We start from the raw sequence: 69,601 nt of genomic DNA on the forward strand, positions 1-69,601 counted from the left end.
GTGCCGGTTGGCGCTTCGGTTGAAGTTTGAGCAGCTGTTGTAGGTGATGCTCTTGTTGATGTCTGAGCAACAGTCTCTGCGGGCGTTTCAGTGCTAGTTGTTGCTTTTCTCATAGTTGTTGGAACTTTTGTGGTTGTTGCAGCTTCCCCTGTAGATTGAGCTACTGTTGTGGTTGGAACCACAGGTATAGTTGGAGCAGTTGTGGCTGGAGTCATAGTTGTAGTTTCAGGAACACTAGGGGTGGGAGTTTCAGTTGTAATTGTTTGGACATGACTTGATGTTGATTGAAGACTTGTGCCGGTTGATGCTTCAGTTGAAGTTTGAGCTGCTGTTGTAGTAGATGCTCTAGTTGATGTCTCAACAACAGTTTCTGTCGACGTTTCAGTGTTTGTTGTTGCTTTACTTATAGTTGTTGGAACATTTTTGGTTGTTGCAGCTTCCCTTGTAGTTTGAGCAACTGTTGTGGTTTTGGCTACTGTTGTGGTTAGAACGACAGGTTTAGTTGGAGCATTTGAGGATGAAGTCAAAGTTGAAGTTTGGGCAACTGTTGGGGTGGGAGTTTCAGTTGTGCTTGGAACCACAGGTTTAGTTCCAGCAGTTGTGGCAGGAGTCAAAGTTGAAGTTTGGGCAACTGTTGTGGTGGGAGTTTCAGTTGTGGTTGGAACCACAGCTGTAGTTGGAGCAGTTGTGGCTGGAGTCATAGTTGTAGTTTCAGGAACTGTAGGGGTGGGAGTTTCAGTTGTAATTGTTTGGACATGACCCGTTGTTTTTGGAAGACTTGTGCCGGTTGGCGCTTCGGTTGAAGTTTGAGCAGCTGTTGTAGGTGATGCTCTTGTTGATGTCTGAGCAACAGTCTCTGCGGGCGTTTCAGTGCTAGTTGTTGCTTTTCTCATAGTTGTTGGAACTTTTGTGGTTGTTGCAGCTTCCCCTGTAGTTTGAGCTACTGTTGTGGTTGGAACCACAGGTTTAGTTGGAGCAGTTGTGGCTGGAGTCATAGTTGTAGTTTCAGGAACTGTAGGGGTGGGAGTTTCAGTTGTAATTGTTTGGACATGACCCGTTGTTTTTGGAAGACTTGTGCCGGTTGGCGCTTCGGTTGAAGTTTGAGCAGCTGTTGTAGGTGATGCTCTTGTTGATGTCTGAGCAACAGTCTCTGCGGGCGTTTCAGTGCTAGTTGTTGCTTTTCTCATAGTTGTTGGAACTTTTGTGGTTGTTGCAGCTTCCCCTGTAGATTGAGCTACTGTTGTGGTTGGAACCACAGGTATAGTTGGAGCAGTTGTGGCTGGAGTCATAGTTGTAGTTTCAGGAACTGTCGGGGCAGGAGTTTCAGTTGTAATTGTTTGGACATGACTTGATGTTGATTGAAGACTTGTGCCGGTTGATGCTTCAGTTGAAGTTTGAGCTGCTGTTGTAGTAGATGCTCTAGTTGATGTCTCAACAACAGTTTCTGTCGACGTTTCAGTGTTTGTTGTTGCTTTACTTATAGTTGTTGGAACATTTTTGGTTGTTGCAGCTTCCCTTGTAGTTTGAGCAACTGTTGTGGTTTTGGCTACTGTTGTGGTTAGAACGACAGGTTTAGTTGGAGCATTTGAGGATGAAGTCAAAGTTGAAGTTTGGGCAACTGTTGGGGTGGGAGTTTCAGTTGTGCTTGGAACCACAGGTTTAGTTCCAGCAGTTGTGGCGGGAGTCAAAGTTGAAGTTTGGGCAACTGTTGTGGTGGGAGTTTCAGTTGTGGTTGGAACCACAGCTGTAGTTGGAGCAGTTGTGGCTGGAGTCATAGTTGTAGTTTCAGGAACTGTAGGGGTGGGAGTTTCAGTTGTAATTGTTTGGACATGACCCGTTGTTTTTGGAAGACTTGTGCCGGTTGGCGCTTCGGTTGAAGTTTGAGCAGCTGTTGTCGGTGATGCTCTTGTTGATGTCTGAGCAACAGTCTCTGCGGGCGTTTCAGTGCTAGTTGTTGCTTTTCTCATAGTTGTTGGAACTTTTGTGGTTGTTGCAGCTTCCCCTGTAGATTGAGCTACTGTTGTGGTTGGAACCACAGGTATAGTTGGAGCAGTTGTGGCTGGAGTCATAGTTGTAGTTTCAGGAACACTAGGGGTGGGAGTTTCAGTTGTAATTGTTTGGACATGACTTGATGTTGATTGAAGACTTGTGCCGGTTGATGCTTCAGTTGAAGTTTGAGCTGCAGTTGTAGTAGATGCTCTAGTTGATGTCTCAACAACAGTTTCTGTCGACGTTTCAGTGTTTGTTGTTGCTTTACTTATAGTTGTTGGAACATTTTTGGTTGTTGCAGCTTCCCTTGTAGTTTGAGCAACTGTTGTGGTTTTGGCTACTGTTGTGCTTGGAACCACAGGTTTACTTCCAGCAGTTGTGGCGGGAGTCAAATTTGAAGTTTGGGCAACTGTTGTGGTGGGAGTTTCAGTTGTGGTTGGAACCACAGCTGTAGTTGGAGCAGTTGTGGCTGGAGTCATAGTTGTAGTTTCAGGAACTGTAGGGGTGGGAGTTTCAGTTGTAATTGTTTGGACATGACCCGTTGTTTTTGGAAGACTTGTGCCGGTTGGCGCTTCGGTTGAAGTTTGAGCAGCTGTTGTAGGTGATGCTCTTGTTGATGTCTGAGCAACAGTCTCTGCGGGCGTTTCAGTGCTAGTTGTTGCTTTTCTCATAGTTGTTGGAACTTTTGTGGTTGTTGCAGCTTCCCCTGTAGTTTGAGCTAGTGTTGTGGTTGGAACCACAGGTTTAGTTGGAGCAGTTGTGGCTGGAGTCATAGTTGTAGTTTCAGGAACTGTAGGGGTGGGAGTTTCAGTTGTAATTGTTTGGACATGACCCGTTGTTTTTGGAAGACTTGTGCCGGTTGGCGCTTCGGTTGAAGTTTGAGCAGCTGTTGTAGGTGATGCTCTTGTTGATGTCTGAGCAACAGTCTCTGCGGGCGTTTCAGTGCTAGTTGTTGCTTTTCTCATAGTTGTTGGAACTTTTGTGGTTGTTGCAGCTTCCCCTGTAGATTGAGCTACTGTTGTGGTTGGAACCACAGGTATAGTTGGAGCAGTTGTGGCTGGAGTCATAGTTGTAGTTTCAGGAACTGTCGGGGCAGGAGTTTCAGTTGTAATTGTTTGGACATGACTTGATGTTGATTGAAGACTTGTGCCGGTTGATGCTTCAGTTGAAGTTTGAGCTGCTGTTGTAGTAGATGCTCTAGTTGATGTCTCAACAACAGTTTCTGTCGGCGTTTCAGTGTTTGTTGTTGCTTTACTTATAGTTGTTGGAACATTTTTGGTTGTTGCAGCTTCCCTTGTAGTTTGAGCAACTGTTGTGGTTTTGGCTACTGTTGTGGTTAGAACGACAGGTTTAGTTGGAGCAGTTGAGGATGAAGTCAAAGTTGAAGTTTGGGCAACTGTTGGGGTGGGAGTTTCAGTTGTGGTTGGAACCACCGCTGTAGTTGGAGCAGTTGTGGCGGGAGTCAAAGTTGAAGTTTGAGAAACTGCTGGGGCCGGAGTTTCAATTGTGGTTGGAACTGCAGTTTCAATTGGTGCAGTTGTGGCTGGAGTCGTAGTTGTAGTTTCAGCAACGGTTGGGGCGGGGGTTTCAGTTGTAGTTGTTTGGACATGACTCGTAGACGCTGGAAGAATTGTGCTGCTTGGCAATTTACTTGTAGTTTGAGCAGCTGTTGCAACCGTTGTGGTTGCTGATCTTGAAGATGTTTGAACAGCTGCTGCTGTTGGAGTTTCAGTTGCTTTTGGTGGTGCATTACTTACTGTTGTTGGAATATATGTGGTGCTCACAGCTTCTCTTGTAGTTTGGGGAATTGATGTAGTTGTAACTGCATTTGGAGGAACAGTTGTGGCTGGAGTCATAGTTGTTTTTTCAGCAGCTGTTGGGGCGCGGGTTTCAGTTGTGGTTGGAACTGCAGTTTTACTTGGTGCAGTTGTGGCTGGAGTCATAGTTGTAGTTTCAGAAACTGCTGGGGCCGGAGTTTGAATTGTGGTTGGAACTGCAGTTTTACTTGGTGCAGTTGTGGCTGGAGTCATAGTTGTAGTTTGAGAAACTGCTGGGGCTGGAGTTTGAATTGTGGTTGGAACTGCAGTTTCAGTTGGTGCAGTTGTGGCTGGAGTCATAGTTGTAGTTTCAGCTCTGGTTGGGGCGGGGGTTTCAGTTGTAGTTGTTTGGACATGACTTGCAGACACCGGAAGTGTTGTGGTGCTTGACAATTTAGTTGTAGTTTGAGCAGCTGTTGCAACTGTTGTGGTTGCTGATCTTGAAGATGTTTGAACGGCCGCTGCTGTTGGAGTTTCAGTTATTTTTGGTGGTGCATTACTTGCTGTTGTTGGAATATTTGTGGTGCTTGCAGCTTCTCTTGTAGGTTTGGTAATTGATGTAGTTGGAACTGCATTTGGAGGAACAGTTGTGGCTGGAGTCATAGTTGTTGTTTCAGCAGCTGTTGGGGCGCGGGTTTCAGTTGTGGTTGGAACTGCAGTTTTACTTGGTGCAGTTGTGGCTGGAGTCATAGTTGTAGTTTGAGAAACTGCTGGGGCTGGAGTTTGAATTGTGGTTGGAACTGCAGTTTCAGTTGGTGCAGTTGTGGCTGGAGTCATAGTTGTAGTTTCAGCTCTGGTTGGGGCGGGGGTTTCAGTTGTAGTTGTTTGGACATGACTTGCAGACACCGGAAGTGTTGTGGTGCTTGACAATTTAGTTGTAGTTTGAGCAGCTGTTGCAACTGTTGTGGTTGCTGATCTTGAAGATGTTTGAACGGCCGCTGCTGTTGGAGTTTCAGTTATTTTTGGTGGTGCATTACTTGCTGTTGTTGGAATATTTGTGGTGCTTGCAGCTTCTCTTGTAGGTTTGGTAATTGATGTAGTCGGAACTTCAGTTGAAGGAACAGGTGTGGTAGGAGACATAGTTTTTCTTTGAGCAACTGTTGTGGTTTTGGTTACTGTTTTGGTTGGAACCACAGCTTTAGTGGGAGCAGTTGTGGCTGGAGTCAAAGTTGTAGTTTGAGAAACTGTCGGGGTGGGAGTTTCAGTTGTAGTTGATTGGACATGACTTGTTGGAAGACTTGGCCCTTCAGTTGAAGTGTGAGCAGCTTTTGTTATTGGTGCTCTTGCTGATTTTTCAATAACTGTTGTAATGGTACTTTTTGTTTTTACTTCACTTGTTGTTCGAACATTTGTACTGGTTGGTGCTTCAGTTGTGGCTTGTGGACCTGATGTGGTAGGAACTGCAGCGGTCATAGGAGTAGTTGTGGTGGTTGGAGCTTTCAGTGTAATTTGAGCAACTGTTGCTTCTCTCATTGTTTGACTTACTGTTGTGGTTGGACTTTCAGTTGTTGTTGGAAGTTTACTTGTAGTTGTTGGAAGATTTGTGGTGATTGCAGCTCTTGTTCCAGTTTGCGTAGATTGCGTTGATGTGGTTGGTCCTGTTAAAGATGTTTGACCAACTGCTGCTGTTGGTGTTTTAGTTGTTGGGGGGGCCATTTCACTTGATATTGAAAGACTTGTGGTGGTTGGAGCTTTAGTTGTAGATTGAGCAGCTGTCGGAACTGTTGAGGTTGGTGTTCTTGAAGATGTTTGAACAATTGGTGCATATCTTGTTGTTTCAGCTCTTATTGATGTCATAGGTTCATTTGCAGTTGTTAGAGCTGCTTGTGTAGTTGATGGAAGGTTTGTGGTGGTTGCAGTTTCAGTTGTTATTTTAGTACTACTTGGATATGCAGTTGCTGTTCGAGTAACTGTTATTGTGGGAGGTTCATTTGTAGTCAGAGCAACGGTGGAGCTTTTGCTTGGTGTTACAGTTGTTGCTTGAGCTCCTGGTGTGGTTGTTGCAGTTGTTTGAGCAACTTTTGTGCTAAGAGATCCAGTAGTACTTGTCGTGAGAAACCCACCACTTGAAGTCAGTATTGCAGTCAAGAATGTGCTTGGTTCACTGATATCCCCTTCCTGATATACGTAATCCACAGTGGCTTTAATCTCGTTTTTTGTGTCCCTGTAGAAAAATAAGAAAATTAGAATTGATAAGTGCTTGGATTCATGCTGATGGATTCCACCTTTCTTACACCAATATTTAATGAATATGCAAATGACATTTATTTTGGTTTTGGGCTGAATGGATCTTTTTTAAGCACAACAGGCATGCGCACAAACAGGGAGCAGAATTCATATCTCCAGGAAACTGGAGAAGTACTTGCACATTGACCCGATGCAAACAACATGTGGAAGCTGTGTTGATGGAGGGTACGCAGAAATCCATTGATCAGCAGCAAAAGTGGGGCTTAGAAAGCACATCATTGGTAATGAGCACAGTAGAGCTGCAACTATCATTTTAATATGGCCCTCCATTAGTGATCTATGCATTTGATAATTTGAGGATGAGAACATTACATTACATTATTGGCATTTGGCAGACGCTCTTATCCAGAGCGACGTACAGTTGATTATACTAAGCAGGAGATAATTCTCCCCTGGAGCAATGCAGGGTTAAGGGCCTTGCTCAAGGGCCCAATGGCTGTGTGGATCTTATTGTGGCTACACCAGGATTAGAACCACCGACCTTGCGTGTCCCAGTCATTTACCTTAACCACTACACTACAGGCCGCCCCATGAGTGAAGTATGTCATTGGTTGAGTATGAAAATATGTGGTTGCGTAGTCCAAGCTTTGGTTTGCTGCAGCAAGAGTTTCTTCACCGTATTTGCTTTGTGCATTTCATATGTGGTGCTCATTTGTCCATGTGGATAGGTATCCAGGTTGCCCCAATAAATATATTGTATTTTAAAAACACGAAGTCAAAGAAGACACCCAGGTATGGGACTTACGTGAAATCTGCTTGGGGAAAGATGAAAAGATCTGCACCAGTTTCTGTCAGCAGTAGGTTCAACTAAAAAGCAAAGGTCAAAGCAGAAACAAGCATGTTTAAAAAAACCATGAAAAAAACATCGAAACATCCTCACTGCATTCTGAGTTTTGCACTTATGATCAGCTGACCAGTACCTAACATAGTCAATGTTGCCATGCTTGCTTTAAATAAACAAATCAATTCTGCATGTAGTGCTGAATACATCACTGTGCTGAACAGGAAATATTTGGAAGGGAGATCATGCAGATTTCCTCCCGTTTAATGTACCCTGTCACAGGCCCAGCGGCGTCAGGGGGCGTTGCCCCCTCAGACGACACTCCCCGCCCCCTTTGTGAAGATTAATTTATTTTGTTATAAATAATTTTTTATGTGCAAAATCTTATTTCAAATTCAAAACATTTATTGCCCAACTCAATTTAACACAACTACCTATGTCCAAAGTAACAGTATAGCCTACATTTGCAAATCAATTTAATTGGTTGTTGGGGTGATGGGAGCTAGTTCCAAAAAGTGTTACATTTTGTGTGGAGTTGAGTTAACGTTCGCGCAGTCTCATACTCTGTCATTATGATCTAGCACTAGTCTAGCTGTACGGTTTTAAAATGGATATCCGAAAATGGATTACAAAGGGAGTTTCAGTTTCAAGAGGATCTACATCAGAGGACCCTGGACCAAGCAAAGCAACAACTGATACCAGCGCACCAACCACTGTGGGAGAGCGACGCTGTCACTCACTCCTGGGAGCCCTGCTAATGAGAGAGCTGTTGCTAACAGTGCTAATGTGAGGCTTCAGCCTGGCGACCCTGGCCAAGAGAGTCCCGCTCAGCCAACCCTAAAGCAATATCCTAAATAATACCCTAAAGCAATATCCGAAGAGACAATTGAACAAAAATGACTGTTTCCGATCATTTGGAGGCACTTGGTACAGGGACAGGGATTGGTTGGAATATTCAGTGGAAGCAGATGCTGCATTTTGTTTTCCTTGTAGAAAATTTGGAGGCAACGATTCAGCTTTCACAACTGTGGGCTATACCAATTGGAAACATGCTACGGACAAGGCTAAGGGGTTTGGCAGGCATGCTCATAGCAAAGAGCACCTATTGTGTGTGGCTGTGTGGAAAGAGAGAGATTTGCGGATCTTCAACAGGCAGCAAAATTTCCACTCTGGTCAATTCTGAACAGCTCTCACGAAACCGTGTGTATGTGGCTGGGATTGTGGACGCAATTACATTCCTTGTAATAAATGAATTGCCGTTGAGGGGTTCAATTGATGCCATAGACAGCCGGAATGAAACGGGGTGTGGGCTTTTCCTGTCGCTTTTTGGTTATACCTTGAAACAGAATAAAGAATTGGCTAGGGTTTACAGTAGCATCCCTAAAAATGCTACATACACATCTCATGACATACAAAATGAAGTCATTGAACTGGTGGCTACGATATAGGAAATAGTCAGGGATGTCGCGGAGTCATGGTACACCATCAAGGTTGATGGAAGAAAGGACCCCACGGGTCACGAGCATGTCTCCGTTGTTATCCGTTATGTTGACGGTGAATTCCAAGTGAGAGAGTGCCTTCTGGCGATGTTAAGCACTGACAAGTGTGACGCTCTGTCACTCGCTGAATTGGTCCTCGAAGAGCTGACAAATGTCAGCCTTGACACAGGCAAAATACTAAGTCAGTGTTATGATGGGGCCAGTGTGATGTCGGGAAATGATGGGGGCATGCAGAGGATCATTTAGAATAAATTGCAGAGAGAGATTCCCTACATTCACTCTTTTAATCACCAACTCCACTTCGTGATCGTGCATGCTCTGTCCTCGGAGGATGCATTCCGAGACTTTTTTGACGTATGCAATCTACTGTACAAATTCCTTTGTAAACCTACTGTAGCAGCACAGTATAAAGGCCCAACGCTGAAAAGATTGCTTGAGCAACGTTGGACCGGGCACTTGGACACAGTATCAGTCATTTTGAAATCGCACACCACACTTGTTGAATTTTTGAGTGATATCAGAAATCCCAGAACAACTGCGGAGGTGAAAATGGAGGCTTCAGGCCTCCATGAGTCAATAACAGAACCAAGTTTTTTGTTCTTGGCCAAAGTGACTCACAAGGTGCTTGGACTAATGGAGCCATCCAACAGAATGCTGCAGGCTGAGCGCACTGACCTGCTTACGGCAGTTCAGCTCATTAACAGTGCGGCGGATTGTGTTAAAAGAATGAGATCTGAAGAAGAATTCATGAAAATTTGTAACAAGACTGGCAGTGATTGTGAGGCCCCTCCACCAAAGCGACAGCGACAGCCCCCTAAAGCTCTCCAAAACTACGTGGTCGAGGAGACTCTCGGCCACCAAGAGCAACGCGGTGAGGAGGAGTGCCAAAGACTGTTTTTTGCCATTTTAGACGTTACATTGGCAGAGATGGCTAGACGTTTCAGCGAACGCAATCACAAGTACTTGGAAGCCTTAAGTGTGCTGGACCCTGCCAGTCATGATTTTTTGAACACTTAAAAAGTGAAACCTTTACTGGATTTGACCAAGACTGAAGTGGACGAGGCACAGTTCACCGTTGTGCGTCAGTTTGTGACGAACCAGAGTGGCGAGACAATGACTTTGGGCCAACTTGTCTCCAGATACAAGGATGTCTTCAGTGCCATGCCTCTGGTTCTTACTGCCTTCAAACATGCGCTGACTTTTGGGGCTTCAACTGCTATGTGCGAGAATTCTTTCTCAACGTTGAAAAACGTGTTTACAGAGCATAGACATAATATAACATAATGCTATATATAGTACAGCTAATACATCAATTGCTTCATGTCCACAACATAATCACAATGAAACATTTAAGGACTGAGATGATTAAGCAAAATATTTTTGCAATACAATTAATTCATTAAGCATACTTAATTACTAAAGCAATTCAGGATTTAACACAACTCTTGGAAGATGTGGCTTATTATACACATTCAGGTTGGTACTCATTACATTACAGCAAAGTACAGACATTAATCAGATGCTCTAATTCAGGTGATTAGCACTATTTCAACTTCTTCATGTAGATGGATATTCAGTTTACTGAAGAAATTCAGGTTAAGTACAAAGGTATAACAATAGTGTCCTACCTGGGAATCAAATCTTGAACCTTTACACTATGGGACTATGGGCTAGCAATCTACTATAGAGGAAGTAGGCTCACCAGTTCATTGATGGAGTCCTGAATGACTCTGTGTGTCTCTATCCTGAGTTCAGTGTTTTCTGGCATGCTCATGTTTATTTGAGATTGCAATTCCATAGCAAAGGAGTAATCAGATAATTCTGAGGAAAACATCAAAGTTAACATCATTTCATTGTACTTGCTAAACGTTACATTACATTACATTACATTATATTATTGGCATTTGGCAAACATAAAAACATAAACTCTTCAGCAGTATTTGCATCACTAAGATGCATATGCAAAAGCCAACATAGTCCAGAACTACTTTTACGTATGTTTTGTTACAATTAAAAGTCAATTCTCAATTTTGTGACCCATTTTCAAAACGGTGAAATGTTATGAAAGAAGATAATTGCAGAAAAATTACAATTAAAATTGAACTTTTCATTTGTACAAGTAAAATGGATCTCTGGTCATTGTGAATCCAATAGCGATGGAGGTGGCAGGGGCTGGATGTAAAGATAGAGTGTGTGGACATGTGACTTACTCTTATATATAATCGTCTGCTCTGCAACAGAACCATTCATCTGCGTTATTTCGCGACGCGCTCTCACTGGCTCATTCATATGCCATATATGAGGATCCAAAAGCTTGAGGACCAGGTAGTGAATCTCAATCTCACTGGGGACTGGCTTCAAGGTGGTGAACACAAGTCGAATTAAGATAAAAACTGTGCCCATTCTGTAAAAAAGAAACATAGACAATATGAGAATTCAGTGGAGGATAATTTGGAAAGTGTTTGAAAAAGATGGAGCCCAAATCTGAAATCAAACATGAAAATGGGAACGTACACTCTTCGTGGACTTCTGGTGGTCTGAGCAGTTGTAGTGGTCATCATTGCAGAGGATGTTGGTGCTATTGTAGCTGAAGTTGAGGCAATTGTTGTTGTTGATCTTGTTGTTTGAGGAACTGTTGTGGTGGGAGATACAGTTACAATTGTTGGAACTTCAGCTGTAGTTGTATGGGTTGATGCGACTGATGCTGGTTCAGTTGTTGTTGTTTCTGCATGACTACTTGATTCTGGAAGACTCATGGTGGTTGGGGTTTCAGTTGGAGTTTCAGCAACTGTTTTGGTTGGTGCTCCTGCTGATGTTTGAACAACTGTTATTGTGGGAGTTTCACTTTCTGTTGTTGCTTTAGTTGTCGAAGTTGGAAGTTTTGTGGTGGTTCCTGCTTCCGTTGTAATTGGAGTAATTGATGTGGTTGGAATTGCAGTTGTCGGAATAGTTGTGGCAGGGGATATAATTGTTGGTTGAGCAACTGTTGTGGTCTGGGCTACTGGGTTGGTTGGAACTGGTGTTCTTGGAGCAGTTGTGGCTGGAGTCATTGTTGTAGTTTCAGCAACTGTAAAGGCGGGAGTTTCAGATGTAGTTGTTTGGACATGACCCAATGTTTTTGGAAGACTTGTGCCGGTTGTCGCTTCAGTTGAAGTTTGAACAGTCGTTGTAGTTGATGCTCTTGTTGATGTCTCAACAACAGTTTCCGTGGGAGTTTCAGTGTTTGTTGTTGTTTTCCAAATAGTTGTTGGAAACGTTGTGGTTTTTGCAGCTTCTCTTGTAGTTTGAGCAACTATTGTGGTTTTGGCTACTGCTGTACTTGGAACCACAATGTTATTTGAAGCAGTTCTGGCTGGAGTCATATTTGTTGTTTCAGCAACTGCTGGTACCAGAGTTTCAATTGTGGTTGGAACTACAGTTTCAGTTGGTGCAGATGTGGCTGGAGTCATAGTTGTAGTTTCAGCAATGGTTGCGGTGGGGGTTTCAGTTGTAGTTGTTTGGACATGACTTGTAGACACCGTAAGAGTTGTGGTGCTTGACAATTTAGTTGTAGTTTGAGCAGCTGTTGCAACCGTTGTGGTTGCTGATCTTGAAGATGTTTGAACAGCTGCTGCTGTTGGAGTTTCAGTTGCTTTTGGTGGTGCATTACTTGCTGTTGTTGGAATAATTGTGGTGCTTGCGGCCTCTCTTGTAGTTTGGGTGATGGATGTAGTTGTATCTGCATTTGGAGGAACAGTTGTGGCTGGAGTCATAGTTGTTGTTTCAGCAACAGTTGTGGTTTTTGTTGCTATTTTGGTTGGAACCACAGTTTTAGTTGCTCCAGTTGTGGCTGGAGTCATAGTTGTTGTTCCAGCAGCTGTTGGGGCGGGGGTTTCAGTTGTGGTTGGAACTGCAGTTTTACTTGGTGCAGTTGTGGCTGGAGTCATAGTTGTAGTTTCAGAAACTGCTGGGGCCGGAGTTTGAATTGTGGTTGGAACTGCAGTTTTACTTGGTGCAGTTGTGGCTGGAGTCATAGTTGTAGTTTGAGAAACTGCTGGGGCCAGAGTTTCAATTGTGGTTGGAACTGCAGTTTCAATTGGTGCAGTTGTGGCTGGAGTCATAGTTGTAGTTTCAGCAACGGTTGGGGCGGGGGTTTCAGTTGTAGTTGTTTGGACATGACTCGTAGACGCTGGAAGAATTGTGCTGCTTGACAATTTAATTGTAGTTTGAGCAGCTGTTGCAACCGTTGTGGTTGCTGATCTTGAAGATGTTTGAACAGCTGCTGCTGTTGGAGTTTCAGTTGCTTTTGGTGGTGCATTACTTACTGTTGTTGGAATATATGTGGTGCTCACAGCTTCTCTTGTAGTTTGGGGAATTGATGTAGTTGTAACTGCATTTGGAGGAACAGTTGTGGCTGGAGTCATAGTTGTTGTTTCAGCAACAGTTGTGGTTTTTGTTGCTATTTTGGTTGGAACCACAGTTTTAGTTCCTCCAGTTGTGGCTGGAGTCATAGTTGTTGTTTCAGCAGCTGTTGGGGCGGGGGTTTCAGTTGTGGTTGGAACTGCAGTTTTACTTGGTGCAGTTGTGGCTGGAGTCATAGTTGTAGTTTGAGAAACTGCTGGGGCCAGAGTTTCAATTGTGTTTGGAACTGCAGCTTCAATTGGTGCAGTTGTGGCTGGAGTCATAGTTGTAGTTTGAGAAACTGCTGGGGCCAGAGTTTCAATTGTGGTTGGAACTGCAGTTTCAATTGGTGCAGTTGTGGCTGGAGTCATAGTTGTAGTTTCAGCAACGGTTGTGGCGGGGGTTTCAGTTGTAGTTGTTTGGACATGACTCGTAGACGCTGGAAGAATTGTGCTGCTTGACAATTTAGTTGTAGTTTGAGGAGCTGTTGCAACCGTTGTGGTTGCTGATCTTGAAGTTGTTTGAACAGCTGCTGCTGTGGGAGTTTCAGTTGCTTTTGGAGGTGCATTACTTGCTGTTGTTGGAATATTTGTGGTGCTCACAGCTTCTCTTGTAGTTTGGGTAATTGATGTAGTTGTAACTGCATTTGGAGGAACAGTTGTGGCTGGAGTCATAGTTGTTGTTTCAGCAACAGTTGTGGTTTTTGTTGCTATTTTGGTTGGAACCACAGTTTTAGTTCCTCCAGTTGTGGCTGGAGTCATAGTTGTTGTTTCAGCAGCTGTTGGGGCGGGGGTTTCAGTTGTGGTTGGAACTGCAGTTTTACTTGGTGCAGTTGTGGCTGGAGTCATAGTTGTAGTTTCAGAAACTGCTGGGGCCGGAGTTTTAATTGTGGTTGGAACTGCAGTTTCAATTGGTGCAGTTGTGGCTGGAGTCATAGTTGTAGTTTCAGCAACGGTTGGGGCAGGGGTTTCAGTTGTAGTTGTTTGGACATGACTCGTAGACGCTGGAAGAATTGTGCTGCTTGACAATTTAGTTGTAGTTTGAGCAGCTGTTGCAACCGTTGTGGTTGCTGATCTTGAAGATGTTTGAACAGCTGCTGCTGTTGAAGTTTCAGTTGCTTTTGGTGGTGCATTACTTACTGTTGTTGGAATATATGTGGTGCTCACAGCTTCTCTTGTAGTGTGGGTAATTGATGTAGTTGTAACTACATTTGGAGGAACAGTTGTGGCTGGAGTCATAGTTGTTGTTTCAGCAACAGTTGTGGTTTTTGTTGCTATTTTGGTTGGAACCACAGTTTTAGTTCCTCCAGTTGTGGCTGGAGTCATAGTTGTTGTTTCAGCAGCTGTTGGGGCGGGGGTTTCAGTTGTGGTTGGAACTGCAGTTTTACTTGGTGCAGTTGTGGCTGGAGTCATAGTTGTAGTTTCAGAAACTGCTGGGGCCGGAGTTTGAATTGTGGTTGGAACTGCAGTTTTACTTGGTGCAGTTGTGGCTGGAGTCATAGTTGTAGTTTGAGAAACTGCTGGGGCCAGAGTTTCAATTGTGGTTGGAACTGCAGTTTCAATTGGTGCAGTTGTGGCTGGAGTCATAGTTGTAGTTTCAGCAACGTTTGGGGCGGGGGTTTCAGTTGTAGTTGTTTGGACATGACTCGTAGACGCTGGAAGAATTGTGCTGCTTGAAAATTTAGTTGTAGTTTGAGCAGCTGTTGCAACCGTTGTGGTTGCTGATCTTGAAGATGTTTGAACAGCTGCTGCTGTTGAAGTTTCAGTTGCTTTTGGTGGTGCATTACTTACTGTTGTTGGAATAGATGTGGTGCTCACAGCTTCTCTTGTAGTTTGGGTAATTGATGTAGTTGTAACTACATTTGGAGGAACAGTTGTGGCTGGAGTCATAGTTGTTGTTTCAGCAACAGTTGTGGTTTTTGTTGCTATTTTGGTTGGAACCACAGTTTTAGTTCCTCCAGTTGTGGCTGGAGTCATAGTTGTTGTTTCAGCAGCTGTTGGGGCGGGGGTTTCAGTTGTGGTTGGAACTGCAGTTTTACTTGGTGCAGTTGTGGCTGGAGTCATAGTTGTAGTTTCAGAAACTGCTGGGGCCGGAGTTTGAATTGTGGTTGGAACTGCAGTTTTACTTGGTGCAGTTGTGGCTGGAGTCATAGTTGTAGTTTGAGAAACTGCTGGGGCCAGAGTTTCAATTGTGGTTGGAACTGCAGTTTCAATTGGTGCAGTTGTGGCTGGAGTCATAGTTGTAGTTTCAGCAACGTTTGGGGCGGGGGTTTCAGTTGTAGTTGTTTGGACATGACTCGTAGACGCTGGAAGAATTGTGCTGCTTGACAATTTAGTTGTAGTTTGAGCAGCTGTTGCAACCGTTGTGGTTGCTGATCTTGAAGATGTTTGAACAGCTGCTGCTGTTGAAGTTTCAGTTGCTTTTGGTGGTGCATTACTTACTGTTGTTGGAATAGATGTGGTGCTCACAGCTTCTCTTGTAGTTTGCGTAATTGATGTAGTTGTAACTACATTTGGAGGAACAGTTGTGGCTGGAGTCATAGTTGTTGTTTCAGCAACAGTTGTGGTTTTTGTTGCTATTTTGGTTGGAACCACAGTTTTAGTTCCTCCAGTTGTGGCTGGAGTCATAGTTGTTGTTTCAGCAGCTGTTGGGGCGGGGGTTTCAGTTCTGCTTGGAACTGCAGTTTTACTTGGTGCAGTTGTGGCTGGAGTCATAGTTGTAGTTTCAGAAACTGCTGGGGCCGGAGTTTGAATTGTGGTTGGAACTGCAGTTTCAATTGGTGCAGGTGTGGCCGGAGTCATAGTTGTAGTTTCAGCAACAGTTGGGGCGGGGGTTTCAGTTGTAGTTGTTTGGACATGACTCGTAGACGCTGGAAGAATTGTGCTGCTTGACAATTTAGTTGTAGTTTGAGCAGCTGTTGCAACCGTTGTGGTTGCTGATCTTGAAGATGTTTGAACAGCTGCTGCTGTTGGAGTTTCAGTTGCTTTTGGTGGTGCATTACTTACTGTTGTTGGAATATATGTGGTGCTCACAGCTTCTCTTGTAGTTTGAGGAATTGATGTAGTTGTAACTGCATTTGGAGGAACAGTTGTGGCTGGAGTCATAGTTGTTGTTTCAGCAACAGTTGTGGTTTTTGTTGCTATTTTGGTTGGAACCACAGTTTTAGTTCCTCCAGTTGTAGCTGGAGTCATAGTTGTTGTTTCAGCAGCTGTTGGGGCGGGGGTTTCAGTTGTGGTTGGAACTGCAGTTTTACTTGGTGCTGTTGTGGCTGGAGTCATAGCTGTAGTTTGAGAAACTGCTGGGGCTGGAGTTTGAATTGTGGTTGGAACTGCAGTTTCAATTGGTGCAGTTGTGGCTGGAGTCATAGTTGTAGTTTGAGAAACTACTGGGGCCAGAGTTTCAATTGTGGTTGGAACTGCAGTTTCAATTGGTGCAGTTGTGGCTGGAGTCATAGTTGTAGTTTCAGCAACGGTTGGGGCTGGGGTTTCAGTTGTAGTTGTTTGGACATGACTCGTAGACGCTGGAAGAATTGGGCTGCTTGACAATTTAGTTGTAGTTTGAGGAGCTGTTGCAACCGTTGTGGTTGCTGATCTTGAAGATGTTTGAACAGCTGCTGCTGTGGGAGTTTCTGTTGCTTTTGGAGGTGCATTACTTGCTGTTGTTGGAATATGTGTGGTGCTCACAGCTTCTCTTGTAGTTTGGGGAATTGATGTAGTTGTAACTGCTTTTGGAGGAATAGTTCTGGCTGGAGTCATAGTTGTTGTTTCAGCAACAGTTGTGGTTTTTGTTGCTATTTTGGTTGGAACCACAGTTTTAGTTCCTCCAGTTGTAGCTGGAGTCATAGTTGTTGTTTCAGCAGCTGTTGGGGCGGGTGTTTCAGTTGTGCTTGGAACTGCAGTTTTACTTGGTGCTGTTGTGGCTGGAGTCATAGCTGTAGTTTGAGAAACTGCTGGGGCTGGAGTTTGAATTGTGGTTGGAACTGCAGTTTCAATTGGTGCAGTTGTGGCTGGAGTCATAGTTGTAGTTTGAGAAACTACTGGGGCCAGAGTTTCAATTGTGGTTGGAACTGCAGTTTCAATTGGTGCAGTTGTGGCTGGAGTCATAGTTGTAGTTTCAGCAACGGTTGGGGCGGGGGTTTCAGTTGTAGTTGTTTGGACATGACTCGTAGACGCTGGAAGAATTGGGCTGCTTGACAATTTAGTTGTAGTTTGAGGAGCTGTTGCAACCGTTGTGGTTGCTGATCTTGAAGATGTTTGAACAGCTGCTGCTGTGGGAGTTTCTGTTACTTTTGGAGGTGCATTACTTGCTCTTGTTGGAATATGTGTGGTGCTCACAGCTTCTCTTGTAGTTTGGGTAATTGATGTAGTTGTAACTGCATTTCGAGGAACAGTTGTGGCTGGAGTCATAGTTGTTGTTTCAGCAACAGTTGTGGTTTTTGTTGCTATTTTGGTTGGAACCACAGTTTTAGTTCCTCCAGTTGTGGCTGGAGTCAAAGTTGTTGTTTCAGCAGCTGTTGGGGCGGGGGTTTCAGTTGTGGTTGGAACTGCAGTTTTACTTGGTGCAGTTGTGGCTGGAGTCATAGTTGTAGTTTCAGAAACTGCTGGGGCCGGAGTTTGAATTGTGGTTGAAACTGCAGTTTCACTTGGTGCAGTTGTGGCTGGAATCATAGTTGTAGTTTGAGGAACCACTGGGGCCGGAGTTTCAATTGTGGTTGGAACTGCAGTTTCAATTGGTGCAGTTGTGGCTGGAGTCATAGTTGTAGTTTCAGCAACGGTTTGGGCGGGGGTTTCAGTTGTAGTTGTTTGGACATGACTCGTAGATGCTGGAAGAATTGTGCTGCTTGACAATTTAATTGTACTTTGAGCAGCTGTTGCAACCGTTGTGGTTGCTGATCTTGAAGATGTTTGAACAGCTGCTGCTGTTGGAGTTTCAGTTGCTTTTGGTGGTGCATTACTTACTGTTGTTGGAATATATGTGGTGCTCACAGCTTCCCTTGTAGTTTGGGGAATTGATGTAGTTGTAACTGCTTTTGGAGGAATAGTTCTGGCTGGAGTCATAGTTGTTGTTTCAGCAACAGTTGTGGTTTTTGTTGCTATTTTGGTTGGAACCACAGTTTTAGTTCCTCCAGTTGTGGCTGGAGTCATAGTTGTTGTTTCAGCAACGGTTGGGGCGGGGGTTTCAGTTGTAGTTGTTTGGACATGGCTCGTAGACGCTGGAAGAATTGTGCTGCTTGGCAATTTAGTTGTAGTTTGAGCAGCTGTTGCAACCGTTGTGGTTGCTGATCTTGAAGATGTTTGAACAGCTGCTGCTGTTGGAGTTTCAGTTGCTTTTGGTGGTGCATTACTTACTGTTGTTGGAATATATGTGGTGCTCACAGCTTCTCTTGTAGTTTGGGGAATTGATGTAGTTGTAACTGCATTTGGAGGAACAGTTGTGGCTGGAGTCATAGTTGTTGTTTCAGCAGCTGTTGGGGCGGGGGTTTCAGTTGTGGTTGAAACTGCAGTTTTACTTGGTTCAGTTGTGGCTGGAGTCATAGTTGTAGTTTCAGAAACTGCTGGGGCCGGAGTTTGAATTGTGGTTGGAACTGCAGTTTCAATTGGGGCAGTTGTGGCTGGAGTCATAGTTGTAGTTTCAGCAACGGTTGGGGCGGGGGTTTCAGTTGTAGTTGTTTGGACATGACTCGTAGACGCTGGAAGAATTGTGCTGCTTGGCAATTTAGTTGTAGTTTGAGCAGCTGTTGCAACCGTTGTGGTTGCTGATCTTGAAGATGTTTGAACAGCTGCTACTGTTGGAGTTTCAGTTGCTTTTGGTGGTGTATTACTTACTGTTTTTGGAACATATGTGGTGCTCACAGCTTCTCTTGTAGTTTGGGGAATTGATGTAGTTGTAACTGCATTCGGAGGAACAGTTGTGGCTGGAGTCATAGTTGTTGTTTCAGCAGCTGTTGGGGCGGGGGTTTCAGTTGTAATTGTTTGGACATGACCCGTTGTTTTTGGAAGACTTGTGCCGGTTGGCGCTTCGGTTGAAGTTTGAGCAGCTGTTGTAGGTGATGCTCTTGTTGATGTCTGAGCAACAGTCTCTGCGGGCGTTTCAGTGCTAGTTGTTGCTTTTCTCATAGTTGTTGGAACTTTTGTGGTTGTTGCAGCTTCCCCTCTAGTTTGAGCTACTGTTGTGGTTGGAACCACAGGTTTAGTTCCATAAGTTGTGGCGGGAGTCAAAGTTGAAGTTTGGGCAACTGTTTTGGTGGGAGTTTCAGTTGTGGTTGGAACCACAGCTGTAGTTGGAGCAGTTGAGGATGAAGTCAAAGTTGAAGTTTGGGCAACTGTTGGGGTGGGAGTTTCAGTTGTGGTTGGAACCACAGGTTTAGTTCCAGCAGTTGTGGCGAGAGTCAAAGTTGAAGTTTGGGCAACTGTTGTGGTGGGAGTTTCAGTTGTGGTTGGAACCACAGCTGTAGTTGGAGCAGTTGTGGCTGGAGTCATAGTTGTAGTTTCAGGAACTGTAGGGGTGGGAGTTTCAGTTGTAATTGTTTGGACATGACCCGTTGTTTTTGGAAGACTTGTGCCGGTTGGCGCTTCGGTTGAAGTTTGAGCAGCTGTTGTCGGTGATGCTCTTGTTGATGTCTGAGCAACAGTCTCTGCGGGCGTTTCAGTGCTAGTTGTTGCTTTTCTCATAGTTGTTGGAACTTTTGTGGTTGTTGCAGCTTCCCCTGTAGATTGAGCTACTGTTGTGGTTGGAACCACAGGTATAGTTGGAGCAGTTGTGGCTGGAGTCATAGTTGTAGTTTCAGGAACACTAGGGGTGGGAGTTTCAGTTGTAATTGTTTGGACATGACTTGATGTTGATTGAAGACTTGTGCCGGTTGATGCTTCAGTTGAAGTTTGAGCTGCAGTTGTAGTAGATGCTCTAGTTGATGTCTCAACAACAGTTTCTGTCGACGTTTCAGTGTTTGTTGTTGCTTTACTTATAGTTGTTGGAACATTTTTGGTTGTTGCAGCTTCCCTTGTAGTTTGAGCAACTGTTGTGGTTTTGGCTACTGTTGTGCTTGGAACCACAGGTTTACTTCCAGCAGTTGTGGCGGGAGTCAAATTTGAAGTTTGGGCAACTGTTGTGGTGGGAGTTTCAGTTGTGGTTGGAACCACAGCTGTAGTTGGAGCAGTTGTGGCTGGAGTCATAGTTGTAGTTTCAGGAACTGTAGGGGTGGGAGTTTCAGTTGTAATTGTTTGGACATGACCCGTTGTTTTTGGAAGACTTGTGCCGGTTGGCGCTTCGGTTGAAGTTTGAGCAGCTGTTGTAGGTGATGCTCTTGTTGATGTCTGAGCAACAGTCTCTGCGGGCGTTTCAGTGCTAGTTGTTGCTTTTCTCATAGTTGTTGGAACTTTTGTGGTTGTTGCAGCTTCCCCTGTAGTTTGAGCTAGTGTTGTGGTTGGAACCACAGGTTTAGTTGGAGCAGTTGTGGCTGGAGTCATAGTTGTAGTTTCAGGAACACTAGGGGTGTGAGTTTCAGTTGTAATTGTTTGGACATGACTTGATGTTGATTGAAGACTTGTGCCGGTTGATGCTTCAGTTGAAGTTTGAGCTGCAGTTGTAGTAGATGCTCTAGTTGATGTCTCAACAACAGTTTCTGTCGACGTTTCAGTGTTTGTTGTTGCTTTACTTATAGTTGTTGGAACATTTTTGGTTGTTGCAGCTTCCCTTGTAGTTTGAGCAACTGTTGTGGTTTTGGCTACTGTTGTGGTTAGAACGACAGGTTTAGTTGGAGCAGTTGAGGATGAAGTCAAAGTTGAAGTTTGGGCAACTGTTGGGGTGGGAGTTTCAGTTGTGCTTGGAACCACAGGTTTAGTTCCAGCAGTTGTGGCGGGAGTCAAAGTTGAAGTTTGGGCAACTGTTGTGGTGGGAGTTTCAGTTGTGGTTGGAACCACAGCTGTAGTTGGAGCAGTTGTGGCTGGAGTCATAGTTGTAGATTCAGGAACTGTAGGGGTGGGAGTTTCAGTTGTAATTGTTTGGACATGACCCGTTGTTTTTGGAAGACTTGTGCCGGTTGGCGCTTCGGTTGAAGTTTGAGCAGCTGTTGTCGGTGATGCTCTTGTTGATGTCTGAGCAACAGTCTCTGCGGGCGTTTCAGTGCTAGTTGTTGCTTTTCTCATAGTTGTTGGAACTTTTGTGGTTGTTGCAGCTTCCCCTGTAGATTGAGCTACTGTTGTGGTTGGAACCACAGGTATAGTTGGAGCAGTTGTGGCTGGAGTCATAGTTGTAGTTTCAGGAACACTAGGGGTGGGAGTTTCAGTTGTAATTGTTTGGACATGACTTGATGTTGATTGAAGACTTGTGCCGGTTGATGCTTCAGTTGAAGTTTGAGCTGCAGTTGTAGTAGATGCTCTAGTTGATGTCTCAACAACAGTTTCTGTCGACGTTTCAGTGTTTGTTGTTGCTTTACTTATAGTTGTTGGAACATTTTTGGTTGTTGCAGCTTCCCTTGTAGTTTGAGCAACTGTTGTGGTTTTGGCTACTGTTGTGCTTGGAACCACAGGTTTACTTCCAGCAGTTGTGGCGGGAGTCAAATTTGAAGTTTGGGCAACTGTTGTGGTGGGAGTTTCAGTTGTGGTTGGAACCACAGCTGTAGTTGGAGCAGTTGTGGCTGGAGTCATAGTTGTAGTTTCAGGAACTGTAGGGGTGGGAGTTTCAGTTGTAATTGTTTGGACATGACCCGTTGTTTTTGGAAGACTTGTGCCGGTTGGCGCTTCGGTTGAAGTTTGAGCAGCTGTTGTAGGTGATGCTCTTGTTGATGTCTGAGCAACAGTCTCTGCGGGCGTTTCAGTGCTAGTTGTTGCTTTTCTCATAGTTGTTGGAACTTTTGTGGTTGTTGCAGCTTCCCCTGTAGTTTGAGCTAGTGTTGTGGTTGGAACCACAGGTTTAGTTGGAGCAGTTGTGGCTGGAGTCATAGTTGTAGTTTCAGGAACTGTAGGGGTGGGAGTTTCAGTTGTAATTGTTTGGACATGACCCGTTGTTTTTGGAAGACTTGTGCCGGTTGGCGCTTCGGTTGAAGTTTGAGCAGCTGTTGTAGGTGATGCTCTTGTTGATGTCTGAGCAACAGTCTCTGCGGGCGTTTCAGTGCTAGTTGTTGCTTTTCTCATAGTTGTTGGAACTTTTGTGGTTGTTGCAGCTTCCCCTGTAGATTGAGCTACTGTTGTGGTTGGAACCACAGGTATAGTTGGAGCAGTTGTGGCTGGAGTCATAGTTGTAGTTTCAGGAACTGTCGGGGCAGGAGTTTCAGTTGTAATTGTTTGGACATGACTTGATGTTGATTGAAGACTTGTGCCGGTTGGCGCTTCGGTTGAAGTTTGAGCAGCTGTTGTAGGTGATGCTCTTGTTGATGTCTGAGCAACAGTCTCTGCGGGCGTTTCAGTGCTAGTTGTTGCTTTTCTCATAGTTGTTGGAACTTTTGTGGTTGTTGCAGCTTCCCCTGTAGATTGAGCTACTATTGTGGTTGGAACCACAGGTATAGTTGGAGCAGTTGTGGCGGGAGTCAAAGTTGAAGTTTGGGCAACTGTTGTGGTGGGAGTTTCAGTTGTGGTTGGAACCACAGCTGTAGTTGGAGCAGTTGTGGCTGGAGTCATAGTTGTAGTTTCAGGAACTGTAGGGGTGGGAGTTTCAGTTGTAATTGTTTGGACATGACCCGTTGTTTTTGGAAGACTTGTGCCGGTTGGCGCTTCGGTTGAAGTTTGAGCAGCTGTTGTAGGTGATGCTCTTGTTGATGTCTGAGCAACAGTCTCTGCGGGCGTTTCAGTGCTAGTTGTTGCTTTTCTCATAGTTGTTGGAACTTTTGTGGTTGTTGCAGCTTCCCCTGTAGATTGAGCTACTATTGTGGTTGGAACCACAGGTATAGTTGGAGCAGTTGTGGCTGGAGTCATAGTTGTAGTTTCAGGAACTGTCGGGGCAGGAGTTTCAGTTGTAATTGTTTGGACATGACTTGATGTTGATTGAAGACTTGTGCCGGTTGATGCTTCAGTTGAAGTTTGAGCTGCTGTTGTAGTAGATGCTCTAGTTGATGTCTCAACAACAGTTTCTGTCGGCGTTTCAGTGTTTGTTGTTGCTTTACTTATAGTTGTTGGAACATTTTTGGTTGTTGCAGCTTCCCTTGTAGTTTGAGCAACTGTTGTGGTTTTGGCTACTGTTGTGGTTAGAACGACAGGTTTAGTTGGAGCAGTTGAGGATGAAATTAAAGTTGAAGTTTGGGCAACTGTTGGGGTGGGAGTTTCAGTTGTGGTTGGAACCACAGGTTTAGTTCCAGCAGTTGTGGCAGGAGTCAAAGTTGAAGTTTGGGCAACTGTTGTGGTGGGAGTTTCAGTTGTGGTTGGAACCACAGCTGTAGTTGGAGCAGTTGTGGCTGGAGTCATAGTTGTAGTTTCAGGAACTGTAGGGGTGGGAGTTTCAGTTGTAATTGTTTGGACATGACCCGTTGTTTTTGGAAGACTTGTGCCGGTTGGCGCTTCGGTTGAAGTTTGAGCAGCTGTTGTAGGTGATGCTCTTGTTGATGTCTGAGCAACAGTCTCTGCGGGCGTTTCAGTGCTAGTTGTTGCTTTTCTCATAGTTGTTGGAACTTTTGTGGTTGTTGCAGCTTCCCCTGTAGATTGAGCTACTATTGTGGTTGGAACCACAGGTATAGTTGGAGCAGTTGTGGCTGGAGTCATAGTTGTAGTTTCAGGAACTGTCGGGGCAGGAGTTTCAGTTGTAATTGTTTGGACATGACTTGATGTTGATTGAAGACTTGTGCCGGTTGATGCTTCAGTTGAAGTTTGAGCTGCTGTTGTAGTAGATGCTCTAGTTGATGTCTCAACAACAGTTTCTGTCGGCGTTTCAGTGTTTGTTGTTGCTTTACTTATAGTTGTTGGAACATTTTTGGTTGTTGCAGCTTCCCTTGTAGTTTGAGCAACTGTTGTGGTTTTGGCTACTGTTGTGGTTAGAACGACAGGTTTAGTTGGAGCAGTTGAGGATGAAATTAAAGTTGAAGTTTGGGCAACTGTTGGGGTGGGAGTTTCAGTTGTGGTTGGAACCACAGGTTTAGTTCCAGCAGTTGTGGCAGGAGTCAAAGTTGAAGTTTGGGCAACTGTTGTGGTGGGAGTTTCAGTTGTGGTTGGAACCACAGCTGTAGTTGGAGCAGTTGTGGCTGGAGTCATAGTTGTAGTTTCAGGAACTGTAGGGGTGGGAGTTTCAGTTGTAATTGTTTGGACATGACCCGTTGTTTTTGGAAGACTTGTGCCGGTTGGCGCTTCGGTTGAAGTTTGAGCAGCTGTTGTAGGTGATGCTCTTGTTGATGTCTGAGCAACAGTCTCTGCGGGCGTTTCAGTGCTAGTTGTTGCTTTTCTCATAGTTGTTGGAACTTTTGTGGTTGTTGCAGCTTCCCCTGTAGATTGAGCTACTGTTGTGGTTGGAACCACAGGTATAGTTGGAGCAGTTGTGGCTGGAGTCATAGTTGTAGTTTCAGGAACACTAGGGGTGGGAGTTTCAGTTGTAATTGTTTGGACATGACTTGATGTTGATTGAAGACTTGTGCCGGTTGATGCTTCAGTTGAAGTTTGAGCTGCTGTTGTAGTAGATGCTCTAGTTGATGTCTCAACAACAGTTTCTGTCGACGTTTCAGTGTTTGTTGTTGCTTTACTCATAGTTGTTGGAACATTTTTGGTTGTTGCAGCTTCCCTTGTAGTTTGAGCAACTGTTGTGGTTTTGGCTACTGTTGTGGTTAGAACGACAGGTTTAGTTGGAGCAGTTGAGGATGAAGTCAAAGTTGAAGTTTGGGCAACTGTTGGGGTGGGAGTTTCAGTTGTGCTTGGAACCACAGGTTTAGTTCCAGCAGTTGTGGCGGGAGTCAAAGTTGAAGTTTGGGCAACTGTTGTGGTGGGAGTTTCAGTTGTGGTTGGAACCACAGCTGTAGTTGGAGCAGTTGTGGCTGGAGTCATAGTTGTAGTTTCAGGAACTGTAGGGGTGGGAGTTTCAGTTGTAATTGTTTGGACATGACCCGTTGTTTTTGGAAGACTTGTGCCGGTTGGCGCTTCGGTTGAAGTTTGAGCAGCTGTTGTAGGTGATGCTCTTGTTGATGTCTGAGCAACAGTCTCTGCGGGCGTTTCAGTGCTAGTTGTTGCTTTTCTCATAGTTGTTGGAACTTTTGTGGTTGTTGCAGCTTCCCCTGTAGATTGAGCTACTGTTGTGGTTGGAACCACAGGTATAGTTGGAGCAGTTGTGGCTGGAGTCATAGTTGTAGTTTCAGGAACTGTCGGGGCAGGAGTTTCAGTTGTAATTGTTTGGACATGACTTGATGTTGATTGAAGACTTGTGCCGGTTGATGCTTCAGTTGAAGTTTGAGCTGCTGTTGTAGTAGATGCTCTAGTTGATGTCTCAACAACAGTTTCTGTCGGCGTTTCAGTGTTTGTTGTTGCTTTACTTATAGTTGTTGGAACATTTTTGGTTGTTGCAGCTTCCCTTGTAGTTTGAGCAACTGTTGTGGTTTTGGCTACTGTTGTGGTTAGAACGACAGGTTTAGTTGGAGCAGTTGAGGATGAAATTAAAGTTGAAGTTTGGGCAACTGTTGGGGTGGGAGTTTCAGTTGTGGTTGGAACCACAGGTTTAGTTCCAGCAGTTGTGGCAGGAGTCAAAGTTGAAGTTTGGGCAACTGTTGTGGTGGGAGTTTCAGTTGTGGTTGGAACCACAGCTGTAGTTGGAGCAGTTGTGGCTGGAGTCATAGTTGTAGTTTCAGGAACTGTAGGGGTGGGAGTTTCAGTTGTAATTGTTTGGACATGACCCGTTGTTTTTGGAAGACTTGTGCCGGTTGGCGCTTCGGTTGAAGTTTGAGCAGCTGTTGTAGGTGATGCTCTTGTTGATGTCTGAGCAACAGTCTCTGCGGGCGTTTCAGTGCTAGTTGTTGCTTTTCTCATAGTTGTTGGAACTTTTGTGGTTGTTGCAGCTTCCCCTGTAGATTGAGCTACTATTGTGGTTGGAACCACAGGTATAGTTGGAGCAGTTGTGGCTGGAGTCATAGTTGTAGTTTCAGGAACTGTCGGGGCAGGAGTTTCAGTTGTAATTGTTTGGACATGACTTGATGTTGATTGAAGACTTGTGCCGGTTGATGCTTCAGTTGAAGTTTGAGCTGCTGTTGTAGTAGATGCTCTAGTTGATGTCTCAACAACAGTTTCTGTCGGCGTTTCAGTGTTTGTTGTTGCTTTACTTATAGTTGTTGGAACATTTTTGGTTGTTGCAGCTTCCCTTGTAGTTTGAGCAACTGTTGTGGTTTTGGCTACTGTTGTGGTTAGAACGACAGGTTTAGTTGGAGCAGTTGAGGATGAAATTAAAGTTGAAGTTTGGGCAACTGTTGGGGTGGGAGTTTCAGTTGTGGTTGGAACCACAGGTTTAGTTCCAGCAGTTGTGGCAGGAGTCAAAGTTGAAGTTTGGGCAACTGTTGTGGTGGGAGTTTCAGTTGTGGTTGGAACCACAGCTGTAGTTGGAGCAGTTGTGGCTGGAGTCATAGTTGTAGTTTCAGGAACTGTAGGGGTGGGAGTTTCAGTTGTAATTGTTTGGACATGACCCGTTGTTTTTGGAAGACTTGTGCCGGTTGGCGCTTCGGTTGAAGTTTGAGCAGCTGTTGTAGGTGATGCTCTTGTTGATGTCTGAGCAACAGTCTCTGCGGGCGTTTCAGTGCTAGTTGTTGCTTTTCTCATAGTTGTTGGAACTTTTGTGGTTGTTGCAGCTTCCCCTGTAGATTGAGCTACTATTGTGGTTGGAACCACAGGTATAGTTGGAGCAGTTGTGGCTGGAGTCATAGTTGTAGTTTCAGGAACTGTCGGGGCAGGAGTTTCAGTTGTAATTGTTTGGACATGACTTGATGTTGATTGAAGACTTGTGCCGGTTGATGCTTCAGTTGAAGTTTGAGCTGCTGTTGTAGTAGATGCTCTAGTTGATGTCTCAACAACAGTTTCTGTCGGCGTTTCAGTGTTTGTTGTTGCTTTACTTATAGTTGTTGGAACATTTTTGGTTGTTGCAGCTTCCCTTGTAGTTTGAGCAACTGTTGTGGTTTTGGCTACTGTTGTGGTTAGAACGACAGGTTTAGTTGGAGCAGTTGAGGATGAAATTAAAGTTGAAGTTTGGGCAACTGTTGGGGTGGGAGTTTCAGTTGTGGTTGGAACCACAGGTTTAGTTCCAGCAGTTGTGGCAGGAGTCAAAGTTGAAGTTTGGGCAACTGTTGTGGTGGGAGTTTCAGTTGTGGTTGGAACCACAGCTGTAGTTGGAGCAGTTGTGGCTGGAGTCATAGTTGTAGTTTCAGGAACTGTAGGGGTGGGAGTTTCAGTTGTAATTGTTTGGACATGACCCGTTGTTTTTGGAAGACTTGTGCCGGTTGGCGCTTCGGTTGAAGTTTGAGCAGCTGTTGTAGGTGATGCTCTTGTTGATGTCTGAGCAACAGTCTCTGCGGGCGTTTCAGTGCTAGTTGTTGCTTTTCTCATAGTTGTTGGAACTTTTGTGGTTGTTGCAGCTTCCCCTGTAGATTGAGCTACTGTTGTGGTTGGAACCACAGGTATAGTTGGAGCAGTTGTGGCTGGAGTCATAGTTGTAGTTTCAGGAACACTAGGGGTGGGAGTTTCAGTTGTAATTGTTTGGACATGACTTGATGTTGATTGAAGACTTGTGCCGGTTGATGCTTCAGTTGAAGTTTGAGCTGCTGTTGTAGTAGATGCTCTAGTTGATGTCTCAACAACAGTTTCTGTCGACGTTTCAGTGTTTGTTGTTGCTTTACTCATAGTTGTTGGAACATTTTTGGTTGTTGCAGCTTCCCTTGTAGTTTGAGCAACTGTTGTGGTTTTGGCTACTGTTGTGGTTAGAACGACAGGTTTAGTTGGAGCAGTTGAGGATGAAGTCAAAGTTGAAGTTTGGGCAACTGTTGGGGTGGGAGTTTCAGTTGTGCTTGGAACCACAGGTTTAGTTCCAGCAGTTGTGGCGGGAGTCAAAGTTGAAGTTTGGGCAACTGTTGTGGTGGGAGTTTCAGTTGTGGTTGGAACCACAGCTGTAGTTGGAGCAGTTGTGGCTGGAGTCATAGTTGTAGTTTCAGGAACTGTAGGGGTGGGAGTTTCAGTTGTAATTGTTTGGACATGACCCGTTGTTTTTGGAAGACTTGTGCCGGTTGGCGCTTCGGTTGAAGTTTGAGCAGCTGTTGTAGGTGATGCTCTTGTTGATGTCTGAGCAACAGTCTCTGCGGGCGTTTCAGTGCTAGTTGTTGCTTTTCTCATAGTTGTTGGAACTTTTGTGGTTGTTGCAGCTTCCCCTGTAGATTGAGCTACTGTTGTGGTTGGAACCACAGGTATAGTTGGAGCAGTTGTGGCTGGAGTCATAGTTGTAGTTTCAGGAACTGTCGGGGCAGGAGTTTCAGTTGTAATTGTTTGGACATGACTTGATGTTGATTGAAGACTTGTGCCGGTTGATGCTTCAGTTGAAGTTTGAGCTGCTGTTGTAGTAGATGCTCTAGTTGATGTCTCAACAACAGTTTCTGTCGGCGTTTCAGTGTTTGTTGTTGCTTTACTTATAGTTGTTGGAACATTTTTGGTTGTTGCAGCTTCCCTTGTAGTTTGAGCAACTGTTGTGGTTTTGGCTACTGTTGTGGTTAGAACGACAGGTTTAGTTGGAGCAGTTGAGGATGAAATTAAAGTTGAAGTTTGGGCAACTGTTGGGGTGGGAGTTTCAGTTGTGGTTGGAACCACAGGTTTAGTTCCAGCAGTTGTGGCAGGAGTCAAAGTTGAAGTTTGGGCAACTGTTGTGGTGGGAGTTTCAGTTGTGGTTGGAACCACAGCTGTAGTTGGAGCAGTTGTGGCTGGAGTCATAGTTGTAGTTTCAGGAACTGTAGGGGTGGGAGTTTCAGTTGTAATTGTTTGGACATGACCCGTTGTTTTTGGAAGACTTGTGCCGGTTGGCGCTTCGGTTGAAGTTTGAGCAGCTGTTGTAGGTGATGCTCTTGTTGATGTCTGAGCAACAGTCTCTGCGGGCGTTTCAGTGCTAGTTGTTGCTTTTCTCATAGTTGTTGGAACTTTTGTGGTTGTTGCAGCTTCCCCTGTAGTTTGAGCTACTGTTGTGGTTGGAACCACAGGTTTAGTTGGAGCAGTTGTGGCTGGAGTCATAGTTGTAGTTTCAGGAACTGTAGGGGTGGGAGTTTCAGTTGTAATTGTTTGGACATGACCCGTTGTTTTTGGAAGACTTGTGCCGGTTGGCGCTTCGGTTGAAGTTTGAGCAGCTGTTGTAGGTGATGCTCTTGTTGATGTCTGAGCAACAGTCTCTGCGGGCGTTTCAGTGCTAGTTGTTGCTTTTCTCATAGTTGTTGGAACTTTTGTGGTTGTTGCAGCTTCCCCTGTAGATTGAGCTACTGTTGTGGTTGGAACCACAGGTATAGTTGGAGCAGTTGTGGCTGGAGTCATAGTTGTAGTTTCAGGAACTGTCGGGGCAGGAGTTTCAGTTGTAATTGTTTGGACATGACTTGATGTTGATTGAAGACTTGTGCCGGTTGATGCTTCAGTTGAAGTTTGAGCTGCTGTTGTAGTAGATGCTCTAGTTGATGTCTCAACAACAGTTTCTGTCGACGTTTCAGTGTTTGTTGTTGCTTTACTTATAGTTGTTGGAACATTTTTGGTTGTTGCAGCTTCCCTTGTAGTTTGAGCAACTGTTGTGGTTTTGGCTACTGTTGTGGTTAGAACGACAGGTTTAGTTGGAGCATTTGAGGATGAAGTCAAAGTTGAAGTTTGGGCAACTGTTGGGGTGGGAGTTTCAGTTGTGCTTGGAACCACAGGTTTAGTTCCAGCAGTTGTGGCGGGAGTCAAAGTTGAAGTTTGGGCAACTGTTGTGGTGGGAGTTTCAGTTGTGGTTGGAACCACAGCTGTAGTTGGAGCAGTTGTGGCTGGAGTCATAGTTGTAGTTTCAGGAACTGTAGGGGTGGGAGTTTCAGTTGTAATTGTTTGGACATGACCCGTTGTTTTTGGAAGACTTGTGCCGGTTGGCGCTTCGGTTGAAGTTTGAGCAGCTGTTGTCGGTGATGCTCTTGTTGATGTCTGAGCAACAGTCTCTGCGGGCGTTTCAGTGCTAGTTGTTGCTTTTCTCATAGTTGTTGGAACTTTTGTGGTTGTTGCAGCTTCCCCTGTAGATTGAGCTACTGTTGTGGTTGGAACCACAGGTATAGTTGGAGCAGTTGTGGCTGGAGTCATAGTTGTAGTTTCAGGAACACTAGGGGTGGGAGTTTCAGTTGTAATTGTTTGGACATGACTTGATGTTGATTGAAGACTTGTGCCGGTTGATGCTTCAGTTGAAGTTTGAGCTGCAGTTGTAGTAGATGCTCTAGTTGATGTCTCAACAACAGTTTCTGTCGACGTTTCAGTGTTTGTTGTTGCTTTACTTATAGTTGTTGGAACATTTTTGGTTGTTGCAGCTTCCCTTGTAGTTTGAGCAACTGTTGTGGTTTTGGCTACTGTTGTGCTTGGAACCACAGGTTTACTTCCAGCAGTTGTGGCGGGAGTCAAATTTGAAGTTTGGGCAACTGTTGTGGTGGGAGTTTCAGTTGTGGTTGGAACCACAGCTGTAGTTGGAGCAGTTGTGGCTGGAGTCATAGTTGTAGTTTCAGGAACTGTAGGGGTGGGAGTTTCAGTTGTAATTGTTTGGACATGACCCGTTGTTTTTGGAAGACTTGTGCCGGTTGGCGCTTCGGTTGAAGTTTGAGCAGCTGTTGTAGGTGATGCTCTTGTTGATGTCTGAGCAACAGTCTCTGCGGGCGTTTCAGTGCTAGTTGTTGCTTTTCTCATAGTTGTTGGAACTTTTGTGGTTGTTGCAGCTTCCCCTGTAGTTTGAGCTAGTGTTGTGGTTGGAACCACAGGTTTAGTTGGAGCAGTTGTGGCTGGAGTCATAGTTGTAGTTTCAGGAACTGTAGGGGTGGGAGTTTCAGTTGTAATTGTTTGGACATGACCCGTTGTTTTTGGAAGACTTGTGCCGGTTGGCGCTTCGGTTGAAGTTTGAGCAGCTGTTGTAGGTGATGCTCTTGTTGATGTCTGAGCAACAGTCTCTGCGGGCGTTTCAGTGCTAGTTGTTGCTTTTCTCATAGTTGTTGGAACTTTTGTGGTTGTTGCAGCTTCCCCTGTAGATTGAGCTACTGTTGTGGTTGGAACCACAGGTATAGTTGGAGCAGTTGTGGCTGGAGTCATAGTTGTAGTTTCAGGAACTGTCGGGGCAGGAGTTTCAGTTGTAATTGTTTGGACATGACTTGATGTTGATTGAAGACTTGTGCCGGTTGATGCTTCAGTTGAAGTTTGAGCTGCTGTTGTAGTAGATGCTCTAGTTGATGTCTCAACAACAGTTTCTGTCGGCGTTTCAGTGTTTGTTGTTGCTTTACTTATAGTTGTTGGAACATTTTTGGTTGTTGCAGCTTCCCTTGTAGTTTGAGCAACTGTTGTGGTTTTGGCTACTGTTGTGGTTAGAACGACAGGTTTAGTTGGAGCAGTTGAGGATGAAGTCAAAGTTGAAGTTTGGGCAACTGTTGGGGTGGCAGTTTCAGTTGTGGTTGGAACCACCGCTGTAGTTGGAGCAGTTGTGGCGGGAGTCAAAGTTGAAGTTTGAGAAACTGCTGGGGCCGGAGTTTCAATTGTGGTTGGAACTGCAGTTTCAATTGGTGCAGTTGTGGCTGGAGTCGTAGTTGTAGTTTCAGCAACGGTTGGGGCGGGGGTTTCAGTTGTAGTTGTTTGGACATGACTCGTAGACGCTGGAAGAATTGTGCTGCTTGGCAATTTACTTGTAGTTTGAGCAGCTGTTGCAACCGTTGTGGTTGCTGATCTTGAAGATGTTTGAACAGCTGCTGCTGTTGGAGTTTCAGTTGCTTTTGGTGGTGCATTACTTACTGTTGTTGGAATATATGTGGTGCTCACAGCTTCTCTTGTAGTTTGGGGAATTGATGTAGTTGTAACTGCATTTGGAGGAACAGTTGTGGCTGGAGTCATAGTTGTTTTTTCAGCAGCTGTTGGGGCGCGGGTTTCAGTTGTGGTTGGAACTGCAGTTTTACTTGGTGCAGTTGTGGCTGGAGTCATAGTTGTAGTTTCAGAAACTGCTGGGGCCGGAGTTTGAATTGTGGTTGGAACTGCAGTTTTACTTGGTGCAGTTGTGGCTGGAGTCATAGTTGTAGTTTGAGAAACTGCTGGGGCTGGAGTTTGAATTGTGGTTGGAACTGCAGTTTCAGTTGGTGCAGTTGTGGCTGGAGTCATAGTTGTAGTTTCAGCTCTGGTTGGGGCGGGGGTTTCAGTTGTAGTTGTTTGGACATGACTTGCAGACACCGGAAGTGTTGTGGTGCTTGACAATTTAGTTGTAGTTTGAGCAGCTGTTGCAACTGTTGTGGTTGCTGATCTTGAAGATGTTTGAACGGCCGCTGCTGTTGGAGTTTCAGTTATTTTTGGTGGTGCATTACTTGCTGTTGTTGGAATATTTGTGGTGCTTGCAGCTTCTCTTGTAGGTTTGGTAATTGATGTAGTTGGAACTGCATTTGGAGGAACAGTTGTGGCTGGAGTCATAGTTGTTGTTTCAGCAGCTGTTGGGGCGCGGGTTTCAGTTGTGGTTGGAACTGCAGTTTTACTTGGTGCAGTTGTGGCTGGAGTCATAGTTGTAGTTTGAGAAACTGCTGGGGCTGGAGTTTGAATTGTGGTTGGAACTGCAGTTTCAGTTGGTGCAGTTGTGGCTGGAGTCATAGTTGTAGTTTCAGCTCTGGTTGGGGCGGGGGTTTCAGTTGTAGTTGTTTGGACATGACTTGCAGACACCGGAAGTGTTGTGGTGCTTGACAATTTAGTTGTAGTTTGAGCAGCTGTTGCAACTGTTGTGGTTGCTGATCTTGAAGATGTTTGAACGGCCGCTGCTGTTGGAGTTTCAGTTATTTTTGGTGGTGCATTACTTGCTGTTGTTGGAATATTTGTGGTGCTTGCAGCTTCTCTTGTAGGTTTGGTAATTGATGTAGTCGGAACTTCAGTTGAAGGAACAGGTGTGGTAGGAGACATAGTTTTTCTTTGAGCAACTGTTGTGGTTTTGGTTACTGTTTTGGTTGGAACCACAGCTTTAGTGGGAGCAGTTGTGGCTGGAGTCAAAGTTGTAGTTTGAGAAACTGTCGGGGTGGGAGTTTCAGTTGTAGTTGATTGGACATGACTTGTTGGAAGACTTGGCCCTTCAGTTGAAGTGTGAGCAGCTTTTGTTATTGGTGCTCTTGCTGATTTTTCAATAACTGTTGTAATGGTACTTTTTGTTTTTACTTCACTTGTTGTTCGAACATTTGTACTGGTTGGTGCTTCAGTTGTGGCTTGTGGACCTGATGTGGTAGGAACTGCAGCGGTCATAGGAGTAGTTGTGGTGGTTGGAGCTTTCAGTGTAATTTGAGCAACTGTTGCTTCTCTCATTGTTTGACTTACTGTTGTGGTTGGACTTTCAGTTGTTGTTGGAAGTTTACTTGTAGTTGTTGGAAGATTTGTGGTGATTGCAGCTCTTGTTCCAGTTTGCGTAGATTGCGTTGATGTGGTTGGTCCTGTTAAAGATGTTTGACCAACTGCTGCTGTTGGTGTTTTAGTTGTTGGGGGGGCCATTTCACTTGATATTGAAAGACTTGTGGTGGTTGGAGCTTTAGTTGTAGATTGAGCAGCTGTCGGAACTGTTGAGGTTGGTGTTCTTGAAGATGTTTGAACAATTGGTGCATATCTTGTTGTTTCAGCTCTTATTGATGTCATAGGTTCATTTGCAGTTGTTAGAGCTGCTTGTGTAGTTGATGGAAGGTTTGTGGTGGTTGCAGTTTCAGTTGTTATTTTAGTACTACTTGGATATGCAGTTGCTGTTCGAGTAACTGTTATTGTGGGAGGTTCATTTGTAGTCAGAGCAACGGTGGAGCTTTTGCTTGGTGTTACAGTTGTTGCTTGAGCTCCTGGTGTGGTTGTTGCAGTTGTTTGAGCAACTTTTGTGCTAAGAGATCCAGTAGTACTTGTCGTGAGAAACCCACCACTTGAAGTCAGTATTGCAGTCAAGAATGTGCTTGGTTCACTGATATCCCCTTCCTGATATACGTAATCCACAGTGGCTTTAATCTCGTTTTTTGTGTCCCTGTAGAAAAATAAGAAAATTAGAATTGATAAGTGCTTGGATTCATGCTGATGGATTCCACCTTTCTTACACCAATATTTAATGAATATGCAAATGACATTTATTTTGGTTTTGGGCTGAATGGATCTTTTTTAAGCACAACAGGCATGCGCACAAACAGGGAGCAGAATTCATATCTCCAGGAAACTGGAGAAGTACTTGCACATTGACCCGATGCAAACAACATGTGGAAGCTGTGTTGATGGAGGGTACGCAGAAATCCATTGATCAGCAGCAAAAGTGGGGCTTAGAAAGCACATCATTGGTAATGAGCACAGTAGAGCTGCAACTATCATTTTAATATGGCCCTCCATTAGTGATCTATGCATTTGATAATTTGAGGATGAGAACATTACATTACATTATTGGCATTTGGCAGACGCTCTTATCCAGAGCGACGTACAGTTGATTATACTAAGCAGGAGATAATTCTCCCCTGGAGCAATGCAGGGTTAAGGGCCTTGCTCAAGGGCCCAATGGCTGTGTGGATCTTATTGTGGCTACACCAGGATTAGAACCACCGACCTTGCGTGTCCCAGTCATTTACCTTAACCACTACACTACAGGCCGCCCCATGAGTGAAGTATGTCATTGGTTGAGTATGAAAATATGTGGTTGCGTAGTCCAAGCTTTGGTTTGCTGCAGCAAGAGTTTCTTCACCGTATTTGCTTTGTGCATTTCATATGTGGTGCTCATTTGTCCATGTGGATAGGTATCCAGGTTGCCCCAATAAATATATTGTATTTTAAAAACACGAAGTCAAAGAAGACACCCAGGTATGGGACTTACGTGAAATCTGCTTGGGGAAAGATGAAAAGATCTGCACCAGTTTCTGTCAGCAGTAGGTTCAACTAAAAAGCAAAGGTCAAAGCAGAAACAAGCATGTTTAAAAAAACCATGAAAAAAACATCGAAACATCCTCACTGCATTCTGAGTTTTGCACTTATGATCAGCTGACCAGTACCTAACATAGTCAATGTTGCCATGCTTGCTTTAAATAAACAAATCAATTCTGCATGTAGTGCTGAATACATCACTGTGCTGAACAGGAAATATTTGGAAGGGAGATCATGCAGATTTCCTCCCGTTTAATGTACCCTGTCACAGGCCCAGCGGCGTCAGGGGGCGTTGCCCCCTCAGACGACACTCCCCGCCCCCTTTGTGAAGATTAATTTATTTTGTTATAAATAATTTTTTATGTGCAAAATCTTATTTCAAATTCAAAACATTTATTGCCCAACTCAATTTAACACAACTACCTAGATCCAAAGTAACAGTATAGCCTACATTTGCAAATCAATTTAATTGGTTGTTGGGGTGATGGGAGCTAGTTCCAAAAAGTGTTACATTTTGTGTGGAGTTGAGTTAACGTTCGCGCAGTCTCATACTCTGTCATTATGATCTAGCACTAGTCTAGCTGTACGGTTTTAAAATGGATATCCGAAAATGGATTACAAAGGGAGTTTCAGTTTCAAGAGGATCTACATCAGAGGACCCTGGACCAAGCAAAGCAACAACTGATACCAGCGCACCAACCACTGTGGGAGAGCGACGCTGTCACTCACTCCTGGGAGCCCTGCTAATGAGAGAGCTGTTGCTAACAGTGCTAATGTGAGGCTTCAGCCTGGCGACCCTGGCCAAGAGAGTCCCGCTCAGCCAACCCTAAAGCAATATCCTAAATAATACCCTAAAGCAATATCCGAAGAGACAATTGAACAAAAATGACTGTTTCCGATCATTTGGAGGCACTTGGTACAGGGACAGGGATTGGTTGGAATATTCAGTGGAAGCAGATGCTGCATTTTGTTTTCCTTGTAGAAAATTTGGAGGCAACGATTCAGCTTTCACAACTGTGGGCTATACCAATTGGAAACATGCTACGGACAAGGCTAAGGGGTTTGGCAGGCATGCTCATAGCAAAGAGCACCTATTGTGTGTGGCTGTGTGGAAAGAGAGAGATTTGCGGATCTTCAACAGGCAGCAAAATTTCCACTCTGGTCAATTCTGAACAGCTCTCACGAAACCGTGTGTATGTGGCTGGGATTGTGGACGCAATTACATTCCTTGTAATAAATGAATTGCCGTTGAGGGGTTCAATTGATGCCATAGACAGCCGGAATGAAACGGGGTGTGGGCTTTTCCTGTCGCTTTTTGGTTATACCTTGAAACAGAATAAAGAATTGGCTAGGGTTTACAGTAGCATCCCTAAAAATGCTACATACACATCTCATGACATACAAAATGAAGTCATTGAACTGGTGGCTACGATATAGGAAATAGTCAGGGATGTCGCGGAGTCATGGTACACCATCAAGGTTGATGGAAGAAAGGACCCCACGGGTCACGAGCATGTCTCCGTTGTTATCCGTTATGTTGACGGTGAATTCCAAGTGAGAGAGTGCCTTCTGGCGATGTTAAGCACTGACAAGTGTGACGCTCTGTCACTCGCTGAATTGGTCCTCGAAGAGCTGACAAATGTCAGCCTTGACACAGGCAAAATACTAAGTCAGTGTTATGATGGGGCCAGTGTGATGTCGGGAAATGATGGGGGCATGCAGAGGATCATTTAGAATAAATTGCAGAGAGAGATTCCCTACATTCACTCTTTTAATCACCAACTCCACTTCGTGATCGTGCATGCTCTGTCCTCGGAGGATGCATTCCGAGACTTTTTTGACGTATGCAATCTACTGTACAAATTCCTTTGTAAACCTACTGTAGCAGCACAGTATAAAGGCCCAACGCTGAAAAGATTGCTTGAGCAACGTTGGACCGGGCACTTGGACACAGTATCAGTCATTTTGAAATCGCACACCACACTTGTTGAATTTTTGAGTGATATCAGAAATCCCAGAACAACTGCGGAGGTGAAAATGGAGGCTTCAGGCCTCCATGAGTCAATAACAGAACCAAGTTTTTTGTTCTTGGCCAAAGTGACTCACAAGGTGCTTGGACTAATGGAGCCATCCAACAGAATGCTGCAGGCTGAGCGCACTGACCTGCTTACGGCAGTTCAGCTCATTAACAGTGCGGCGGATTGTGTTAAAAGAATGAGATCTGAAGAAGAATTCATGAAAATTTGTAACAAGACTGGCAGTGATTGTGAGGCCCCTCCACCAAAGCGACAGCGACAGCCCCCTAAAGCTCTCCAAAACTACGTGGTCGAGGAGACTCTCGGCCACCAAGAGCAACGCGGTGAGGAGGAGTGCCAAAGACTGTTTTTTGCCATTTTAGACGTTACATTGGCAGAGATGGCTAGACGTTTCAGCGAACGCAATCACAAGTACTTGGAAGCCTTAAGTGTGCTGGACCCTGCCAGTCATGATTTTTTGAACACTTAAAAAGTGAAACCTTTACTGGATTTGACCAAGACTGAAGTGGACGAGGCACAGTTCACCGTTGTGCGTCAGTTTGTGACGAACCAGAGTGGCGAGACAATGACTTTGGGCCAACTTGTCTCCAGATACAAGGATGTCTTCAGTGCCATGCCTCTGGTTCTTACTGCCTTCAAACATGCGCTGACTTTTGGGGCTTCAACTGCTATGTGCGAGAATTCTTTCTCAACGTTGAAAAACGTGTTTACAGAGCATAGACATAATATAACATAATGCTATATATAGTACAGCTAATACATCAATTGCTTCATGTCCACAACATAATCACAATGAAACATTTAAGGACTGAGATGATTAAGCAAAATATTTTTGCAATACAATTAATTCATTAAGCATACTTAATTACTAAAGCAATTCAGGATTTAACACAACTCTTGGAAGATGTGGCTTATTATACACATTCAGGTTGGTACTCATTACATTACAGCAAAGTACAGACATTAATCAGATGCTCTAATTCAGGTGATTAGCACTATTTCAACTTCTTCATGTAGATGGATATTCAGTTTACTGAAGAAATTCAGGTTAAGTACAAAGGTATAACAATAGTGTCCTACCTGGGAATCAAATCTTGAACCTTTACACTATGGGACTATGGGCTAGCAATCTACTATAGAGGAAGTAGGCTCACCAGTTCATTGATGGAGTCCTGAATGACTCTGTGTGTCTCTATCCTGAGTTCAGTGTTTTCTGGCATGCTCATGTTTATTTGAGATTGCAATTCCATAGCAAAGGAGTAATCAGATAATTCTGAGGAAAACATCAAAGTTAACATCATTTCATTGTACTTGCTAAACGTTACATTACATTACATTACATTATATTATTGGCATTTGGCAAACATAAAAACATAAACTCTTCAGCAGTATTTGCATCACTAAGATGCATATGCAAAAGCCAACATAGTCCAGAACTACTTTTACGTATGTTTTGTTACAATTAAAAGTCAATTCTCAATTTTGTGACCCATTTTCAAAACGGTGAAATGTTATGAAAGAAGATAATTGCAGAAAAATTACAATTAAAATTGAACTTTTCATTTGTACAAGTAAAATGGATCTCTGGTCATTGTGAATCCAATAGCGATGGAGGTGGCAGGGGCTGGATGTAAAGATAGAGTGTGTGGACATGTGACTTACTCTTATATATAATCGTCTGCTCTGCAACAGAACCATTCATCTGCGTTATTTCGCGACGCGCTCTCACTGGCTCATTCATATGCCATATATGAGGATCCAAAAGCTTGAGGACCAGGTAGTGAATCTCAATCTCACTGGGGACTGGCTTCAAGGTGGTGAACACAAGTCGAATTAAGATAAAAACTGTGCCCATTCTGTAAAAAAGAAACATAGACAATATGAGAATTCAGTGGAGGATAATTTGGAAAGTGTTTGAAAAAGATGGAGCCCAAATCTGAAATCAAACATGAAAATGGGAACGTACACTCTTCGTGGACTTCTGGTGGTCTGAGCAGTTGTAGTGGTCATCATTGCAGAGGATGTTGGTGCTATTGTAGCTGAAGTTGAGGCAATTGTTGTTGTTGATCTTGTTGTTTGAGGAACTGTTGTGGTGGGAGATACAGTTACAATTGTTGGAACTTCAGCTGTAGTTGTATGGGTTGATGCGACTGATGCTGGTTCAGTTGTTGTTGTTTCTGCATGACTACTTGATTCTGGAAGACTCATGGTGGTTGGGGTTTCAGTTGGAGTTTCAGCAACTGTTTTGGTTGGTGCTCCTGCTGATGTTTGAACAACTGTTATTGTGGGAGTTTCACTTTCTGTTGTTGCTTTAGTTGTCGAAGTTGGAAGTTTTGTGGTGGTTCCTGCTTCCGTTGTAATTGGAGTAATTGATGTGGTTGGAATTGCAGTTGTCGGAATAGTTGTGGCAGGGGATATAATTGTTGGTTGAGCAACTGTTGTGGTCTGGGCTACTGGGTTGGTTGGAACTGGTGTTCTTGGAGCAGTTGTGGCTGGAGTCATTGTTGTAGTTTCAGCAACTGTAAAGGCGGGAGTTTCAGATGTAGTTGTTTGGACATGACCCAATGTTTTTGGAAGACTTGTGCCGGTTGTCGCTTCAGTTGAAGTTTGAACAGTCGTTGTAGTTGATGCTCTTGTTGATGTCTCAACAACAGTTTCCGTGGGAGTTTCAGTGTTTGTTGTTGTTTTCCAAATAGTTGTTGGAAACGTTGTGGTTTTTGCAGCTTCTCTTGTAGTTTGAGCAACTATTGTGGTTTTGGCTACTGCTGTACTTGGAACCACAATGTTATTTGAAGCAGTTCTGGCTGGAGTCATATTTGTTGTTTCAGCAACTGCTGGTACCAGAGTTTCAATTGTGGTTGGAACTACAGTTTCAGTTGGTGCAGATGTGGCTGGAGTCATAGTTGTAGTTTCAGCAATGGTTGCGGTGGGGGTTTCAGTTGTAGTTGTTTGGACATGACTTGTAGACACCGTAAGAGTTGTGGTGCTTGACAATTTAGTTGTAGTTTGAGCAGCTGTTGCAACCGTTGTGGTTGCTGATCTTGAAGATGTTTGAACAGCTGCTGCTGTTGGAGTTTCAGTTGCTTTTGGTGGTGCATTACTTGCTGTTGTTGGAATAATTGTGGTGCTTGCGGCCTCTCTTGTAGTTTGGGTGATGGATGTAGTTGTATCTGCATTTGGAGGAACAGTTGTGGCTGGAGTCATAGTTGTTGTTTCAGCAACAGTTGTGGTTTTTGTTGCTATTTTGGTTGGAACCACAGTTTTAGTTGCTCCAGTTGTGGCTGGAGTCATAGTTGTTGTTCCAGCAGCTGTTGGGGCGGGGGTTTCAGTTGTGGTTGGAACTGCAGTTTTACTTGGTGCAGTTGTGGCTGGAGTCATAGTTGTAGTTTCAGAAACTGCTGGGGCCGGAGTTTGAATTGTGGTTGGAACTGCAGTTTTACTTGGTGCAGTTGTGGCTGGAGTCATAGTTGTAGTTTGAGAAACTGCTGGGGCCAGAGTTTCAATTGTGGTTGGAACTGCAGTTTCAATTGGTGCAGTTGTGGCTGGAGTCATAGTTGTAGTTTCAGCAACGGTTGGGGCGGGGGTTTCAGTTGTAGTTGTTTGGACATGACTCGTAGACGCTGGAAGAATTGTGCTGCTTGACAATTTAATTGTAGTTTGAGCAGCTGTTGCAACCGTTGTGGTTGCTGATCTTGAAGATGTTTGAACAGCTGCTGCTGTTGGAGTTTCAGTTGCTTTTGGTGGTGCATTACTTACTGTTGTTGGAATATATGTGGTGCTCACAGCTTCTCTTGTAGTTTGGGGAATTGATGTAGTTGTAACTGCATTTGGAGGAACAGTTGTGGCTGGAGTCATAGTTGTTGTTTCAGCAACAGTTGTGGTTTTTGTTGCTATTTTGGTTGGAACCACAGTTTTAGTTCCTCCAGTTGTGGCTGGAGTCATAGTTGTTGTTTCAGCAGCTGTTGGGGCGGGGGTTTCAGTTGTGGTTGGAACTGCAGTTTTACTTGGTGCAGTTGTGGCTGGAGTCATAGTTGTAGTTTGAGAAACTGCTGGGGCCAGAGTTTCAATTGTGTTTGGAACTGCAGCTTCAATTGGTGCAGTTGTGGCTGGAGTCATAGTTGTAGTTTGAGAAACTGCTGGGGCCAGAGTTTCAATTGTGGTTGGAACTGCAGTTTCAATTGGTGCAGTTGTGGCTGGAGTCATAGTTGTAGTTTCAGCAACGGTTGTGGCGGGGGTTTCAGTTGTAGTTGTTTGGACATGACTCGTAGACGCTGGAAGAATTGTGCTGCTTGACAATTTAGTTGTAGTTTGAGGAGCTGTTGCAACCGTTGTGGTTGCTGATCTTGAAGTTGTTTGAACAGCTGCTGCTGTGGGAGTTTCAGTTGCTTTTGGAGGTGCATTACTTGCTGTTGTTGGAATATTTGTGGTGCTCACAGCTTCTCTTGTAGTTTGGGTAATTGATGTAGTTGTAACTGCATTTGGAGGAACAGTTGTGGCTGGAGTCATAGTTGTTGTTTCAGCAACAGTTGTGGTTTTTGTTGCTATTTTGGTTGGAACCACAGTTTTAGTTCCTCCAGTTGTGGCTGGAGTCATAGTTGTTGTTTCAGCAGCTGTTGGGGCGGGGGTTTCAGTTGTGGTTGGAACTGCAGTTTTACTTGGTGCAGTTGTGGCTGGAGTCATAGTTGTAGTTTCAGAAACTGCTGGGGCCGGAGTTTTAATTGTGGTTGGAACTGCAGTTTCAATTGGTGCAGTTGTGGCTGGAGTCATAGTTGTAGTTTCAGCAACGGTTGGGGCAGGGGTTTCAGTTGTAGTTGTTTGGACATGACTCGTAGACGCTGGAAGAATTGTGCTGCTTGACAATTTAGTTGTAGTTTGAGCAGCTGTTGCAACCGTTGTGGTTGCTGATCTTGAAGATGTTTGAACAGCTGCTGCTGTTGAAGTTTCAGTTGCTTTTGGTGGTGCATTACTTACTGTTGTTGGAATATATGTGGTGCTCACAGCTTCTCTTGTAGTTTGGGTAATTGATGTAGTTGTAACTACATTTGGAGGAACAGTTGTGGCTGGAGTCATAGTTGTTGTTTCAGCAACAGTTGTGGTTTTTGTTGCTATTTTGGTTGGAACCACAGTTTTAGTTCCTCCAGTTGTGGCTGGAGTCATAGTTGTTGTTTCAGCAGCTGTTGGGGCGGGGGTTTCAGTTGTGGTTGGAACTGCAGTTTTACTTGGTGCAGTTGTGGCTGGAGTCATAGTTGTAGTTTCAGAAACTGCTGGGGCCGGAGTTTGAATTGTGGTTGGAACTGCAGTTTTACTTGGTGCAGTTGTGGCTGGAGTCATAGTTGTAGTTTGAGAAACTGCTGGGGCCAGAGTTTCAATTGTGGTTGGAACTGCAGTTTCAATTGGTGCAGTTGTGGCTGGAGTCATAGTTGTAGTTTCAGCAACGTTTGGGGCGGGGGTTTCAGTTGTAGTTGTTTGGACATGACTCGTAGACGCTGGAAGAATTGTGCTGCTTGACAATTTAGTTGTAGTTTGAGCAGCTGTTGCAACCGTTGTGGTTGCTGATCTTGAAGATGTTTGAACAGCTGCTGCTGTTGAAGTTTCAGTTGCTTTTGGTGGTGCATTACTTACTGTTGTTGGAATAGATGTGGTGCTCACAGCTTCTCTTGTAGTTTGGGTAATTGATGTAGTTGTAACTACATTTGGAGGAACAGTTGTGGCTGGAGTCATAGTTGTTGTTTCAGCAACAGTTGTGGTTTTTGTTGCTATTTTGGTTGGAACCACAGTTTTAGTTGCTCCAGTTGTGGCTGGAGTCATAGTTGTTGTTCCAGCAGCTGTTGGGGCGGGGGTTTCAGTTGTGGTTGGAACTGCAGTTTTACTTGGTGCAGTTGTGGCTGGAGTCATAGTTGTAGTTTCAGAAACTGCTGGGGCCGGAGTTTGAATTGTGGTTGGAACTGCAGTTTTACTTGGTGCAGTTGTGGCTGGAGTCATAGTTGTAGTTTGAGAAACTGCTGGGGCCAGAGTTTCAATTGTGGTTGGAACTGCAGTTTCAATTGGTGCAGTTGTGGCTGGAGTCATAGTTGTAGTTTCAGCAACGGTTGGGGCGGGGGTTTCAGTTGTAGTTGTTTGGACATGACTCGTAGACGCTGGAAGAATTGTGCTGCTTGACAATTTAATTGTAGTTTGAGCAGCTGTTGCAACCGTTGTGGTTGCTGATCTTGAAGATGTTTGAACAGCTGCTGCTGTTGGAGTTTCAGTTGCTTTTGGTGGTGCATTACTTACTGTTGTTGGAATATATGTGGTGCTCACAGCTTCTCTTGTAGTTTGGGGAATTGATGTAGTTGTAACTGCATTTGGAGGAACAGTTGTGGCTGGAGTCATAGTTGTTGTTTCAGCAACAGTTGTGGTTTTTGTTGCTATTTTGGTTGGAACCACAGTTTTAGTTCCTCCAGTTGTGGCTGGAGTCATAGTTGTTGTTTCAGCAGCTGTTGGGGCGGGGGTTTCAGTTGTGGTTGGAACTGCAGTTTTACTTGGTGCAGTTGTGGCTGGAGTCATAGTTGTAGTTTGAGAAACTGCTGGGGCCAGAGTTTCAATTGTGTTTGGAACTGCAGCTTCAATTGGTGCAGTTGTGGCTGGAGTCATAGTTGTAGTTTGAGAAACTGCTGGGGCCAGAGTTTCAATTGTGGTTGGAACTGCAGTTTCAATTGGTGCAGTTGTGGCTGGAGTCATAGTTGTAGTTTCAGCAACGGTTGTGGCGGGGGTTTCAGTTGTAGTTGTTTGGACATGACTCGTAGACGCTGGAAGAATTGTGCTGCTTGACAATTTAGTTGTAGTTTGAGGAGCTGTTGCAACCGTTGTGGTTGCTGATCTTGAAGTTGTTTGAACAGCTGCTGCTGTGGGAGTTTCAGTTGCTTTTGGAGGTGCATTACTTGCTGTTGTTGGAATATTTGTGGTGCTCACAGCTTCTCTTGTAGTTTGGGTAATTGATGTAGTTGTAACTGCATTTGGAGGAACAGTTGTGGCTGGAGTCATAGTTGTTGTTTCAGCAACAGTTGTGGTTTTTGTTGCTATTTTGGTTGGAACCACAGTTTTAGTTCCTCCAGTTGTGGCTGGAGTCATAGTTGTTGTTTCAGCAGCTGTTGGGGCGGGGGTTTCAGTTGTGGTTGGAACTGCAGTTTTACTTGGTGCAGTTGTGGCTGGAGTCATAGTTGTAGTTTCAGAAACTGCTGGGGCCGGAGTTTTAATTGTGGTTGGAACTGCAGTTTCAATTGGTGCAGTTGTGGCTGGAGTCATAGTTGTAGTTTCAGCAACGGTTGGGGCAGGGGTTTCAGTTGTAGTTGTTTGGACATGACTCGTAGACGCTGGAAGAATTGTGCTGCTTGACAATTTAGTTGTAGTTTGAGCAGCTGTTGCAACCGTTGTGGTTGCTGATCTTGAAGATGTTTGAACAGCTGCTGCTGTTGAAGTTTCAGTTGCTTTTGGTGGTGCATTACTTACTGTTGTTGGAATATATGTGGTGCTCACAGCTTCTCTTGTAGTTTGGGTAATTGATGTAGTTGTAACTACATTTGGAGGAACAGTTGTGGCTGGAGTCATAGTTGTTGTTTCAGCAACAGTTGTGGTTTTTGTTGCTATTTTGGTTGGAACCACAGTTTTAGTTCCTCCAGTTGTGGCTGGAGTCATAGTTGTTGTTTCAGCAGCTGTTGGGGCGGGGGTTTCAGTTGTGGTTGGAACTGCAGTTTTACTTGGTGCAGTTGTGGCTGGAGTCATAGTTGTAGTTTCAGAAACTGCTGGGGCCGGAGTTTGAATTGTGGTTGGAACTGCAGTTTTACTTGGTGCAGTTGTGGCTGGAGTCATAGTTGTAGTTTGAGAAACTGCTGGGGCCAGAGTTTCAATTGTGGTTGGAACTGCAGTTTCAATTGGTGCAGTTGTGGCTGGAGTCATAGTTGTAGTTTCAGCAACGTTTGGGGCGGGGGTTTCAGTTGTAGTTGTTTGGACATGACTCGTAGACGCTGGAAGAATTGTGCTGCTTGACAATTTAGTTGTAGTTTGAGCAGCTGTTGCAACCGTTGTGGTTGCTGATCTTGAAGATGTTTGAACAGCTGCTGCTGTTGAAGTTTCAGTTGCTTTTGGTGGTGCATTACTTACTGTTGTTGGAATAGATGTGGTGCTCACAGCTTCTCTTGTAGTTTGGGTAATTGATGTAGTTGTAACTACATTTGGAGGAACAGTTGTGGCTGGAGTCATAGTTGTTGTTTCAGCAACAGTTGTGGTTTTTGTTGCTATTTTGGTTGGAACCACAGTTTTAGTTCCTCCAGTTGTGGCTGGAGTCATAGTTGTTGTTTCAGCAGCTGTTGGGGCGGGGGTTTCAGTTGTGGTTGGAACTGCAGTTTTACTTGGTGCAGTTGTGGCTGGAGTCATAGTTGTAGTTTCAGAAACTGCTGGGGCCGGAGTTTGAATTGTGGTTGGAACTGCAGTTTTACTTGGTGCAGTTGTGGCTGGAGTCATAGTTGTAGTTTGAGAAACTGCTGGGGCCAGAGTTTCAATTGTGGTTGGAACTGCAGTTTCAATTGGTGCAGTTGTGGCTGGAGTCATAGTTGTAGTTTCAGCAACGTTTGGGGCGGGGGTTTCAGTTGTAGTTGTTTGGACATGACTCGTAGACGCTGGAAGAATTGTGCTGCTTGACAATTTAGTTGTAGTTTGAGCAGCTGTTGCAACCGTTGTGGTTGCTGATCTTGAAGATGTTTGAACAGCTGCTGCTGTTGAAGTTTCAGTTGCTTTTGGTGGTGCATTACTTACTGTTGTTGGAATAGATGTGGTGCTCACAGCTTCTCTTGTAGTTTGCGTAATTGATGTAGTTGTAACTACATTTGGAGGAACAGTTGTGGCTGGAGTCATAGTTGTTGTTTCAGCAACAGTTGTGGTTTTTGTTGCTATTTTGGTTGGAACCACAGTTTTAGTTCCTCCAGTTGTGGCTGGAGTCATAGTTGTTGTTTCAGCAGCTGTTGGGGCGGGGGTTTCAGTTGTGGTTGGAACTGCAGTTTTACTTGGTGCAGTTGTGGCTGGAGTCATAGTTGTAGTTTCAGAAACTGCTGGGGCCGGAGTTTGAATTGTGGTTGGAACTGCAGTTTCAATTGGTGCAGGTGTGGCCGGAGTCATAGTTGTAGTTTCAGCAACAGTTGGGGCGGGGGTTTCAGTTGTAGTTGTTTGGACATGACTCGTAGACGCTGGAAGAATTGTGCTGCTTGACAATTTAGTTGTAGTTTGAGCAGCTGTTGCAACCGTTGTGGTTGCTGATCTTGAAGATGTTTGAACAGCTGCTGCTGTTGGAGTTTCAGTTGCTTTTGGTGGTGCATTACTTACTGTTGTTGGAATATATGTGGTGCTCACAGCTTCTCTTGTAGTTTGAGGAATTGATGTAGTTGTAACTGCATTTGGAGGAACAGTTGTGGCTGGAGTCATAGTTGTTGTTTCAGCAACAGTTGTGGTTTTTGTTGCTATTTTGGTTGGAACCACAGTTTTAGTTCCTCCAGTTGTAGCTGGAGTCATAGTTGTTGTTTCAGCAGCTGTTGGGGCGGGGGTTTCAGTTGTGGTTGGAACTGCAGTTTTACTTGGTGCTGTTGTGGCTGGAGTCATAGCTGTAGTTTGAGAAACTGCTGGGGCTGGAGTTTGAATTGTGGTTGGAACTGCAGTTTCAATTGGTGCAGTTGTGGCTGGAGTCATAGTTGTAGTTTGAGAAACTACTGGGGCCAGAGTTTCAATTGTGGTTGGAACTGCAGTTTCAATTGGTGCAGTTGTGGCTGGAGTCATAGTTGTAGTTTCAGCAACGGTTGGGGCTGGGGTTTCAGTTGTAGTTGTTTGGACATGACTCGTAGACGCTGGAAGAATTGGGCTGCTTGACAATTTAGTTGTAGTTTGAGGAGCTGTTGCAACCGTTGTGGTTGCTGATCTTGAAGATGTTTGAACAGCTGCTGCTGTGGGAGTTTCTGTTGCTTTTGGAGGTGCATTACTTGCTGTTGTTGGAATATGTGTGGTGCTCACAGCTTCTCTTGTAGTTTGGGTAATTGATGTAGTTGTAACTGCATTTGGAGGAACAGTTGTGGCTGGAGTCATAGTTGTTGTTTCAGCAACAGTTGTGGTTTTTGTTGCTATTTTGGTTGGAACCACAGTTTTAGTTCCTCCAGTTGTGGCTGGAGTCAAAGTTGTTGTTTCAGCAGCTGTTGGGGCGGGGGTTTCAGTTGTGGTTGGAACTGCAGTTTTACTTGGTGCAGTTGTGGCTGGAGTCATAGTTGTAGTTTCAGAAACTGCTGGGGCCGGAGTTTGAATTGTGGTTGAAACTGCAGTTTCACTTGGTGCAGTTGTGGCTGGAATCATAGTTGTAGTTTGAGGAACCACTGGGGCCGGAGTTTCAATTGTGGTTGGAACTGCAGTTTCAATTGGTGCAGTTGTGGCTGGAGTCATAGTTGTAGTTTCAGCAACGGTTGGGGCGGGGGTTTCAGTTGTAGTTGTTTGGACATGACTCGTAGACGCTGGAAGAATTGGGCTGCTTGACAATTTAGTTGTAGTTTGAGGAGCTGTTGCAACCGTTGTGGTTGCTGATCTTGAAGATGTTTGAACAGCTGCTGCTGTTGGAGTTTCAGTTGCTTTTGGTGGTGCATTACTTACTGTTGTTGGAATATATGTGGTGCTCACAGCTTCTCTTGTAGTTTGGGGAATTGATGTAGTTGTAACTGCTTTTGGAGGAATAGTTCTGGCTGGAGTCATAGTTGTTGTTTCAGCAACAGTTGTGGTTTTTGTTGCTATTTTGGTTGGAACCACAGTTTTAGTTCCTCCAGTTGTAGCTGGAGTCATAGTTGTTGTTTCAGCAGCTGTTGGGGCGGGTGTTTCAGTTGTGCTTGGAACTGCAGTTTTACTTGGTGCTGTTGTGGCTGGAGTCATAGCTGTAGTTTGAGAAACTGCTGGGGCTGGAGTTTGAATTGTGGTTGGAACTGCAGTTTCAATTGGTGCAGTTGTGGCTGGAGTCATAGTTGTAGTTTGAGAAACTACTGGGGCCAGAGTTTCAATTGTGGTTGGAACTGCAGTTTCAATTGGTGCAGTTGTGGCTGGAGTCATAGTTGTAGTTTCAGCAACGGTTGGGGCGGGGGTTTCAGTTGTAGTTGTTTGGACATGACTCGTAGACGCTGGAAGAATTGGGCTGCTTGACAATTTAGTTGTAGTTTGAGGAGCTGTTGCAACCGTTGTGGTTGCTGATCTTGAAGATGTTTGAACAGCTGCTGCTGTGGGAGTTTCTGTTACTTTTGGAGGTGCATTACTTGCTGTTGTTGGAATATGTGTGGTGCTCACAGCTTCTCTTGTAGTTTGGGTAATTGATGTAGTTGTAACTGCATTTCGAGGAACAGTTGTGGCTGGAGTCATAGTTGTTGTTTCAGCAACAGTTGTGGTTTTTGTTGCTATTTTGGTTGGAACCACAGTTTTAGTTCCTCCAGTTGTGGCTGGAGTCAAAGTTGTTGTTTCAGCAGCAGTTGGGGCGGGGGTTTCAGTTGTGGTTGGAACTGCAGTTTTACTTGGTGCAGTTGTGGCTGGAGTCATAGTTGTAGTTTCAGAAACTGCTGGGGCCGGAGTTTGAATTGTGGTTGAAACTGCAGTTTCACTTGGTGCAGTTGTGGCTGGAATCATAGTTGTAGTTTGAGGAACCACTGGGGCCGGAGTTTCAATTGTGGTTGGAACTGCAGTTTCAATTGGTGCAGTTGTGGCTGGAGTCATAGTTGTAGTTTCAGCAACGGTTTGGGCGGGGGTTTCAGTTGTAGTTGTTTGGACATGACTCGTAGATGCTGGAAGAATTGTGCTGCTTGACAATTTAATTGTACTTTGAGCAGCTGTTGCAACCGTTGTGGTTGCTGATCTTGAAGATGTTTGAACAGCTGCTGCTGTTGGAGTTTCAGTTGCTTTTGGTGGTGCATTACTTACTGTTGTTGGAATATATGTGGTGCTCACAGCTTCCCTTGTAGTTTGGGGAATTGATGTAGTTGTAACTGCTTTTGGAGGAATAGTTCTGGCTGGAGTCATAGTTGTTGTTTCAGCAACAGTTGTGGTTTTTGTTGCTATTTTGGTTGGAACCACAGTTTTAGTTCCTCCAGTTGTGGCTGGAGTCATAGTTGTTGTTTCAGCAGCTGTTGGGGCGGGTGTTTCAGTTGTGCTTGGAACTGCAGTTTTACTTGGTGCAGTTGTGGCTGGAGTCATAGTTGTAGTTTGAGAAACTGCTGGGGCCAGAGTTTCAATTGTGGTTGGAACTGCAGTTTCAATTGGTGCAGGTGTGGCCGGAGTCATAGTTGTAGTTTCAGCAACAGTTGGGGCGGGGGTTTCAGTTGTAGTTGTTTGGACATGACTCGTAGACGATGGAAGAATTGTGCTGCTTGACATTTTAGTTGTAGTTTGAGCAGCTGTTGCAACCGTTGTGGTTGCTGATCTTGAAGATGTTTGAACAGCTGCTGCTGTTGGAGTTTCAGTTGCTTTTGGTGGTGCATTACTTACTGTTGTTGGAATATATGTGGTGCTCACAGCTTCTCTTGTAGTTTGGGGAATTGATGTAGTTGTAACTGCATTTGGAGGAACAGTTGTGGCTGGAGTCATAGTTGTTGTTTCAGCAACAGTTCTGGTTTTTGTTGCTATTTTGGTTGGAACCACAGTTTTAGTTCCTCCAGTTGTAGCTGGAGTCATAGTTGTTGTTTCAGCAGCTGTTGGGGCGGGGGTTTCAGTTGTGGTTGGAACTGCAGTTTTACTTGGTGCTGTTGTGGCTGGAGTCATAGCTGTAGTTTGAGAAACTGCTGGGGCTGGAGTTTGAATTGTGGTTGGAACTGCAGATTCAATTGGTGCAGTTGTGGCTGGAGTCATAGTTGTAGTTTGAGAAACTACTGGGGCCAGAGTTTCAATTGTGGTTGGAACTGCAGTTTCAATTGGTGCAGTTGTGGCTGGAGTCATAGTTGTAGTTTCAGCAACGGTTGGGGCGGGGGTTTCAGTTGTAGTTGTTTGGACATGACTCGTAGATGCTGGAAGAATTGTGCTGCTTGACAATTTAATTGTAGTTTGAGCAGCTGTTGCAACCGTTGTGGTTGCTGATCTTGAAGATGTTTGAACAGCTGCTGCTGTTGGAGTTTCAGTTGCTTTTGGTGGTGCATTACTTACTGTTGTTGGAATATATGTGGTGCTCACAGCTTCTCTTGTAGTTTGGGGAATTGATGTAGTTGTAACTGCATTTGGAGGAACAGTTGTGGCTGGAGTCATAGTTGTTGTTTCAGCAACAGTTGTGGTTTTTGTTGCTATTTTGGTTGGAACCACAGTTTTAGTTCCTCCAGTTGTAGCTGGAGTCATAGTTGTTGTTTCAGCAGCTGTTGGGGCGGGGGTTTCAGTTGTGGTTGGAACTGCAGTTTTACTTGGTGCTGTTGTGGCTGGAGTCATAGCTGTAGTTTGAGAAACTGCTGGGGCTGGAGTTTGAATTGTGGTTGGAACTGCAGTTTCAATTGGTGCAGTTGTGGCTGGAGTCATAGTTGTAGTTTGAGAAACTACTGGGGCCAGAGTTTCAATTGTGGTTGGAACTGCAGTTTCAATTGGTGCAGTTGTGGCTGGAGTCATAGTTGTAGTTTCAGCAACGGTTGGGGCGGGGGTTTCAGTTGTAGTTGTTTGGACATGACTCGTAGACGCTGGAAGAATTGGGCTGCTTGACAATTTAGTTGTAGTTTGAGGAGCTGTTGCAACCGTTGTGGTTGCTGATCTTGAAGATGTTTGAACAGCTGCTGCTGTGGGAGTTTCTGTTGCTTTTGGAGGTGCATTACTTGCTGTTGTTGGAATATATGTGGTGCTCACAGCTTCTCTTGTAGTTTGGGTAATTGATGTAGTTGTAACTGCATTTCGAGGAACAGTTGTGGCTGGAGTCATAGTTGTTGTTTCAGCAGCTGTTGGGGGGGGTGTTTCAGTTGTGGTTGGAACTGCAGTTTTACTTTGTGCAGTTGTGGCTGGAGTCATAGTTGTAGTTTCAGAAACTGCTGGGGCCGGAGTTTCAATTGTGGTTGGAACTGCAGTTTCAATTGGTGCAGGTGTAGCCGGAGTCATAGTTGTAGTTTCAGCAACAGTTGGGGCGGGGGTTTCAGTTGTAGTTGTTTGGACATGACTCGTAGACGCTGGAAGAATTGTGCTGCTTGACAATTTAGTTGTAGTTTGAGCAGCTGTTGCAACCGTTGTGGTTGCTGATCTTGAAGATGTTTGAACAGCTGCTGCTGTTGGAGTTTCAGTTGCTTTTGGTGGTGCATTACTTACTGTTGTTGGAATATATGTGGTGCTCACAGCTTCTCTTGTAGTTTGAGGAATTGATGTAGTTGTAACTGCATTTGGAGGAACTGTTGTGGCTGGAGTCATAGTTGTTGTTTCAGAAACAGTTGTGGTTTTTGTTCCTATTTTGGTTGGAACCACAGTTTTAGTTCCTCCAGTTGTAGCTGGAGTCATAGTTGTTGTTTCAGCAGCTGTTGGGGCGAGGGTTTCAGTTGTGGTTGGAACTGCAGTTTTACTTGGTGCTGTTGTGGCTGGAGTCATAGCTGTAGTTTGAGAAACTGCTGGGGCCAGAGTTTGAATTGTGGTTGGAACTGCAGTTTCAATTGGTGCAGTTGTGGCTGGAGTCATAGTTGTAGTTTCAGCAACGGTTGGGGCGGGGGTTTCAGTTGTAGTTGTTTGGACATGACTCGTAGACGCTGGAAGAATTGGGCTGCTTGACAATTTAGTTGTAGTTTGAGGAGCTGTTGCAACCGTTGTGGTTGCTGATCTTGAAGATGTTTGAACAGCTGCTGCTGTGGGAGTTTCTGTTACTTTTGGAGGTGCATTACTTGCTGTTGTTGGAATATGTGTGGTGCTCACAGCTTCTCTTGTAGTTTGGGTAATTGATGTAGTTGTAACTGCATTTCGAGGAACAGTTGTGGCTGGAGTCATAGTTGTTGTTTCAGCAACAGTTGTGGTTTTTGTTGCTAATTTGGTTGGAACCACAGTTTTAGTTTCTCCAGTTGTGGCTGGAGTCAAAGTTGTTGTTTCAGCAGCTGTTGGGGCGGGGGTTTCAGTTGTGGTTGGAACTGCAGTTTTACTTGGTGCAGTTGTGGCTGGAGTCATAGTTGTAGTTTCAGAAACTGCTGGGGCCGGAGTTTGAATTGTGGTTGAAACTGCAGTTTTACTTGGTGCAGTTGTGGCTGGAGTCATAGTTGTAGTTTGAGAAACTGCTGGGGCCAGAGTTTCAATTGTGGTTGGAACTGCAGTTTCAATTGGTGCAGGTGTGGCTGGAGTCATAGTTGTAGTTTCAGCAACAGTTGGGGCGGGGGTTTCAGTTGTAGTTGTTTGGACATGACTCGTAGACGCTGGAAGAATTGTGCTGCTTGACAATTTAGTTGTAGTTTGAGCAGCTGTTGCAACCGTTGTGGTTGCTGATCTTGAAGATGTTTGAACAGCTGCTGCTGTTGGAGTTTCAGTTCCTTTTGGTGGTGCATTACTTCCTGTTGTTGGAACATATGTGGTGCTCACAGCTTCTCTTGTAGTTTGGGGAATTGATGTAGTTGTAACTGCATTTGGAGGAACAGTTGTGCCTGGAGTCATAGTTGTTGTTTCAGCAACAGTTATGGTTTTTGTTGCTATTTTGGTTGGAACCACAGTTTTAGTTCCTCCAGTTGTAGCTGGAGTCATAGTTGTTGTTTCAGCAGCTGTTGGGGCGGGGGTTTCAGTTGTGGTTGGAACTGCAGTTTTACTTGGTGCAGTTGTGGCTGGAGTCATAGTTGTAGTTTCAGATACTGCTGGCGCCGGAGTTTGAATTGTGGTTGGAACTGCAGTTTCAATTGGTGCAGTTGTGGCTGGAGTCATAGTTGTAGTTTCAGCAACGGTTGGGGCGGGGGTTTCAGTTGTAGTTGTTTGGACATGACTCGTAGACGCTGGAAGAATTGTGCTGCTTGACAATTTAGTTGTAGTTTGAGGAGCTGTTGCAACCGTTGTGGTTGCTGATCTTGAAGATGTTTGAACAGCTGCTGCTGTGGGAGTTTCAGTTGCTTTTGGAGGTGCATTACTTGCTGTTGTTGGAATGTGTGTGGTGCTCACAGCTTCTCTTGTAGTTTGGGGAATTGATGTAGTTGTAACTGCATTTGGAGGAACAGTTGTGGCTGGAGTCATAGTTGTTGTTTCAGCTACAGTTGTGGTTTTTGTTGCTATTTTGGTTGGAACCACAGTTTTAGTTCCTCCCGTTGTGGCTGGAGTCATAGTTGTTGTTTCAGCAGCTGTTGGGGCGGGGGTTTCAGTTGTGGTTGGAACTGCAGTTTTACTTGGTGCAGTTGTGGCTGGAGTCATAGTTGTAGTTTCAGAAACTGCTGGGGCCGGAGTTTGAATTGTGGTAGGAACTGCAGTTTTACTTGGTGCAGTTGTGGCTGGAGTCATAGTTGTAGTTTGAGAAACTGCTGGGGCCAGAGTTTCAATTGTGGTTGGAACTGCAGTTTCAATTGGTGCAGTTGTGGCTGGAGTCATAGTTGTAGTTTCAGCAACGGTTGGGGCGGGGGTTTCAGTTGTAGTTGTTTGGACATGACTCGTAGACACTGGAAGAATTGTGCTGCTTGACAATTTAATTGTAGTTTGAGCAGCTGTTGCAACCGTTGTGGTTGCTGATCTTGAAGATGTTTGAACAGCTGCTGCTGTTGGAGTTTCAGTTGCTTTTGGTGGTGCATTACTTACTGTTGTTGGAATATATGTGGTGCTCACAGCTTCCCTTGTAGTTTGGGGAATTGATGTTGTTGTAACTGCTTTTGGAGGAATAGTTGTGGCTGGAGTCATAGTTGTTGTTTCAGCAACAGTAGTGGTTTTTGTTGCTATTTTGGTTGGAACCACAGTTTTAGTTCCTCCAGTTGCGGTTGGAGTCATAGTCGTTGTTTCAGCAGCTGTTGGGGCGGGGGTTTCAGTTGTGGTTGGAACTGCAGTTTTACTTGGTGCAGTTGTGGCTGGAGTCATAGTTGTAGTTTGAGAAACTGCTGGGGCCAGAGTTTCAATTGTGGTTGGAACTGCAGTTTCAATTGGTGCAGGTGTGGCTGGAGTCATAGTTGTAGATTCAGCAACAGTTGGGGCGGGGGTTTCAGTTGTAGTTGTTTGGACATGACTCGTAGACGCTGGAAGAATTGTGCTGCTTGACAATTTAGTTGTAGTTTGAGCAGCTGTTGCAACCGTTGTGGTTGCTGATCTTGAAGATGTTTGAACAGCTGCTGCTGTGGGAGTTTCAGTTGCTTTTGGAGGTGCATTACTTGCTGTTGTTGGAATATGTGTGGTGCTCACAGCTTCTCTTGTAGTTTGGGTAATTGATGTAGTTGTAACAGCATTTGGAGGAACAGTTGTGGCTGGAGTCATAGTTGTTGTTTCAGCAACAGTTGTGGTTTTTGTTGCTATTTTGGTTGGAACCACAGTTTTAGTTCCTCCAGTTGTAGCTGGAGTCATAGTTGTTGTTTCAGCAGCTGTTGGGGCGAGGGTTTCAGTTGTGGTTGGAACTGCAGTTTTACTTGGTGCTGTTGTGGCTGGAGTCATAGCTGTAGTTTGAGAAACTGCTGGGGCCAGAGTTTGAATTGTGGTTGGAACTGCAGTTTCAATTGGTGCAGTTGTGGCTGGAGTCATAGTTGTAGTTTCAGCAACGGTTGGGGCGGGGGTTTCAGTTGTAGTTGTTTGGACATGACTCGTAGACGCTGGAAGAATTGGGCTGCTTGACAATTTAGTTGTAGTTTGAGGAGCTGTTGCAACCGTTGTGGTTGCTGATCTTGAAGATGTTTGAACAGCTGCTGCTGTGGGAGTTTCTGTTACTTTTGGAGGTGCATTACTTGCTGTTGTTGGAATATGTGTGGTGCTCACAGCTTCTCTTGTAGTTTGGGTAATTGATGTAGTTGTAACTGCATTTCGAGGAACAGTTGTGGCTGGAGTCATAGTTGTTGTTTCAGCAACAGTTGTGGTTTTTGTTGCTAATTTGGTTGGAACCACAGTTTTAGTTCCTCCAGTTGTGGCTGGAGTCAAAGTTGTTGTTTCAGCAGCTGTTGGGGCGGGGGTTTCAGTTGTGGTTGGAACTGCAGTTTTACTTGGTGCAGTTGTGGCTGGAGTCATAGTTGTAGTTTCAGAAACTGCTGGGGCCGGAGTTTGAATTGTGGTTGAAACTGCAGTTTTACTTGGTGCAGTTGTGGCTGGAGTCATAGTTGTAGTTTGAGAAACTGCTGGGGCCAGAGTTTCAATTGTGGTTGGAACTGCAGTTTCAATTGGTGCAGGTGTGGCTGGAGTCATAGTTGTAGTTTCAGCAACAGTTGGGGCGGGGGTTTCAGTTGTAGTTGTTTGGACATGACTCGTAGACGCTGGAAGAATTGTGCTGCTTGACAATTTAGTTGTAGTTTGAGCAGCTGTTGCAACCGTTGTGGTTGCTGATCTTGAAGATGTTTGAACAGCTGCTGCTGTTGGAGTTTCAGTTCCTTTTGGTGGTGCATTACTTCCTGTTGTTGGAACATATGTGGTGCTCACAGCTTCTCTTGTAGTTTGGGGAATTGATGTAGTTGTAACTGCATTTGGAGGAACAGTTGTGCCTGGAGTCATAGTTGTTGTTTCAGCAACAGTTATGGTTTTTGTTGCTATTTTGGTTGGAACCACAGTTTTAGTTCCTCCAGTTGTAGCTGGAGTCATAGTTGTTGTTTCAGCAGCTGTTGGGGCGGGGGTTTCAGTTGTGGTTGGAACTGCAGTTTTACTTGGTGCAGTTGTGGCTGGAGTCATAGTTGTAGTTTCAGATACTGCTGGCGCCGGAGTTTGAATTGTGGTTGGAACTGCAGTTTCAATTGGTGCAGTTGTGGCTGGAGTCATAGTTGTAGTTTCAGCAACGGTTGGGGCGGGGGTTTCAGTTGTAGTTGTTTGGACATGACTCGTAGACGCTGGAAGAATTGTGCTGCTTGACAATTTAGTTGTAGTTTGAGGAGCTGTTGCAACCGTTGTGGTTGCTGATCTTGAAGATGTTTGAACAGCTGCTGCTGTGGGAGTTTCAGTTGCTTTTGGAGGTGCATTACTTGCTGTTGTTGGAATGTGTGTGGTGCTCACAGCTTCTCTTGTAGTTTGGGGAATTGATGTAGTTGTAACTGCATTTGGAGGAACAGTTGTGGCTGGAGTCATAGTTGTTGTTTCAGCTACAGTTGTGGTTTTTGTTGCTATTTTGGTTGGAACCACAGTTTTAGTTCCTCCCGTTGTGGCTGGAGTCATAGTTGTTGTTTCAGCAGCTGTTGGGGCGGGGGTTTCAGTTGTGGTTGGAACTGCAGTTTTACTTGGTGCAGTTGTGGCTGGAGTCATAGTTGTAGTTTCAGAAACTGCTGGGGCCGGAGTTTGAATTGTGGTAGGAACTGCAGTTTTACTTGGTGCAGTTGTGGCTGGAGTCATAGTTGTAGTTTGAGAAACTGCTGGGGCCAGAGTTTCAATTGTGGTTGGAACTGCAGTTTCAATTGGTGCAGTTGTGGCTGGAGTCATAGTTGTAGTTTCAGCAACGGTTGGGGCGGGGGTTTCAGTTGTAGTTGTTTGGACATGACTCGTAGACACTGGAAGAATTGTGCTGCTTGACAATTTAATTGTAGTTTGAGCAGCTGTTGCAACCGTTGTGGTTGCTGATCTTGAAGATGTTTGAACAGCTGCTGCTGTTGGAGTTTCAGTTGCTTTTGGTGGTGCATTACTTACTGTTGTTGGAATATATGTGGTGCTCACAGCTTCCCTTGTAGTTTGGGGAATTGATGTTGTTGTAACTGCTTTTGGAGGAATAGTTGTGGCTGGAGTCATAGTTGTTGTTTCAGCAACAGTAGTGGTTTTTGTTGCTATTTTGGTTGGAACCACAGTTTTAGTTCCTCCAGTTGCGGTTGGAGTCATAGTCGTTGTTTCAGCAGCTGTTGGGGCGGGGGTTTCAGTTGTGGTTGGAACTGCAGTTTTACTTGGTGCAGTTGTGGCTGGAGTCATAGTTGTAGTTTGAGAAACTGCTGGGGCCAGAGTTTCAATTGTGGTTGGAACTGCAGTTTCAATTGGTGCAGGTGTGGCTGGAGTCATAGTTGTAGTTTGAGAAACTGCTGGGGCCAGAGTTTCAATTGTGGTTGGAACTGCAGTTTCAATTGGTGCAGTTGTGGCTGGAGTCATAGTTGTAGTTTCAGCAACGGTTGGGGCGGGGGTTTCAGTTGTAGTTGTTTGGACATGACTCGTAGACGCTGGAAGAATTGGGCTGCTTGACAATTTAGTTGTAGTTTGAGGAGCTGTTGCAACCGTTGTGGTTGCTGATCTTGAAGATGTTTGAACAGCTGCTGCTGTGGGAGTTTCTGTTACTTTTGGAGGTGCATTACTTGCTGTTGTTGGAATATGTGTGGTGCTCACAGCTTCTCTTGTAGTTTGGGTAATTGATGTAGTTGTAACTGCATTTCGAGGAACAGTTGTGGCTGGAGTCATAGTTGTTGTTTCAGCAACAGTTGTGGTTTTTGTTGCTAATTTGGTTGGAACCACAGTTTTAGTTCCTCCAGTTGTGGCTGGAGTCAAAGTTGTTGTTTCAGCAGCTGTTGGGGCGGGGGTTTCAGTTGTGGTTGGAACTGCAGTTTTACTTGGTGCAGTTGTGGCTGGAGTCATAGTTGTAGTTTCAGAAACTGCTGGGGCCGGAGTTTGAATTGTGGTTGGAACTGCAGTTTTACTTGGTGCAGTTGTGGCTGGAGTCATAGTTGTAGTTTGAGAAACTGCTGGGGCTGGAGTTTGAATTGTGGTTGGAACTGCAGTTTCAATTGGTGCAGTTGTGGCTGGAGTCATAGTTGTAGTTTCAGCAACGGTTGGGGTGGGGGTTTCAGTTGTAGTTGTTTGGACATGACTCGTAGACGCTGGAAGAATTGTGCTGCTTGACAATTTAGTTGTAGTTTGAGCAGCTGTTGCAACCGTTGTGGTTGCTGATCTTGAAGATGTTTGAACAGCTGCTGCTGTTGGAGTTTCAGTTGCTTTTGGTGGTGCATTACTTACTGTTGTTGGAATATATGTGGTGCTCAGAGCTTCTCTTGTAGTTTGGGGAATTGATGTAGTTGTAACTGCATTTGGAGGAACAGTTGTGGCTGGAGTCATAGTTGTTGTTTCAGCAACAGTTGTGGTTTTTGTTGCTATTTTGGTTGGAACCACAGTTTTAGTTCCTCTAGTTGTGGCTGGAGTCAGAGTTGTAGTTTCAGCAACGGTTGGGGCGGGGGTTTCAGTTGTAATTGTTTGGACATGATTCGTAGACGCTGGAAGAATTGTGCTGCTTGACAATTTAGTTGTAGTTTGAGGAGCTATTGCAACCGTTCTGGTGACTGATCTTGAAGATGTTTGAACAGCTGCTGCTGTGGGAGTTTCAGTTGCTTTTGGAGTTGCATTACTTGCTGTTGTTGGAATATTTGTGGTGCTCACAGCTTCTCTTGTAGTTTGGGTAATTGATGTAGTTGTAACTGCATTTGGAGGAACAGTTGTGGATGGAGTCATAGTTGTTGTTTCAGCAACAGTTGTGGTTTTTGTTGCTATTTTGGTTGGAACCACAGTTTTAGTTCCTCCAGTTGTGGCTGGAGTCATAGTTGTTGTTTCAGCAGCTGATGGGGCGGGGGTTTCAGTTGTGGTTGGAACTGCAGTTTTACTTGGTGCAGTTGTGGCTGGAGTCATAGTTGTAGTTTGAGAAACTCCTGGGGCCGGAGTTTGAATTGTGGTTGGAACTGCAGTTTCAATTGGTGCAGTTGTGGCTGGAGTCATAGTTGTTGTTTCAGCAGCTGATGGGGCGGGGGTTTCAGTTGTGGTTGGAACTGCAGTTTTACTTGGTGCAGTTGTGGCTGGAGTCATAGTTGTAGTTTCAGAAACTGCTGGGGCCAGAGTTTGAATTGTGGTTGGAACTGCAGTTTCAATTGGTGCAGTTGTGGCTGGAGTCATAGTTGTAGTTTCAGCAATGGTTGGGGCGGGGGTTTCAGTTGTAGTTATTTGGACATGAGTCGTAGACGCTGGAAGAATTGTGCTGCTTGACAATTTAGTTGTAGTTTGAGCAGCTGTTGCAACCGTTGTGGTTGCCGATCTTGAAGATGTTTGAACAGCTGCTGCTGTTGGCGTTTCAGTTGCTTTTGGTGGTGCATTACTTACTGTTGTTGGAATATATGTGGTGCTCACACCTTCTCTTGTAGTTTGGGGAGTTGATGTAGTTGTAACTGCATTTGGAGGAACAGTTGTGGCTGGAGTCATAGTTGGTGTTTCAGCAGCTGTTGGGGTGGGGGTTTCAGTTGTGGTTGGAACTGCAGTTTTACTTAGTGCAGTTGTGGCTGGAGTCATAGTTGTAGTTTCAGAAACTGCTGGGGCTGGAGTTTGAATTGTGGTTGGAACTGCGGTTTTACTTGGTGCAGTTGTGGCTGGAGTCATAGTTGTAGTTTGAGAAACTGCTGGGGCCGGAGTTTGAATTGTGGTTGGAACTGCAGTTTCAATTGGTGCAGTTGTGGCTGGAGTCATAGTTGTAGTTTCAGCAACGGTTGGGGCGGGGGTTTCAGTTGTAGTTGTTTGGACATGACTCGTAGACGCTGGAACAATTGTGCTGCTTGGCAATTTAGTTGTAGTTTGAGCAGCTGTTGCAACCGTTGTGGTTGTTGATCTTGAAGTTGTTTGAACAGCTGCTGCTGTTGGAGTTTCAGTTGCTTTTGATGGTGCATTACTTACTGTTGTTGGAATATATGTGGTGCTCACAGCTTCTCTTGTAGTTTGGGGAATTGATGTAGATGTAACTGCATTTGGAGGAACAGTTGTGGCTGGAGTCATAGTTGTAGTTTGAGAAACTGCTGGGGCCGGAGTTTGAATTGTGGTTGGAACTGCAGTTTCAATTGGTGCAGTTGTGGCTGTAGTCATCGTTGTAGTTTCAGTAATGGTTGGGGCGGGGGTTTCAGTTGTAGTTGTTTGGACATGACTCGTAGACGCTGGAAGAATTGTGCTGCTTGACAATTTAGTTGTAGTTTGAGGAGCTGTTGCAACCGTTGTGGTTGCTGATCTTGAAGATGTTTGAACAGCTGCTGCTCTGGGAGTTTCAGTTGCTTTTGGAGGTGCATTACTTGCTGTTGTTGGAATATCTGTAGTGCTCACAGCTTCTCTTGCAGTTTGGGTAATTGATGTAGTTGTAACTGCATTTGGAGGAACAGTTGTGGCTGGAGTCATAGTTGTTGTTTCAGCAACAGTTGTGGTTTTTGTTGCTATTTTGGTTGGAACCACAGTTTTAGTTCCTCCAGTTGTGGCTGGAGTCATAGTTGTTGTTTCAGCAGCTGTGTGGGCGGGGGTTTCAGTTGTGGTTGGAACTGCAGTTTTACTTTGTGCAGTTGTGGCTGGAGTCATAGTTGTAGTTTGAGAAACTGCTGGGGCCAGAGTTTCAATTGTGGTTGGAACTGCAGTTTCAATTGGTGCAGTTGTGGCTGGAGTCATAGTTGTAGTTTCAGCAACGGTTGGGGTGGGGGTTTCAGTTGTAGTTGTTTGGACATGACTCTTAGACGCTGGAAGTATTGTGCTGCTTGACAATTTAGTTGTAGTTTGAGCAGCTGTTGCAACCGTTGTGGTTGCTGATCTTGAAGATGTTTGAACACCTCCTGCTGTTGGAGTTTCAGTTGCTTTTGGTGGTGCATTACTTGCTGTTGTTGGAATATTTGTGGTGCTTGCAGCTTCTCTTGTATTTTGGGTAATTGATGTAGTTGTAACAGCATTTGGAGGAACAGTTGTGGTAGGAGATATAGTTGTTGTTTGAGCAACAGTTGTGGTTTTTGTAACTATTTTGGTTGGAACCACAGTTTTAGTTGCTCCTGTTGTGGCTGGAGTCATAGTTGTTGTTTCAGCAGCTGTTGGGGCAGGGGTTTCAGTTGTGGTTGGAACTGCAGTTTTAGTTGGTGCAGTTGTGGCTGCCGTTGTAATTGATGTGGTTGGAATCACAGTTGTTTGTATAGTTGTGGCAGGGGATATAGTTGTTGATTGAGCAACTGTTGTGGCCTGGGCTACTGTCTTGGTTGGAACTGGTGTTGTTGGCGCAGTTGTGGCTGGAGTCATTCTTGTCGTTTCTGGCACTGTTGCGAGGGCAAATTTAGTTGTTGCTGTTTCTTCACGACTAGTTGATTCTGGAAGACTCATGGTAGTTGGGGTTTTAGTTGTAGTTTCAGCAACTGTTTTTGTTGGTGCTCCTGCTGATGTTTGAACAACTGTTATTGTGGGAGTTTCACTTTCTGTTGTTGCTTTAGTTATCGGAGTTGGAAGTTTTGTGGTGGTTCCTGCTTCCGTTGTAATTGGAGGAATTGATGTAGTTGGAATCGCAGTTGTTGGAATAGTTGTGGCAGGGTATGTACTTGTTGGCTGAGCAACTGTTGTGGTCTGGGCTACTGTGTTGGTTGGAACTGGTGTTGTTGGTGCAGTTGTGGCTGGAGTCATTCTTGTAGTTTCTGCCATTGTTGTGAGGGCAGGTTTAGTTGTAGCCGTTTCTTCATGACTAGTTGTACTGAGAGGTCCAATTGTTGTTGTGGTGAGAAGCCAACCACTTGATCGCAGTATGTCAGTCAAGAATGTACTTGGTTCACTGATATCCCCTTGCTGATAGACGTAATCCATAGTGGTTATAATTTCGTTTTTTTTGTCCCTGTAGGAAAAGAAGAAATTTGGAATTGATAAGTGCTTGAATGAAATGTACACCTTTTGTACATTTCACTCCAGATCATTGCATGTTTAGATTCAGTTTTAAAGGAAAGTGTAATACATTTATTTTGGTTTGACGCTGAATGGATCTGTTTTAAGTACTTTGAATAGCAGGCATGCGCACAAACATGGCAGAGGATACACATCTCATAGAAACTGGAGAAATACTTTTACATTCAGCAGATCCAAACAACAAATGGAAGCTGGGTTGATTGAGGGTAAGCAGAAATCCATTGATCAGCAGCAACAGTGGGGCTTAGAAAGCACATCATTGGCAATGAGCTGCACAGTAGAGCTCCAACTATCATTTTAATATGGCCCTCCATTAGTGATCTATGCGTTTGATAATTTGAGGATGAGAACATGAGTGAAGTATGTCATTGGTTGAGTATGAAAATATGTGGTTACGTAGTCCAAGCTTTGGTTTGCTGCAGCAAGAGTTTCTTCACCGTATTTGCTTTGTGCATTTCATATGTGGTGCTCATTTGTCCATGTGGATAGGTATCCAGGTTGCCCCAATAAATATATTGTATTTTAAAAACACGAAGTCAAAGAAGACACCCAGGTATGGGACTTACGTGAAATCTGCTTGGGGAAAGATGAAAAGATCTGCACCAGTTTCTGTCAGCAGTAAGTTCAACTAAAAATCAAAGGTCAAAGCAGAAACAAGCATGTTAAAAAAACATCTAAACATCCTCACTGCATTCTGAGTTTTGCACTTATGATCAGCTGACCAGTACCTGACATAGTCAAGGTTGCCATGCTTGCTTTAAATAAACAGATCAATTCTGCATGTAGTGGTGAATACATCACAGCTGAACAGGAAACATTTGGAAGGAAGATCATGCAGATTTCCTCCCATTTAATGTACCCTGTCATATACCACAAGAGATCATGCAATATATACCGTATGCCTATATTATATAAGGACATAAGTCCTGCATGCTTCCTTATTTCCCATGTTTTTTCATATTACATAATGCGAGATATAGTACATCTAATACATCAATTGCTTCATGTCCACAATAAGCACAATGAAACATTTAAGGACTGAAATGATTAAGCTAAATATTTTTGCAATACAATTAATTCATGAAGCATACTTAATTACAAAAGCAATTCAGGATTTAACACAGGTATTGGAATTTGTGGCTTATTATACACATTCAGGTTGGTACTCATTTCATTACAGCAAAATACAGACATTAATCAGATGCCCTTATTCAGAAGATTTGCACGATTTCCATTTCTGCATAATATGCATTCATGCAGATGGATATCCAGTTTACTGAAGAAATTAAGGTTAAGTACAAAGGTCTAACAATAGTGTCCTACCTGGGAATCAAATATTGAACCTTTACACTATGGGACGATGGGCTAGCAATCTACTATGGAGGAAGTAGGCTCACCAGTTCATTGATGGAGTCCTGAATGACTCTGTGTGTCTCTGTCCTGAGTCCAGTGTTTTCTGGCATGCTCATGTTTATTTGAGAGTGCAATTCCAAAGCAAAGGAGTCATCAGATAATTCTGAGGAAAACATTAAAGTTAACATCATTTCACTGTGCTTGCTTAACATGAACACATAACTCTTCAGCAGTATTTGCATCACTAAGATGCGTATTCAAATGCATGCAACATAATCCAGAACTGCTTGAGTATGTTTTGTTACAATTAAAAGTCAATTCTCAATTTTGTGACCCATTTTCAAAACGGTGAAATGTTATGAAAGAAGATAATTGCAGAAAAATTACGAATAAAATTGAACTTTTCATTTGTACAAGTAAAATGGATCTCTGGTCATTGTGAATCCAATAGCGATGGAGGTGGCAGGGGCCGGATGTAAAGATAGGGTGTGTGGACATGTGACTTACTCTTATATGTAATAGTCTGCTCTGCAACAGGACCATTCATCTGCATTATTTCGCGATGCGCTCTCACTGGCTCATTCATATGCCATATATGAGAATCAAGTTTGAGGACCATGAAGTGAATCTCAATCTCACTGGGGACTGGCTTCAAGGTGTAGAACACAAGTCGAATTAAGATAAAAACTGTGCCCATTCTGTAAAAAAGAAACATAGACAATATGAGAATTCAGTGGAGGATAATTTGGAAAGTGTTTGAAAAAGATGGAGCCCAAATCTGAAATCAAACATGAAAATGGGAACATACACTCTTTGTGGACTGCTGGTGGTCTGAGCAGTTGTAGTAGTCATCATTGCAGAGGATGTTGGTGCTATTGTAGCTGAAGTTGAGGCAATTGTTGTTGTTGATCTTGTTGTTTGAGGAACTGTTGTGGTGGGAGATACGGTTACAATTGTTGGAAATTCAGCTGTAGTTGTATGGGTTGCTGCGACTGATGCTGGTTCAGTTGTTGTTGTTTCTGCATGACTAGTTGATTCTGGAAGACTCATGGTGGTTGGGGTTTCAGTTGGAGTTTCAGCAACTGTTTTGGTTGGTGCTCCTGCTGATGTTTGAACAACTGTTATTGTGGCAGTTTCACTTTCTGTTGTTGCTTCAGTTGTCAAAGTTGGAAGTTTTGTGGTGGCTCCTGCTTCCGTTGTAATTAGAGTAATTGATTGGGTTGGAATTGCAGTTGTCAGAATAGTTGTGGCAGGGGATATGATTGTTGGTTGAGCAACTGTTGTGGTCTGGGCTTCTGTCTTGGTTGGAACTGGAGTTGTTGGCGCAATTGTGGCTGAAGTAATTCTTGTAGTTTCTGCCACAGTTGTGAGGGCAGGTTTAGTTGTTGCCGTTTCTTCATGACTAGTTGATGCTGGAAGACTCATGGTGGGTGGGGTTTTAGTTGTAGTTTCAACAACTGTTTTGGTTGGTGCTCCTGCTGATGTTTGAACAACTGTTATTGTGGGAGTTTCACTTCCTGTTGTTGCTTTAGTTATCGAAGTTGGACGTTTTGTGGTGATTCCTACTTCCGTTGGAATTGGAGTAATTGATGGGGTTGGAATTGCAGTTGTCGGAATAGTTGTGGCAGGGGATATAGTTGTTGGTTGAGCAACTGTTGTGGTCTGGGCTACTGTATTGGTTGGAACTGGTGTTGTTGGAGCAGTTGTGGCTGGAGTCATTGTTGAAGTTTCAGCAACTGTAAAGGCGGGAGTTTCAGAAGTAGTTGTTTGGTCATGACCCGTTGTTTTTCGAAGACTTGTGCCGGTTGTGGCTTCAGTTGAAGTTTGAGCAGCCGTTGTAGTTGATGGTTTTGGTGATGTCTGAACAACAGTTTCTGTGGGCGTTTCAGTGTTTGTTGTTTCTTTACTCATTGTTGTTCGAGCATTTTTGGTTGGTGCAGCTTCCCTTGTAGATTGAGTTTCAGTTTTGGTCTGAACCACAGCTTTAGTTGGAGCAGTTGTAGCTGGAGTCAAAGTTGAAGTTTGGGCAACTGTTGGGGTGGGAGTTTCAGTTGGGGTTGGAACCATAGCTTTAGTTGGAGCAGTTGTGGCTGGAGTCATAGTTGTAGTTTCAGAAACTGTCGGGGCAGGAGTTTCAGTTGTAATTGTTTGGACAGGACGTGATGTTGATTGAAGACTTGTGCCGGTTGGCGCTTCGGTTGAAGTTTGAGCAGCTGTTGTAGGTGATGCTCTTGTTGACGTCGGAGCAACAGTTTCTGTTGGCGTTTCAGTGCTAGTTGTTGCTTTTCTCATAGTTGTTGGAACATTTATGGTTGTTGCAGCTTCCCTTGTAGTTTGAGCAACTGTTGTGGTTTTGGCTACTGTTGTGGTTAGAACGACAGGTTTAGTTGGAGCAGTTGAGGATGAAGTCAAAGTTGAAGTTTGGGCAACTGTTGGGGTGGGAGTTTCAGTTGTGGTTGGAACCACAGGTTTAGTTCCAGCAGTTGTGGCGGGAGTCAAAGTTGAAGTTTGGGCAACTGTTGTGGTGGGAGTTTCAGTTGTGGTTGGAACCACAGCTGTAGTTGGAGCAGTTGTGGCTGGAGTCATAGTTGTAGTTTCAGGAACTGTAGGGGTGGGAGTTTCAGTTGTAATTGTTTGGACATGACCCGTTGTTTTTGGAAGACTTGTGCCGGTTGGCGCTTCGGTTGAAGTTTGAGCAGCTGTTGTAGGTGATGCTCTTGTTGATGTCTGAGCAACAGTCTCTGCGGGCGTTTCAGTGCTAGTTGTTGCTTTTCTCATAGTTGTTGGAACTTTTGTGGTTGTTGCAGCTTCCCCTGTAGATTGAGCTACTGTTGTGGTTGGAACCACAGGTATAGTTGGAGCAGTTGTGGCTGGAGTCATAGTTGTAGTTTCAGGAACTGTCGGGGCAGGAGTTTCAGTTGTAATTGTTTGGACATGACTTGATGTTGATTGAAGACTTGTGCCGGTTGATGCTTCAGTTGAAGTTTGAGCTGCTGTTGTAGTAGATGCTCTAGTTGATGTCTCAACAACAGTTTCTGTCGACGTTTCAGTGTTTGTTGTTGCTTTACTTATAGTTGTTGGAACATTTTTTGTTGTTGCAGCTTCCCTTGTAGTTTGAGCAACTGTTGTGGTTTTGGCTACTGTTGTGGTTAGAACGACAGGTTTAGTTGGAGCAGTTGATGATGAAATTAAAGTTGATGTTTGGGCAACTGTTGGGGTGGGAGTTTCAGTTGTGGTTGGAACCACAGGTTTAGTTCCAGCAGTTGTGGCGGGAGTCAAAGTTGAAGTTTGGGCAACTGTTGTGGTGGGAGTTTCAGTTGTGGTTGGAACCACAGCTGTAGTTGGAGCAGTTGTGGCTGGAGTCATAGTTGTAGTTTCAGGAACTGTAGGGGTGGGAGTTTCAGTTGTAATTGTTTGGACATGACCCGTTGTTTTTGGAAGACTTGTGCCGGTTGGCGCTTCGGTTGAAGTTTGAGCAGCTGTTGTAGGTGATGCTCTTGTTGATGTCTGAGCAACAGTCTCTGCGGGCGTTTCAGTGCTAGTTGTTGCTTTTCTCATAGTTGTTGGAACTTTTGTGGTTGTTGCAGCTTCCCCTGTAGTTTGAGCTACTGTTGTGGTTGGAACCACAGGTTTAGTTGGAGCAGTTGTGGCTGGAGTCATAGTTGTAGTTTCAGGAACTGTCGGGGCAGGAGTTTCAGTTGTAATTGTTTGGACATGACTTGATGTTGATTGAAGACTTGTGCCGGTTGATGCTTCAGTTGAAGTTTGAGCTGCTGTTGTAGTAGATGCTCTAGTTGATGTCTCAACAACAGTTTCTGTCGGCGTTTCAGTGTTTGTTGTTGCTTTACTTATAGTTGTTGGAACATTTTTGGTTGTTGCAGCTTCCCTTGTAGTTTGAGCAACTGTTGTGGTTTTGGCTACTGTTGTGGTTAGAACGACAGGTTTAGTTGGAGCAGTTGAGGATGAAGTCAAAGTTGAAGTTTGGGCAACTGTTGGGGTGGGAGTTTCAGTTGTGGTTGGAACCACAGGTTTAGTTCCAGCAGTTGTAGCGGGAGTCAAAGTTGAAGTTTGGGCAACTGTTGTGGTGGGCGTTTCAGTTGTGGTTGGAACCACAGCTGTAGTTGGAGCAGTTGTGGCTGGAGTCATAGTTGTAGTTTCAGGAACTGTAGGGGTGGGAGTTTCAGTTGTAATTGTTTGGACATGATCCGTTGTTTTTGGAAGACTTGTGCCGGTTGGCGCTTCGGTTGAAGTTTGAGCAGCTGTTGTAGGTGATGCTCTTGTTGATGTCTGAGCAACAGTCTCTGCGGGCGTTTCAGTGCTAGTTGTTGCTTTTCTCATAGTTGTTGGAACTTTTGTGGTTGTTGCAGCTTCCCCTGTAGATTGAGCTACTGTTGTGGTTGGAACCACAGGTATAGTTGGAGCAGTTGTGGCTGGAGTCATAGTTGTAGTTTCAGGAACTGTCGGGGCAGGAGTTTCAGTTGTAATTGTTTGGACATGACTTGATGTTGATTGAAGACTTGTGCCGGTTGATGCTTCAGTTGAAGTTTGAGCTGCTGTTGTAGTAGATGCTCTAGTTGATGTCTCAACAACAGTTTCTGTCGACGTTTCAGTGTTTGTTGTTGCTTTACTCATAGTTGTTGGAACATTTTTTGTTGTTGCAGCTTCCCTTGTAGTTTGAGCAACTGTTGTGGTTTTGGCTACTGTTGTGGTTAGAAGGACAGGGTTAGTTGGAGCAGTTGAGGATGAAGTCAAAGTTGAAGTTTGGGCAACTGTTGGGGTGGGAGTTTCAGTTGTGGTTGGAACCACAGGTTTAGTTCCAGCAGTTGTGGCGGGAGTCAAAGTTGAAGTTTGGGCAACTGTTGTGGTGGGAGTTTCAGTTGTGGTTGGAACCACAGCTGTAGTTGGAGCAGTTGTGGCTGGAGTCATAGTTGTAGTTTCAGGAACTGTAAGGGTGGGAGTTTCAGTTGTAATTGTTTGGACATGACCCGTTGTTTTTGGAAGACTTGTGCCGGTTGGCGCTTCGGTTGAAGTTTGAGCAGCTGTTGTAGGTGATGCTCTTGTTGATGTCTGAGCAACAGTCTCTGCGGGCGTTTCAGTGCTAGTTGTTGCTTTTCTCATAGTTGTTGGAACTTTTGTGGTTGTTGCAGCTTCCCCTGTAGATTGAGCTACTGTTGTGGTTGGAACCACAGGTATAGTTGGAGCAGTTGTGGCTGGAGTCATAGTTGTCGTTTCAGAAACTGTCGGGGCAGGAGTTTCAGTTGTAATTGTTTGGACATGACTTGGTGTTGATTGAAGACTTGTGCCGGTTGATGCTTCAGTTGAAGTTTGAGCTGCTGTTGTAGTAGATGCTCTAGTTGATGTCTCAACAACAGTTTCTGTCGGCGTTTCAGTGTTTGTTGTTGCTTTACTTATAGTTGTTGGAACATTTTTGGTTGTTGCAGCTTCCCTTGTAGTTTGAGCAACTGTTGAGGTTTTGGCTACTGTTGTGGTTAGAACGACAGGTTTAGTTGGAGCAGTTGAGGATGAAGTCAAAGTTGAAGTTTGGGCAACTGTTGGGGTGGGAGTTTCAGTTGTGGTTGGAACCACAGGTTTAGTTCCAGCAGTTGTGGCGGGAGTCAAAGTTGAAGTTTGGGCAACTGTTGTGGTGGGAGTTTCAGTTGTGGTTGGAACCACTGCTGTAGTTGGAGCAGTTGTGGCTGGAGTCATAGTTGTAGTTTCAGGAACTGTAGGGGTGGGAGTTTCAGTTGTAATTGTTTGGACATGACCCGTTGTTTTTGGAAGACTTGTGCCGGTTGGCGCTTCGGTTGAAGTTTGAGCAGCTGTTGTAGGTGATGCTCTTGTTGATGTCTGAGCAACAGTCTCTGCGGGCGTTTCAGTGCTAGTTGTTGCTTTTCTCATAGTTGTTGGAACTTTTGTGGTTGTTGCAGCTTCCCCTGTAGATTGAGCTACTGTTGTGGTTGGAACCACAGGTATAGTTGGAGCAGTTGTGGCTGGAGTCATAGTTGTAGTTTCAGGAACTGTCGGGGCAGGAGTTTCAGTTGTAATTGTTTGGACATGACTTGATGTTGATTGAAGACTTGTGCCGGTTGATGCTTCAGTTGAAGTTTGAGCTGCTGTTGTAGTAGATGCTCTAGTTGATGTCTCAACAACAGTTTCTGTCGACGTTTCAGTGTTTGTTGTTGCTTTACTCATAGTTGTTGGAACATTTTTTGTTGTTGCAGCTTCCCTTGTAGTTTGAGCAACTGTTGTGGTTTTGGCTACTGTTGTGGTTAGAAGGACAGGGTTAGTTGGAGCAGTTGAGGATGAAGTCAAAGTTGAAGTTTGGGCAACTGTTGGGGTGGGAGTTTCAGTTGTGGTTGGAACCACAGGTTTAGTTCCAGCAGTTGTGGCGGGAGTCAAAGTTGAAGTTTGGGCAACTGTTGTGGTGGGAGTTTCAGTTGTGGTTGGAACCACAGCTGTAGTTGGAGCAGTTGTGGCTGGAGTCATAGTTGTAGTTTCAGGAACTGTAAGGGTGGGAGTTTCAGTTGTAATTGTTTGGACATGACCCGTTGTTTTTGGAAGACTTGTGCCGGTTGGCGCTTCGGTTGAAGTTTGAGCAGCTGTTGTAGGTGATGCTCTTGTTGATGTCTGAGCAACAGTCTCTGCGGGCGTTTCAGTGCTAGTTGTTGCTTTTCTCATAGTTGTTGGAACTTTTGTGGTTGTTGCAGCTTCCCCTGTAGATTGAGCTACTGTTGTGGTTGGAACCACAGGTATAGTTGGAGCAGTTGTGGCT

The 69,601-nt window shown here is 44.5% G+C and overlaps 1 protein-coding gene across 1 annotated transcript; it reads right to left on the bottom strand.

Annotated features, from left to right (window-relative positions):
• Positions 1 to 8,450: 8,450 nt before the first annotated feature.
• On the bottom strand, positions 8,451 to 31,057 carry LOC133130543 (integumentary mucin C.1-like; the record flags this gene model as incomplete). Its single annotated transcript, XM_061245197.1, has 4 exons — positions 8,451 to 8,492; positions 24,275 to 24,352; positions 30,029 to 30,106; positions 31,010 to 31,057. Coding segments are annotated over 4 exons (246 nt in total), but the record flags the coding sequence as incomplete, so codon positions are not given.
• Positions 31,058 to 69,601: the final 38,544 nt, after the last annotated feature.

Source organism: Conger conger, chromosome 6, assembly GCF_963514075.1.
Source record: "Conger conger chromosome 6, fConCon1.1, whole genome shotgun sequence".
Lineage (NCBI taxonomy): Eukaryota > Metazoa > Chordata > Actinopteri > Anguilliformes > Congridae > Conger > Conger conger.